Raw genomic sequence first — 60,948 nt, 5'->3', positions numbered from 1 at the left:
ATATATATAGGTATTGCAACATATAAAGAGCTACTTTAGAATTAATTCCCACGAGTTCGCGCGAGACTAAAGGAGATGGGATGGCTGTGTGCGTATCCGGACGCCATAGTCCAGTGCCCTTTTAAGTTAAAGGGAAGAAGAGTCGACGGTGAATGCCGCAGAAACCGAAGGGACACTGATATAAATCAACGTCCGGCCGGCACGACGACTTGCGCGAGAACGGAACGAGAACGTAAGCTGAGGAAGAGAGACGCGCGCGCGGGTGGCGAGACACCGAACTCCGAAGTCGAAGTCGCCTCGTGTCTCCCCCTCGCTACTTATGCTAATGCCGGCAAATCAATTTATTTATATTTATTTATAGCATTCAAATGTTTCCCCCGAAACGGGGCTGAGGCTGAGCGCGCGCGGACGTCGCCGGTTGTCGGCGCGGACCACCCGCGAAAGCGAGCCGATCCCGCTCGCTGCGGGCTACGAGATCCGTGGGGTCCCAAGATCGTCCCCCTTCTCTCAGACTGATACAGATAGCTGGAGGATGCCTGAACGTGAGTCTGGGCAGTTCGCTCGACGCATCACCGGTCGATTCGAAATTTCACGATGCAGATTTCTGAACACGAACGCGACTAGGAAGGAAAGATAAGATATTTTCACGAATGGGCTTTGAATCTTGAGCGACGCGGCAAACATTTGTCGTAGCAGTCGTGTCCTATTTTCTCAGAGGCATATGGTTTTTTACAATTTGGCTGCGTAGGGACATTGAACTGCGTGCTCCATGTGCTGGTACGCGCAAGAGATCGCGTTTGATAAAAACTCGTGGACGTTTAGAGACAGTTGACTGGCAACTCGTTTATTTTCTAATACTGGTTGCGCGCCTATATGCATAGTGCAACATAATATCTGATGTATATATATATATTTATATATTTATTCCACATTACAATGTTTGAGATATTTAATATTATAACTTAATTTAAATTTGGACATGTGTATAATAAGAAAGCTAAGTTTTGACGTAAATTAATTAATATGAGATAAAATATTATTTTACACGTTGTCGAAATATGCAATTCTAAAATTGCCTTTTTTTAAGATAACAGATTTTTATTCTTTTTTACATTCATCTTGAGGACAAATCACTTTATTTTCCGTTTTGCACTCTCTTTACGTTGAGTTTGCCGCTATAAAATAATTTCACTTTTATGGTGAATATATGCATGCCACTATATACCGTGACACTATAACAAGGAACATCACATCTGTCGGGCGCGGTTGACTCGAGTCACGCGTGACGTAACTCCGAAGAACCCGAGTAGACCCGAAGTCCTCAGTAACGTACATATGAAAAGACATGATATATCGAGAGAGTTTCTCGATCTTTGCTTACAGCGTAAAAATTATTTCGATTTTTTAAAACTTCAGTACGTCCCAATATTTTTTAGGTCGCACGCTTATCTTTCGATATCTAATTATTCGCTGAAATAATTTCGAAGTATATATTAGTATATAATAAATATAGATTTACTTATTAGTAAGACACCCTTTATAAACAGCTGGATGAGAGGTCAGAGTACACCACGTTAATTGTAATTAATTGGTGGAAAATTAAACAATTATGAACACGACGTATGAAACCATATATAGAATGATTCCAATATGACTCCGGGAATTTTATTTATCATTGATGAAGAAAGCTCTTCAATATATTTATTTGCAATATTAAAAATATTAGAGTTTGCACCAGCTATTTGTGGCTTTTTATGTCAATAATCTTGTAATAATTGCCCGTCGGCAATTGATTATATTAGAAAATTAGACTATTCATTATAAATGTTGCCTGAGGCTTTTTCAGCGAGTAGCTTGCTCCGGTTCGTTTTTTTCTGTCACCCGGTATAACTACTGGAGAGCTAGCGCAGCGCGCGGTCAGTTGTGTCAATTATAGGCGTGGACATATAGAATATATAAAGAGTTTGGAGGCATTGAATCTCTCGCTATCGTGAGGAGTTTTCGCAAAGCAAAAAGGGCTAAGACGTTCCTCACACTTTTCCCGAAATGGCCATCGGAATCCGCTTTTCCTTTCTCGTGACAGCGTTGCTCTTTATTTGCTGCATCCAAGAAGGTATATTAAGTCAGATATCTGAAAAATATTTAAGTATTAATTAATATTCTTATATTAACCTTCAAGTAACCTTCTCCGGGATCGAGATTACGAATACTTCGCGCGCATTTGCGTATCGTCGGTGTTCTTACGAAGATTTGCGCGTAACTGCGATAAGAAATTTATTTCACAAACATATTCCTAACCTCTTCATAAAATAAACTTTATATAAAAACAAGCATGCATTAGAGAGTATTTAAATAGACGGTTTAGAATATTGGGGGGTATATACTTGCAGTTGGAAATAGCAAAGCGCTTCGAACTTTGCCGTATTCTTTTAGGTCTTTCTATCAAATGTTGGGTATGCAGGTCAGACTCGGATCCGAAGTGCGCGGATCCGTTTGACAATTCCACAGTGCCCATTACAGACTGTAAGCAGGAACCCGACTTGGAGCACCTACCAGGCGTAAAACCAACGATGTGTCGTAAAATTCGTCAAAAAGGTTATTTACTTTTTTATAATAGAATTATGCAGTTGCACATACAGCCAGTGTACAAAAATATAAATCTGTCGTTCGCGCGCGCGTCGATTTTATCATTGCACCCTGTATTTCGTATGAATTATTTTCGTTTTACAGTTAACGGGGAATGGAGATATTTTCGTAGCTGCGCTTACATGGGCGAGCCAGGGATCGCGGGTGACGAGCGATTTTGCTTAATGCGAACTGGAACGTACAATATATTTATGGAATACTGTACATGCAATAGCAAAGACGGTTGTAACTCGGCGCCCTATCAATACGGCAATTTGTACCTCTTGTTAATCGGCCTGATAACAACCGTTCGATACGTATTCGGCGTTTAAAGAAGTCTAGCCAAAGATTCTTAACAGATCTGATTCACTGGATAGTTTAGATTTCCGTAACTATCTTTGCAGTTCAAGATTCACTTGTACTTACTCAATACTCCTCTCTCATTTTTACACATCGAACGTCAGGGAAGACGCAAACTCCAGCAATCAAATATACATATAGATATCGTAGTTTTTACTATGCAATTTTATATGCAATTTTTATAATTTTTTACGCAATCAAGTGCCTTTTTATATCTTTAAATATCAACGATGGCAATCTTTAATATTTATAAGAAGGAACAACTTCCAGGAAGTCAATAATTTACCTTGGCTTAAGCTACATTTTATCAATAAATTACATATTTTCTAGAAATATATTTTTACTGCTATACAAAAGAAAAATGTATATTTGTACTATTTTTTCCATTGTAATATTACTATAGTACAAATTATGAATCTTACTAATATCGAATTAGTCGATTATTACAACCCCAGATATTAAGGATAAGACTGCTAAAACCGTCCAGATTAATCATCGCGATCAATTTAGTTTTAGCGCGGCATTTTGCCATTTTCTTATGATTTTTGTATATATTTTCTTAATAATTAGCCTTTTACTGCCATACAATATAAACAAGGCATGATCTGTAACATTGTATCACCGACGTACTTTATTCGTATAAAGCACAATATCATTCAATATATTGTGCTCAAAATTTACTATATAAAGTTGTTAGACGATTGTATATGAAGTTCATATAATAAAATGATTTTTGATAACTGGATATTATCTTGATAAATATAAAATCTGAGAAACTTATCGAGCTTTTTATTCGTCGCAGGAGAATAATAAAATTTATAGGTAATATGAGATATATTTATAAATAAAGTTAGTTTCTGTGTCTTATATATATATATATATATATATATATATAGATACAATACAGAAGTAAATAAAAATATTATTTTTAACGAAATGTATGCGTACTTTTTGGTGTCAGCAGTTACAAACATACAAATATTCCTTAAAATACCGTCAAAATATGCATTATTAAAACAATCATAGAAAGTTATAGAAAATATGTTGATTGGTATTACATAATTTTTATTTTTCTTAACTATTTCTTTTTGTGGTATTCTCTCTCTTATTTGAACTGTAAAAGCACTGAAAATATTAATACTAATTAATTCATACTTAATGTCTTTGAAAGAGTACACACAGAAAAATATTCTACATCAGCCAAAGAAAGCAATTACTTATTTTATTTTATTTGTTTTAAGTAATAGTTTTCTTCAACAAAGAATATTTTCTTAATAATAGTTTTAAGATAGACTTGGCACAAATCTTAGAAAAGCTTATCGTTTTGTGTTCAAAACAAGAATTTATTCTTCTTTCAAGAATATTATGTATTTAAATATATGCTTCTCTCCCGTAAACTGTATATAGTAAGTAAACCAAATTCTTGTATTAATTAAATATTTTTGTTTGAAGTACTAGACTTGCTAAGATCCAGAATATGCTTTGAGTAAATATGATGCTTGTGATGACTTTATGGTAGATTTGCGGATATATAAACTTATCAAATACACTTAGAACAAGTAATATTTACTTGCAGGTGGTATGTGCTTTTCTGTGTGTACGGTGCAATTATATAACAATATATTTTGCAATTTTTGAGGTCTTAACCTTGACATAAAATATTTTATGTTAATAAATGTATAAATAATGATTGATAAAAAAATATTTCGATGTATCACAATTGGAAATAGCTTTTTGTTAATATCAATTCCGAATATTGATCGCCGTTATTCTATTTCTAGCTAGCGCGGTAATAAAAATGAGCATTAAAAGTACATATAAAACTAGTCAAATTTATCATTATTAAAAGATATATCATCTTTAACGACACGCTTTCGTAAGCGATTACATATATGAGCGTTTAATTCATATAAAAATTATTATGTCTGTGTCGAAACAAAATATCAATTAATACTAAAGTAACATGGCGATTTATTCTCGTGATCTTATGAAATATGATATGTTGTACTTGTTACGATTATCCATTTTACCTATACGCTTAGACAATACCTATATGCTTAGACAACAGTTCTTATTTTACGGACGGTTACATTGATCGGATTTCAGACAGAAACATTGAGTTTTCTCCTTTGTGGAATCAAGGACGGGTTAAAATTGGCAAAGGTTTTGTACATACAGAATATGTGCAGTCGAAAATTGTAACTAGATTCATTCATTTAAAAATAATTTCCTCTTGTGAAGTCACGTAATTTCTCATATAAAATCAGTAGCGGGGTCATAGACGTCAACATGTTCAGCTCAAGAAAGATTCACATAGACGTTTGCATTCGTATACGTTTCTATGGTATTCTTTGGAATAGCCTTATCGATCGGTGTCTTAAATATTTATGGCATAGCGTATAGCGCTCTCGTTTTCGCGCTGTTGTGTCTCTATAAGATATCTAAGAGGAAAGTCGTTCAATGGCTGCGGTTTTCGTAATGTTGAATAAGTTACCGACTTCTCACGCGCCTCATTTTTTTTTTTTTTTTTTTTTATTCAAACGCCTGCCACTTCGTTATCTGTTGTCCCGGTTTCGCTAGAGCTTGCTTCCAGTGTTCGCCATAAGTTCCACCGACATCAGGCCCGATCACAAAGTGGCCTACGGGAGTCTTCTTGCCTAAATAATAGTAAGAGCGATACGATATATATCGGTGTTTTATATTTTATAAAGATAAAACTTTTAAAGCTTACCCATTTTATTCTTCGAGACGAACTTCACAACGAAGCTTACGTCGTTGAGCGCTCCTTTGTACGGATTATCGGCGACGACTCTCGCCGCCTCCGGCAAGAATTTCATGGACACCGTCGGTACAAATCGATCGCTCTTCCAGAAATGTGTTACTCGACCGTTGTCAACAACCGACATCTTCAGATACATCTGTCCTTTTAGACCCTCGTGCTCATGCATCGTCTGAAGCGAACATCTCAGACGGTTCAGAGACAATATTAGCTGCCCGCCACTGTCTTCATCTTTCTCGCCCTTCGATAGACATAAGGACAATTCAACTTGTCCCTTCTTATTCTCTTTCTGAAAGAATATTGTATATTTTGATAGAAAAATTAAATAAAGAGTATAGCGATGTATATCACAGAGGAAAATTTCAATATTTATAACAAATAAACGCGCACCTATTATATACATTTTTTAATTAATATATATGTATATAAAGTGACACCACAGCTATTTCCAAAGAATTGTAAAAGTGAAAAAAGTAGATGTAATTTTAATAATCAGGATTTTATCGTGGAAAATGAGATTTATCTTTGAGAAAATCTCTACGTTAAAAGTATGATTGCGCAGTTACACAATAATTGCGAGTGCGTACGATATCATTGTATTAGCTGAAGAGTAAATTTGCATGTACATTGCAAATAGTGTATTCAGCTCTTCCTCATTCAGAAATGGCGTAACTGTGGTTTTTGTGACCGCAGTGCCAGTCGTTACGAAGCTGCGAAAACTTACTCTTTCCTCGGCACCTGAGATACCACTGGCGATCGGTCGTAGTGGTTTCCACAAGTCCCCTGTGGACACATCGCTGGCGTGCTTCGACTTTGGCGGTTTGCAAGCGAAGTTCTTCGGGTCAAGTGGAATTGTCGTTGCGCCAACGGTTCGTCTCTTGTCGTAGGCTCTTCTCTCCACGACCGTGGGTTCCGCGAGTTTGTCGGAATTCTTGCCGAAGAACTGGCTGAGGAGTTTGCAGTTCTTGGTAGAATCCTGATTATCGGCAGAAGTGCTCTGACCTTCCTTCTTTTTGCCGCCCTTCTTTGGCAATTCTTTAGTGGGCGACGTTTTATCCGAATCCTTCTTTTCAGTCGCTATCAGAGGCTTGTCCTCGAGAACCGCGTAGAGAGTCGCGACGATAAATCTAGATCCGTTAATTTCTTCCTCCACGACCTTCGATTTGCCAAACTTTTGCTTGGTTTCTTTGCGCAGGAGGAAAACAAATTCCTCGTTCCACTGTGGCCAGGATTCATTCCTCGACGTGGTCTCGAACTTTTCCTTTCCAGGAATCAGCTTCACCTGAAAAATTACGATTGTCAGTTTCTTCGATATCTAATAGCGAACTCCGATTCATGATTTATCGCGCCAGTTTTAAAGTGGAAATATATAAGAATAAAACGAGAATAAAAGGTCAGAAAGAGAGAGAGATAGACAAGCAGTAAAAGAAATTAATAGATTCTGATTTGTACTTATTTTGTGGCGAGAATCAATTTTCTAAAGAGAATTCTTTGAATTATAAAATGTTCATTTCTAATTCATCGATATATTCCAACGGTATAAGAAGAAAATTCATATTTTCTGTACGATTGAATTTACGTCCAGTCGTAAATAATGCAATCAAGTTAGTAATATTTTTATGCCACCACTACTGCAGCAGACATTTCGTTAACGATCCGTGTATACCGCGTGCTCCCGAAATATGTTGAAGCGTTAAATTGATTTCTGCCACATAATATGCAGGTGTTTAGCGGGACATAAGTTGTCCTACTCGCGCGACAACGTCGAAGGAAGTCGTAAAGAACATTCTCTCGCCAGTCAATAGGATACTACAGTTAATGCCGGACTTCTATAATGCGTTACTCATACTCATATGGAATTACGTAATCGCAGATAACACCCAAGAGTGCTGCGAGCGTCTCCGCCTCACGCGTAATTCAGGCTCGAGTACGACGAAGCGTAGCGGAGCGCGATCTTGCAGTTTGCATAGAAGCGTTGGCATCGTCTGGCATCTCCGACGCACATTTATCGAACGACATTGATTACTTCATCTCAGATCTTATTAGTGCATACAAAATTAAATTAACTACGTGTACGAAAAAATTTTTTTTTTAAATTGAATTATCGTATTAAATCCATTGATTTAAATTGTGGATATGTTCGTGGCGCTAAATGTGCGTGGATAATACGAGCTGTTGACGAGATGACATACGCGCTTCCTGTTTGCTCAAATGCGATCGATCCACATTCTCGAGCCATTTTCTCTTTACTCTACCTTCACGACGTAGCTATTGACTCTGGTGAAACCGAAGTTCTGTGGCAAGTGCCTGGCACCGAGCACGGTGACGTTCAGTGTCTTGTCGTTCGGCGAGTGCACGATCTTGATGCCGATTTCCGGCTCCAGATTCACCGTGCGATCCAACGGCGTCGACACCGTCTTCAGGCTGTTGTCGATGAAATTCCTTATCTTCGCCAGCGCCATGTTCGCGCAATTGTCCTTTCGAATTCCCAATTACGGGTTATCGGCAAACGAGCGATCGTTTAGATAACGGTCGATCACCACGGGCTCGGTAGCGTTGTCCGCGAACGCTGCAAAATTCTATCGTGAGCGTTTTATTATGAGCTAGCTGCACAGGCGCACGCTAAAGGTGCGCTATTAATACACGCATGTATATAATACGCCGTCATGCTCGCGGTTGTCCAGGAGATACGATTTTCGGGACGGCGCGAGATTGTTTGCCGTTGAATAACGTCAAGAATTTCCGCAGATAACGAGATCTTCTATATGTTCATTGTTATCATCTTGAAGCTATATAGTAATGACGGCTATTAAAACATTGATATAATCCTATTTCATAATTACTTCAATGTTTTATCAGCTGCGCTTGTCATTTTTGACTTATAGGAATAATTCCTGAAAATTACCTTATTTGTAAAAAATAGGGAGAAGTGCCTCAATTATTTTTATGATCGATTTTATATCGCGCGATGTAACGTTACTGTTATTTTACAACAGAGAGTAAATCATTTTACAGACTTACAAATGTTTACAAAACAGTTATTACCAGAAAAGTATTAGAACAATGTTCCGGGCCGATTCTTTTGACTTTCGATCGTAAAGCGTGATCGTAAATTTTTCGCTCGTAAAGCAGCGTGCTTTCTCTTCTCATCGGGAAACACAATGCTTCCATCACCAACAACAAGTGATTATCAGCTGTTCTGAATCGACAATGGCCGGCTCGGCCCTTTCGCTCCCAATAAAGCCGCGCGCGTGCAAGAACAGGACATTCGAGAGCATCGAAGAAACGAGCTGTAACGCGATCGAACTTTCCCCGAGAGAAAAAAAAGCTTCGCCTCTCCTCGCGACCACGCCGTCGATCGATCCGGAGCAATCGCCGCTATGCCACGACCGCTCCGGAGTGCCGCGAGGAAAATCGCGTTTGCCGAGACCCGGCGGCGGCACCGACCTCGATTATCGCATCATTAACTAAGGAGAATTGACGAGACAAATGCGATAGGGACGCTCGGCGTCTCCCATCTTCTTAATAGAGACTTCAACGCTCGGTGTGTCATCCGGAGTAGGAAGGAAAAAAAACAAAGGCGATAATTTCTAATCTTCCTCCTCCGTGTTGTCTCGCCCATAGATTGAATAAAATTTCGCTCCAACTATATTAGTCGAATGCCTTATAGAGCATATTCCTCGCGTTTCTCGCGAAGCAACGGTAACGGCAGCGGAAACGAATATCTTTTTATTTTATTTATTCTCTTTAATTGCTTAGTTAATATAACGGCAGCAGAAACAAATATTTTTATTTTGTTTTATTTATTCTCCTTAATTGCTTAGCCAATGCGTTTTCTCGTTATTATCGGAAACACATCTGAAAACGATCCGTTATACTATCTCCTCTCTAATTTGACGCGAGCGTGCGCGGTTTCGAATTACGAGACACGAATTACAATGCACCGACTCGGGTGACGCGTCAGGTAGCTTGTTTCACACGCGCGACCCGCGAAAAGCAAAACTTGCACGTACCATAATCGCGATCCCGGCGATTCGGAGCAAATTGCTGCTGGCTGCTGCTGCGACGGCCGGCTCTCAGCGTCGGTCGAGATCTCGGAGCGAGCAGGAAGAGGATCGTTGTCGACCGGCGAGCGGCAACAACGGTCTAACGTCGAGCCACGTCTGGCGGATCTGTGATTGGCGAGGGTGCCCCGCGGCTACGATCTTTCTGTCGATGGCCAACGGCGTCAGACGCGCGATACCATGGTCACACTGGATGCGATCGAACGTGTACAACACGCACCACCACCTTCGTCGCCGCCGATCGCTGAGAGGAATTTTGCCGAGAGGCTTTCACCGCACACGCCGTCGTGGCCCGCAATCGCGTTCGCAGCGCATTGCGACGCACCGGGATCAACTTGGACGGTCATCAACAGCCGTCAACGAGATGCGTGGGACCCCATGAATGGCTGGCTTCGTGAGCGGATTGCGCGCGTGTGCGATCGTTATTGTAGTCGTGACAGCAGTCGTCTCGGCTCCGTTTGCGCGCGACGCGCCGCCGTGGTATGCAGCTTGCTTTCGCGTGGGTTCCCTTTATAAGAGACCAACGTGGCCGGTTTACAGTGACGGATCGTAACAAGGCATCTTCCGATGGGCACCAGTCGGACAGGAATTTATAAAAGAACATACGACGCGCGTGAGAAATTCGCCAAAAAGGACATGTACCGTCTCGCGTGTGTCATACACGCATTATAACACGTACGAATTTTTTAAAAGATTTTTTTCGCTTATTTTATCGTACAAAGTATATGTAATTAGTAGTATTATTCTGCTTAATATATTTATTTATGCAATTAAATCCTGTCGTGATCACGTCAAATGGTTAATTTTAAAGTTAAAATTAATTCAAAAATTTTTAATTTAAAAATAACTTTAAAATTTTTATACTTTGAAACTCCAATATTTGCAACTACGGTCGTACGGTACTGTCATAAAAGTGGCCGTTACCGTTGAAGTAGGGGGATTTACTTGTACCCGCCATCGTACATCGTACACCGTCTCTAGATTGTAAAGTGGTGGTTGTGGAGTGACGCCTGTTGCGCTCACAAGGTCGCACACTAACATTGTGCGTTGCTGTGTATGTGCAGGTGTGTGAGTGTGCAGGTGAGTGAACATATATGCACGAGCTTCTGCGTGAGTAAACACAACCACATGAATGAGGGTCTGAGGGTATACGGAAACAGGACCGTAAATAGTCATAAATTCTCCTTGTCCAAGATAGCGCCAGGAAAGTATATAACGAAGTATATAACAAAGAATCTTTGCGATAAAAGATTTCAGTATTAGAGTTGATGTAATATTCCAATAACATAACGTGTCTTTTCGTAAAAAATAGAAAATTTTTGGAGGAGCGTAGAAATCTATGTAGATAATATATCGGTACGACATGCCGCAGCGATAAGCAAGCATAATATAGAGATTATCACGAATTAGTGATGAAAAATTGATACACTGGAGCGGTAAGTTATGCGACTCGTATATGCATAGGAATGATAACGATGGATCGGTGAATCGCGGCGAATACCACGTAATATAAATTTATACATCTTGATGCGTAGAAGAAACTAATTGTAATGTCACACGTCGATCTCGTGTAGGCAGCTCGAAAGAATGCGGTAGAGAATATCGTTGCATAGAAAATGAATTGCGGCCACTGCATTAGAATATGATGCATTCAATATGTTGCTGTCAAAAGAGCGCTTGTCATTATTAAACAAATTATTTAAATGTACAATTTATTTTTTGTGATTAGTTGATTACTTTTAGATGTCTATCTGACTTCTAATTTATCGCAGTTCGATCTTCGGACCTCTTATTTTAGCGTGAAAGATAAGTAATACTGTGAAAATATAAATTACCATTTTGCCCATTTTTATTTATGCTCCTTTCTTATTTATACTCTCCATACGCGCGCTTATTATAAACAATAGACCTTTAGAGGGAACAAACACATTTGCGTTCGCGGTTGCATTATTTCAAACGCAACAGTATTTAAATACGCGTTCCGGACGATGCTCTACGCGTATCTAATTGCGTTGATCGCACGTGATGATATGCAAGGATGGCTCTCTCAGGTATTATGGCCTTCAAAGTTAAGTAATGTTTGTCATCTTGATTATATTGAATAAACTTACATCTATTGGAAGCGAATCCAATTTGCTATCATATGGTTTATCGTTTCTTCAAGTGTAAATGATTTTATACATGATTGCATGATTTATGATTTAAAAAGATAAACAATCTTAGCAAGCATTAATTAGAAAATGAGTAGAAATAAAATAGAAATGAAAAGTAATAGTTACCTAGTGTGGATAGGTAAATTTTTAATAATTTTAGTTACTCGTAAGGTGACGAAACTGATATTTTCTGCGGAAGTTAAGCAGCGCAGTTCGAGAGAGTCGAAAGCAGCTACGTGCACCCTACTCTAGATGGCAATAACGACGATGATCAACCCCTTCTTCTACCAAACAACCCCCACGATTGACAAACAGCTGTTCAGCACCGCCATGGCGCACGCGACGTCGCGACGTCAAAAACACTTCGAACAATTTCGATTTATCCATGCCGAAAAAGTCTTTCCGCGTCGCGACACGATTTATCTAGTGATAAACTTTCGATCGTAGACCGGTATTTCGCGATAGTGCTTCGGGCTGTGCCAATTGTATATTCGCGAGTGATATTTAAGTGACGTTTCATAAATATTAAGTGTGAATTTTGATCCTTAACAGGTAAGAATTTATGTTTTATTTACTTTTTAACGCCTTTATGTTTTGTATAATAGTCTAGAAGTAGGCGTTGCATAATTTTTAACAAGATAACGCAACGGAAAGAGTGATACATAATCGGCAGATCAGAAAGAGATATCATATACAAAGATATAATAATGTAATAAAGAAAATTAAGTGAATTTCTCTTTAATTAACTATTTTTAATAAAAAATTTTGAGTAATTTTTATTGTAGGGGTGCGATATATTTTTCTATTACATTTATTGCATAATATTATTTGAATAAATAAGACACGTTAAATTATTTTTAAAAGGAAATAATCTATTTTATAAAACATATTCAAAATTTCTTAATTGTTTTATTAAAAGGATATTATTTCAAGAAGTATGAAAAAGCTATTTACTTATGCATATATCAGTATATTGTTTTATTTTATGTATATATATTATATACGTGTTTTTTTTTAATTAAATGCCTACTCAAATTACCAAGATACCTTATCTGAATCGTTACAAAATACTTAACTTCTTGATCGTAAGATGGCACCACATAGATATATTTCGATTTGACAAATGCAGAAAAATTACTTTATTCTCCAGACTATCATTTACAACTTATATTCAAATTCGGTACTTGTCATTTTTATATTAATCCGTTCCATTATTCATGTTTGATGGAAAAATAATGTGCGCATTATTGGGATTCTTTTTTGTGAGAAATCGATTTAAAAAATTAAGAAATAATTTCAAACAGAAAGAAGAAGATTCTATCACGCATATTTATATGTTTATATAATTACATGTTTGATATACTTACATGCTTATAATATTTATGTAACATGTAGGAACTCTCGAGTGTATTTTCCATAACAGGTGTCAGATGATTTGAGATTCAGAATTATATGGACGAACGCTTCGCACCTATGGGTGTGTGTCGCGCGCGCGTTTTTCTTCCTTAACAGTCATTTAAGCTTTACAGCTGTAAAATAATCTTAAGTGATTTATCTCAAGATGCTAATATAATCTGCATGCATGTGACGAAGAGCAATGGGGGTATAATCCTTTTTTTCAGAGAGGAAGGGCGACGCACACGATCTGGAAAATCATACATTCTGTTTTCAGTTACACGTGTTCTTATTCAAGTCACGTTCCGACGACAAGGGTAATAGCCCCGAACTTTGTCTTGGTCGGATCAGCTTAACTTCCGGTAGTAAAATTTCACGAAATTCCAGTGCGGTCGCGCGGCGAAATATGTTTTCTGTGGTTCCTGGCATTTTTCAGCTTGATCGATCACTGCCACGTTGTTATACCGTAGGAAGCCGGAGGTATAGCGGACGTTTTTATGAGTTTCCTGAAACATGGACGTTACATCACGCCGATTAATTTACATTACCATAACATACACTCGCAACTTTACGAAATTAAAAGAATAATTTGGGCAGAAAGATATCAAAATGACTTTTAATTTAAGAAAGTTAGTTGAAGAAAGTTGAAGGAATAATTATTTCTGTTAATATAATCGCGAAATATTCGCCAAACTTTATTTGCATAATATTTGTTTAATGTAACTGTGGGTTCCAATTATCTGTATCCATAACAGAGCCATTTGATATTCAATATACGGTGGCGCGATGATACAATGAGAAAAAAAAAACCCGATATGGTGAAATCACATTATGCGCTAGTAATCCGCGCCGCATTACGATGAATGCACGTGTCTGCGGCTTTTGCGCGCGTCACGAGATTCATGAATGCAAATATTCCGCGAATAAAGAGTCACGCGCGCTCTTTACATCATTCACCTTTCTCATTTTTGTCCCGCGTCTCCTTCCACACCCTCTCCCACCCTCTCCCACGCCTTTGTTCTTCCTTACGCTATTTCTCTCTCGCCTTCCTCCATAACAGGTCGAACTTTAACCCCCCTTAGACGTATCCTGATGTACGCGCTACCCATTTTCGCGTTTATGATTTAATGAACGCAACTCCGCACTTTCCCACCATCGACAGCAGTCTCTCTCTCTCCGCGCGCCTCTTCCCTCGATAAATCTTCGGCGTACGCCTTATTATAAACTCTTTTGCGCGGCGCAATTTAAAAGTGTAGCTCGCAAGTTCGTCCTATGAAGCTTCGTATTAAGCTTCCACTTTAAAAGCGGCACCTCGGCAGCTGGTAGAAGTATCGCCAAAGTTTAGCTAATCATTTCTCATCGCGGACGCTGATAAATTATTCAATTATAACGTCCACCGCCATACACACCAACCGAACAATTTGAAAGTACTGTATAGGAAAGAGAGAGAGAGAGAGAGAGAGAGAGAGAGAGAGAGAGAGAGAGAGAGAGAGAGAGAGAGAGAGAGAAAGCTGAAAAAGAATGTGGTGCATTTCCTTGACGCTATTCGAACGTTTCTCGCGATATCGAATTAGTATCGCGCCGACAGTGCGGAGATTAAAGTCAGATTTCGAAGTAATTGGTAATTCTCTGTACGTATTTCTCGCACGTAGTCGTAGCTTGATATATTTAACCTTCCTTTGACCCTGCGCGCCCTTTTAAGTGCATCATTACGTATTCTCTTTTGTAACGCCGGGTTTTATGCAGACCACATTCGCAGCACCTTCCTATTCTTGATCATATCGCATATGAACCGTGTAAGGTATTAATTATATCATTTTATCCCTTATTGTAAATGTTTTCTATTAGCTACTACCTAAATGTATGTATGATAAATATGTAAATCAAGAAGTATGTGTGTTGTCTATATTATGCAGAATCTCACGTTTGCCTAGTTAGTCTCTCCCCCCTTGATAAAAATTTAACGAACAAATTATTTTGTGATTAAACGAAATAAGTGAAAAATTTTTTTCTTATAAATTTGGAGAACGCATAAATAGAATGCATACTATCATATAATTTATTCGTTAAATGTGGATCAGGTGAAGGACGATTTAGACAAACGTTAGAATCTCGCTAATAGAAGCGCACAGTGGATCTCTTTCGGTCTATGCGAGGAAAGTTTTACAATCGGGCAAATCTAAGGGTAGCGCGCCAGCTTTAATTGATATCTATTTACGTCTCCCGGCGTAGATTGCAACGCAATTTCTGTTAATATCGGCGTGTTCACCTCGCTGTTGTATGACACTTTGTTCCAGTTCTGCAACACGACGACAGAGAAAGAGGTCGGGACTTTCTGAATGTCGGTAATGAATATATGAATGTATAAACGGTCGCCGTTTGTCACTCGAGAATCGTACATGTATCGTTTCATGAATATCTCGCGTATCAAGATCACGTTTTCAATGCCAGCAAGACATTTAACGTCTCATGTTGCTACTCTTATTGAAGAAAGTTGAACTCTCAAACAATCATTCTTTTCATTTTCTCCTACGGCTTTAATATACATATGTATATGTATATATATATGTATATATACAGAGTGTTCCAGGTCAGGTCAATAAAACTTCAAAGTCTTATAGGAAATTGAATTTGGAACAAAAAAGTTCTTATAAAGAAACGCTTCGTTGAAAAGTTATAGCTAATAAACTTCGAAAAATCACGTTGTTTTGATGATGTTTAAAAATAACCCTTCAAAACCCATCATTTATTTTAAAAAAGTTATGAAATCTAATAGGTAATTAAATAACAAACTAAATTACAACAATTTTATTTAATTCTGATAAGGCATTCAAAAATAAGCTCAAAACAACGAAAAACGTAGAAACTTGAAAAAAACCACCTTTCGATGATCTTTGTGTAAACATCACATTCATAGCGTTCGTTTTAGTGTAACAATTAGCTAGTTATTTTTAAAAATCATCAAAAAAACGTGATTTTTCGAAGTTTATTAGCCATAATTTTTTAATAAAACATTTTCGGACCTATGTTTATAGAAGGAACTTTTTTGTTCCAAATTCAATTTCCTATAAGATCCTGAGTTTTTAATGACCTGACCTGGAACACCCTGTATGTAATTTGTTTTTGATCTTTAATAGAAATAATTATTAAGAGCTAAGAGTTTGGATAGTGCATACCAATTCCTTTTGTCCCGAGCACCGAATGGAATATCACAAAATCGCATTTGTGCTGTTCATATCGTGAACGAACATTGCATATTATAAATGAATACTCGCGATAGACATCTGTCCATCAAATTTACAATCGTGGCATCATCAATTGTCCGAATCCCTACGCAGACAGAAATTTCATTTATCGAGAAAGTTTAAATCAAACCGCCATTACTCACGATGCGGCAACTGTGACGGAGCATTTCGATTCACCAGAAGGCAATTGAAATTCGTTTCGTCACTGGCTTTTACGAGTCCTCCTTTTTTGCGATTTTGCAATTTATAGTAGGTATTTCAAGATTCTGAATCGGCACAATTTGGCGGTACGCGGAAAAATACAATTCGTTTCGTACGTGGGTGGGGCTTTTTAGCTCTCTTTTTAATTTTCTACCTATCCTTCGGTAGAACTCGACGAATGTAAATTTCTGTCGATTACGATTGGCGCGCAAAAATCTATTTCATGAAATACGTTCGTAGTTTGTCAATCATGCAGAACAGAGCGCTTTGGAAAATCGGAACGTAAACAATTACTCAACTCGCGATCGTACGTATGATTTATCTATAACGTAAAATTGTTTAATTCATGATCGCGGGAAGAAAATATGTATAGTTCTTGCCATTTTGTTGGAGGTACTAAATTGTCATGAATTTCGACACTTCGCGCAACTCGAATCCCCGAAACTTGCAGATAAAACGGATTAGTACCGAGCGTAGCCGAACGAAGGGGATGTAAATCGATTTCGTCGTGCCCTTAAATTCTATTAGCGCCAACTCCGATTGCATTCTTCAAATGGAAATAGGGAACGAGATTTTCGCGACGGTGAAGTGATTTCGACAAAGCAAAGTCGCGCGCCGGGCGTGTGATTAGATTTTACACTCTCGCTTTACCTTCACCGAATGCCGTTGTCTTCGTTGTGCCCCTTAAACGAAGCCCTACGCCCGAAACGTTACGAAGCGATATTGGAAAATAAATTTTGCGTAATCGTGTTTCGACTATGGAGGGGCCCCACCGTGGCTATTAAACGCAGGAAATTCTTGTCCTGCTCTGGCAGAGAACTAACAGGACCATTTCCCTTTCCAGTTTAAACTGCCATTTGTGAAACCGTCTGCCGCGGCGAACGAGTGTCCCGGTTCCTGTTCTATCGTTGATGATTTATTCAATCGCGCGCGCTTGTCGATATTTATCGTTCGGCAAACGTTCCGAGGGGACCAGACACTCTCCCGATGAGATAAATCATATTATCGTAGACAAGTAGCGTCCACTACGTGTGGCAATCTGCATCCATGCCAAAATCTGCGGCCGTACGAGCATGGAAATCGTATTAGATTGATACTGTATTGCTTAATGGTGGTTATCTGCTTTTATAAGCGTCAACTGTCTTTTTGCATCGTCGTTGTAGAGCAAACATCATCATTTATTTTACTGGTTTTTTTAAAATGGAATCATAATGCTACTCTTATAACTTTTTAAAGATCCTTTAAGAACACTTTTCTATACTGTACAAGAAAATGAAAGACGAATGAAAAATTATAAGTTTTTACATTGTCATATCTTTCTCGTTAAATCTCTGTATAAGATAATGTATATCCGCTCATATTTTCTGCTTGCCCCTTAAATTTTCGACAAGATTGGCCCTGGTTTGCCACGGCGAGATGTAACATGCAAATGTGATGAGATGTTGCAGCATAGACGTTGTTGTATAGAACGACACTTCATCGTCGCTAGGGTTAATGCAGAGTTGGCGAGTTTCCCCTCGGAAACTTTGAATCCGACAGCCTCCGGCGTCGTCGCACGAACTAAAACGTTCGCCTCGCGAATTTCTCTTCGAGAGGATGCGCTCTCGGGGAAAGTCCCAGATAGGAAACAAATCCTATTCGGACGGAATGGCCTTTCGGGGGAGTTGCTACAACGATTGAATGCACGCCACGCTCGATTATTTAAGCGCGCACCCGAGATTTCTCGGGGCGTAAGTCGGGATGCGGCGCGGCGCGGAAGATCGACGGGAGGCACCCTCGGCCTCGGCGTGGTGTGCGAGACACGGCGCGGCGCGGCGGATATATGGCGCGACAAGGAAAAGGAGCGTGTGTCGGCTGACGCCGCTTCGCGGAGAGCGATATCGATTTCGACCTGTCGAGCGTGAGCGATTTAAACTCGGAAGACGAAGGAGATAACGTAAAGTCTCCGTCCTTCCCGTTCCCTCTCCCTCGCTCTCCGTGCTCGTTCGTGCACCGCGAAGTCGATCGGATTCGAGCGCCGAGGAGTATTTCTATGATTTACTCTCTCGACTGACGGCCGGTGCATCCTCAGCGACAACGTAGCAACGATACTGTTTAGATTGGCATAATAGGATTGTCTGCTTTTTCCCGCTAGCTGTTCGATTTAATGGAACGATGCCGAAAAAGTAAAGTAAACGATTTTGTCGGTTATTGCAATATAACGATTTAGATTGGGGAAAAGTCTAAAGTTTATCATCTATGTAACATTTAAAATTTTTTAAATATAAATCTGTGCAGCTTCTGCTAATCGTAGAAATTTTCTAGAGAAAATGCTAAAAAATTGTCGCGCAATATCTCGTTTAGTATACCTATATACATAATAAGGTCCAAAAGTTTTCAGTCCAAAGTTATAAAGAAGGTGATTAAATAAAACTATTATTTTTACTTTTTAATATAATTATCCTTTATTTCAATACGTATTTTAGAACAATGAATTAATTTTTCCACACTTTATTAAAAAACTATTCTGAAATTTTGTCCTTAAAATGGCTTAATACTGCGAAGATTATTTCTTTATTATTGGTAAATTTGTTCCATGCAAGATTTTAAATTTGAAAACACTTTTTTATTTTTAAAATAGAGTTAACATAAAAATAAAAAATAATTTTCAAAATTAAGGTCCAATTTGCATGAAAAATTTATCAATGATGGAGAAATTACTTATTTCGCCGTGTTAAACTATTTTAAGAACAAAATTTAGAATAATTTTTTGATAATAATAGAAAAATAAATTCATCGTTCTAAAATATGTATTGAAATAAACGGAGATTATACTAACAAATAAAAACAGTTGTTTCATTTTATCACCTTTTTATATCTTTGATCCGGAAACTTTTGGCCTTTACTACTAATTTTACTACTTCTCTCTTAAAAAGCTATAACTGTTTCGTGTAATTTAGCTGCACATTTACTTCTTACCGCGTCTCGCTAAGATAATATGGTATAAAAATATATATGTTTTTTGCCGTCATCCGGTTACACCGAGATCCCGGAGAATCTTAGAAAAGGATACGCGCGCTAAATCTACATTTCCGAAAATATTATTCCACGGTTATTCGCGTGCTAGATAGAACGTCGAGACTGCGCCCAGCCGATGCCGCTACACTTTGCGGGGCCGAATATCGATTTCGTATTGCATCGGCAGATATCGAAAATATTGTCGTTTGTATGTAGCCGAAGGAGCAAGCGCGGGCGCGATTTAGGATTCCAGATAAATAGTTACGACCGCTCACCCCCACTCGAGCGGTCCCTGTGCGGCCCCCGTTTCGAAACGTTTTACGCGAAAATTCCGGGGCTTACGCGTGTTGTCGGCAGGTGTTGTCCCTTGGAGAGCGGTATCGATTCCGCGCCATCGAGCATGAGCGACTTAAGCTGCGAAAACAGTAGGAACTTATAAAGCCACCGTGTTGCGGAATCAGCCCGCGACGGAAACTGTTAAAATCATTTTCTCTCCTCTTTCCCACCCCCCCCTCCCGACTTTCTCGCTTATCCAAACACTTTAAGGTGCTCTATTGACTCCGATATCTCGCCGATACTACTATAAATAAATTCAAAGAATGGATGATTCGCGCGTAGGATCGATCGATGTAACCGATTAGTTTAGATCGGTTGTTCTAAATCCTTTTCGAGGGAACTTTGGGTTAGTTTCAGGGTGGTAATGCTCGGCCAGCTCGTATCTGCGACGGTTATAGGGACGTCATTATGGCGCAGTGTCTCTAATCAGCGGTGGCGATCTTTCGATATCTACCGTCAGAAACCATGTCACGTAAATGGGCTATCTGAGTTGTAGGTCATTGCGAGTAATCGTGACATAATTATGTACTCGTTACAAATAAGACGTCGGGAATGATAGAATCACACTTTTAAAACACAAAGTGAGTTAATAATGTTATCAGAGAGAGAGAGAGAGAGAGAGAGAGAGAGAGAGAGAGAGAGAGAGAGAGAGAGAGAGAGAGAGAGAGAGAGAGAGAGAGAGAGAGAGAGACGGCGTTATCCTCGGAACAATTAAAATTGAAATCAAAATCGCTCATCGCGAAATTATCTTTCCAAGTGAATATCTTAAAATAACTACCCGCTATTTTCTTCTACGCTAATTCCAGGTTATCCATTATATCTTCTTGGCTAACCGAGGGTCGTCCGCGAGACCCGAATTGCGTCAGAGGAATGAAAATATTTCCATACCGGCGGTATAATGCACCGCAGTTTCTTACAAAACACAACGATGCATCAGTTTTATAACAGTGTTAAGGATTTAGCTCGGCCAAGGGGACGTTATACGCGTCCGTTAATGGACGCGATTACCGATAACGACTTCCTAGCATTTTCGCGGGTCGGCACACCGCGGCCGGAAGCCGACTCCGCGGACGATACTTCCTGACATTTATCGAGATTTCTTTCCGACAACGTCGCCTTTAAAACAGTATATTAGGCTGAGAGTTATAAATCAGACTGCCGGGGCGGCAGCGGCGGTTGTGTCGGTTGGTGGTCGTGATAGTGCTTAGTAAGTAAGACAGTATGCTGCGCTCCGCGTTGTACGTGTTACATTAGATGTGCTTATATACAGGACGTACCAGAAATGTGCATTTTCTCTCAGACATAAATTCTCTAATGAATTTACAGAACCAAGTTTTTCTCAGTAAAAATTTTGATTAAATTTCACTTGAAACGAAGACACAAATTTCACATAAACAAAACGAACAAGAGCAATAATGTAAGATACATTATTTCCCTTGTGGATAATTATTTATATAATTTTTAGAAGTGGATTATGCACACACACACACACATAATGTTGCCTTTCTTTTATTTAACTATATAACATTGAAAGGTGGTAATCCTACTGCAAAATGTTTCCTAATGAAAAATTGGAGAGAACAGGCTTTGTCGTATCCAATCATTAAATTGCGCGTGACTTCTGATGCATCCTGTATACGCGAACAGCGTACATAGAATGCCAGCAGGTTGGAGTCACGAGATTTCCCGGGTAGCCTGCTGCTACAATATTGCTTCTCCCTGGCGCCAGGCCAACTTGCCTTCGACTGGGTGATGGGAGGAGAGGAGCGGGAAGAAGTGCGTGGAAAGGAGATAGACGGAGTCAGGATAAGAAGGGGACGAAGTAGGTGAATGCCTATCATGTGAATAAGCTCTACAGCGCAGCGTACGTGGGCGTCCTTTTAATTTGCGTGCCTTCCCATTCCTCTATAGCCCTTTTTTACCTTTTATCCTCTCTCTCTTTCTCTCTCCCTCTCCCTCTCATACTCTTGCTTTTTCCCCCATCATTGCTTTCTTTTTTCCCGTCGATATTGCGTTAAACGGTGTCTTATCCTGCCTCGGCGAACGTGGCCGCCATTCAATCTTCGTCTGTCAATCGCCGGATTTAACCACGGCCTCGGAAGCATCAACGAGGATGATGGCGATAAAGGGAAAGATTATGGAGCGGATACGTTATCCTCTCTCGCGAAGAGATTAGATCCGAACTGAGGTTCGCTTTTAAGAATCTGCGGGATCTTATCAAATTGCTCGTAACGGTAGTATTTCACGAAAGCGTTTCGTAAATAAATGGTATGTTATTTATGCAACTTGTTCAATTATACAATGTGAACTAATGGAAATGATTCACTTCTAAATACGAAATTCTATGACATTTTTAGATAAAAATAGAAATTTATTATAATACGAGAAACATACATGATCTTATATCGTTATAGAATTATATCTAGGTGACAACAATTCGTACTATACGAATTTTATATCTTTTGTATCAGATAAAATTTAATCCTCATAAATGTTACACAGACATTTTGAAAATAGGACAAAATTATTTCAACGAGTGCTTTCTAAGAATTTGTGAAGTCAGTCCGCAGTGTCTGAAGTTCGAAGCTCTTCGCGATTTTCACGATGCTACATCAAGCGAAATGAACTCTTGAAATTATTCTACGATAAGTTATTTGAATAATCATAAGTTAGTTTGGAAATTTATAAGAAATCGGTATGAAATTCGTTATGAACTTCCGCAAGCAAGTGGATGCGCGATTCATGACTTGTGCGACTTTGTCAAGGATTTTCTAATTACTTTTCGTTGAAGTACGAAAGCTCGATTTAAAAAAATCCGAACAACTGATTTTCTACGTAAATTTTTTAATTTAAAGTTTTAATTTAATTCTTTTTAATAATTTTTTTATCTGCTGCAATTTAATTAAATTAGTAATTTTAATTACCAATTTTTAACGATATCCATTGTTTAGAAAATATCGGAGGAAATCACGTGGAAAGTTGCTAGCGTTTAATTAGTTTTAAAATTCGATACGCGTTTGTTTTTCCAACGCATTCCATATTTTTAAAATATATATCAAACAATATTAAATAATACTAATTAGCGCGCAACGTGTTTTTCTCAACGAGAGCAGTGACGGATGCCTCAGTAACGTGTAACGTACGGATCCGGTCTAACGATAAATTGCAGCAGGCGTTACCTCTAACGAAAACATCGTTTCCGCGAACATCGGTCCGCATACCGCTACATACCAACTGCCGGCTCTGCCTTATCCTTCTTCATTACACCGCCGAACTTTTCGGCGTGCGCACGGCTGAATTATATTTCCGCTGTGGTTCCGGCCCACTCGCAAAACGCCGCAGGCAGGAAACAACCTGGAGATGACCGCAGACTCGTTATTCTCCCGCGGCGGCGACTCTCTAACCAATCCAGAGTAAATTCCATTGCCGCGGTTGTTTTCTATTTATCGCGATCGAAAGGAGACAGAGCGAGAGAAGGAAAGAAATCGGGGATTCGGGTAGAGAGAAAGAGCGGTACACGCGAACAGCGTGCGCACGCGAAAAGATTGAAAGCCCGGAGGGAAGCGTGTCGAATGAGAGAAAATCGGTAAAAGAGCGAAATGGACTGGCGATCGGGAAGAGACGACGATCTCGCCGTGGTGGTTGGTTGATCGGTCATCACCGTCAACCCTGAGGGCGGTTTGCCGGGGTTAACCGATGCAGTACGACGCAGCGGGGTGTCCTATTGCAACCAGCTTGAAAATCGCTCGAGTGTACCGACGACCCCGACTAGCCTGGCCGGCCTGCGGTCGCTCATCGGACGTTATAACTGCAGTATTATAGGTGTGCACACTTGCAAATACATATACATGTACAGATACGTGGAGACATTCGTACACGCGATCGTTCCATGGATATGCGTGTGCGTGTAGGGACACGAGACAACGATGCTTCCGGGTTCCCGTGGGAGGGCCGGAATGGGTGGATGAGTATCAGTGTTAACGTCTCAGTGGACACGCCGTGACGCTGTTCGCTCTAACCGATAACGTTGCCAACTCGTTAGAAATGAATGGGCCGTGCGGGGGAGCAGCAGGTGACATGGGGGTCGGGGACAATGGAGTCGGTAACGGCCTCTGTTCCGGGTGCAATGCGCCCGCCGTCTCTTTCTCGCCGCTCTTCAGGACTTTGTCGGCTCACTTCGTCTTCAATTACTCCGATACCTCGTAATTAATCTCGAGAGTTCGGGCGGTGTTTGCTGGAGCTCGTTATATCGGGAACAGAGCGTCCGCGGGGTGGCGGAAGAGGACGACGAAGACGAAGGCGCTCCGAAATGATGCCTTGAGAAATTGAGACGTACATATAAAGGACACCCGGGCATGTTAGACGGGAAAAGGACCGTCGGTAGGGGGATGACTTTACTTTGAGCCCAACCCTCGTCACTCGAAGTAATCAAAGAGCGTTAATCGTCTGTGACGCGATTAATTTAATTTTATTGCTCCGCCTGCTTCTTATTTACGAGCGATTATCCGCCGCGTAAATGATGTTCCGGGCGTACCTCCTGTCTGGTGTTTCTGCCTTGCCAGGACGAAGCTTTTAACATAAGCGAAATTCAAGTAACTTCCAGGTGAACGTGAAATGGAAATAAGGAAGTACGTGTATCGATATTCGCCGTGTCGATAGTCCGGCGCGTTTTTGGAGAATTCAGCTAAACGGAGCGCGAGGGTGTCTGGTTACTTGCAAGCGGCTTAAGAAGTAGCCTTTAATATTCATGTATAACTTGAGATATCGTCCGGTGGCTGCGACGAACGCGGTCACCGGGCAATTGTAAATTCAAATCATCGTCAAAGTTTAAGGCGAGGCAGCGAGTCGCGCGCGCCGTAAGCTCTTTAAAGGGATACCCGCGAAGAAAATTATAAACTTTCCTCATCGTCGATATCTCAACTGCGCGCTTTTTTTAGATCAATTGATTCGAGTCGCGAGAACTGAAATTTTGCGACCGTTATCTTATCATCCGGTCGGCATATCCCCCCCTTCAAATATATGCACGGTCTTTCTCCTCGCCGAGCGCGAGACGAACAGGAACAACTTATCATTGCCCCCCGATAAGGCTACTTTTCCTCGGATGCTCCGTCTACCGTGAGAGTAATCATGTCACACGATCGTAAGAACTTTTGCCTCGGCCGTAGATCACCGTAAACCGCTGCATGTGACACGCGCCCTGAAACTTTACAAAACTTTCGTGTCCCTTAAACTGGCGCGCGCGGTATTAAACCCCGGGACGGGATAACGATGGTGCCCGAATCGATCGTCGTCGGCCGACAAACGGAGAAGGGCTCGCGAAGAGAATAACGCTTGGAAACGATTGCGGATCCAATCGTCGTGACTTCGCGCTCGTAGATCGCTATCTCTCTCTCTCTCTCTCTCGGCACACTGACATTAGATCCTACACCGAGCGCGCGACTCCTGGAAGAGCTCTCGCCAACTCGTGGAGCACGGTCGCCGTTTCCCGAGGCGGAATAAACTCAGAATAAACCGCGGGATAAGCTATCCAAGTTCTACCGAGTGATCAGTATAAGGACGTTTATTGTATACTTTGGCGAGAGAAGAGTTATTTAAGATAGTCATAACTGTCTTAATTGGCTATCGTGAATTATGTAACTTGGTATTTTACTTCATAATTAGCGGCTTCATTTCATAAAGAATCCCCACGTTAACGTATGCACTCAATCAGGAATTACATTAATTGAAGAATGTTCTAATTTTAACAGCTATAGTGTTCTAATCTATAACTCCACGTATATTTAATCGATAATTAGGTTGATACGAATGTATTACGTGATTATTTTTTAATATTATACTTGCGTACGTAAAACGTATCATCATTGTTATTATAAATTCGACCTTTTTAAAAATTTCGATTGAAATTAGGGAACAAACTGAGAAAGTCATTTTTTCCTGGCGTGAAACGATCATCGGCAAGGGGGCGGAGGAGACAGCCAGACACCGTGAATGCTTCATAAACTTTTTGGGCGGGGACGACAAAGTGATCCTAAGCTTTGGACGAGAGAGAGAGAGAGCTCCTCGACGACGTGACGGAAGGATGTTGTAAGCATTGTCGCCGCAGGTTTATGATGGATAGACGGACGAGGAATTCCGGGTGCCTTCGAGCTTGCCGCTCAGCGCCCGCTTGATTCCCGGGGTGGAATGCGCGCCCCTTAAAAACGGGGGCTGCAGATAAACTCGAGTAATTTGTCACTTCGCCGCCGTCTCCTGTACAACGACTGCGACGGCACGCCCTTCATCGTTCGCGTAAAAAGTGAGTCGCTTTCTCCCTTCCCCCTCCCCCCCCCCCGCCCCCGGCATACCGCTCACTCGTTTTCGCATGCCGAGCTGCGCAAGATATGACTTTCTGCTCGCGGCAGAAACGACGAAAAAAGTAACTACATCCACCGAGTGGAAGTCATTTCGTTCCATTTTCGACTGTTTTGCGACCGATTTACTTTCTCTCCATTAGTAGCTAGTCTATACTTAATCACGTTTAGTCTTCGTTATAAAGATTTATTAACGCGTCACTTATATTATGAAAGACGCTGGGTATATACTTTGTAAAATATTGCAGAGAATTTTAACTGCTGGTCGGCACATAATTTTTATCAATTTGTACTCTAAAAAAAATTCGATATTTAAAAAAAAAATCTACCTTCAATTTGTGTCGATTATTGCGAAGCTGCCATTACTCGTACTTCGTATTTTTGCGATCAAAAAGAACCTAATGAAATCCCCGGGCTAATATCGTTCCGCGACGTACGACAGCTTTAAGAAAATCGAGAGCAGAGAAGGTAACGCTCGTTTTATCTCCGCTCCTTCTTCTTCCCTCGCGTCCTATTCTCTTCTTCTGCCACGCGCATTATCGCTCCAAAAATAGTCGAGTCAAGATTGCACGGTGCCGAACGATCATATCGATTCTAGATCGTTACTTGCTGAAAGAAGCCAGAGATTCTATCGTCAATAACGAACGCGGAAGGAAAGAGGAGAACCGTCGCAATTTTAAGGCTTTTTCTTTCATTCTGCTCACGAAAGCGCAACTACGTCGTGGATATGTGTGTGTGTGTGTGTGTGCTATGCGCGCGCGCGTATATATGTACGTGCGTATGTGTAAAACGCAATGCAGTAAAAAGTACATGACACAATCTAGAGGCGCTTAGTTTCATCTTTCTTTCAACTCGTTCGCCTTTATTTTATCTCTCTCTTTCTACCTCTCTTTCTCTCTTTTTATCTCACACCCTCTTTTATCGTACACACCCGCGCACGCGCACACACATACACACAGATATATTGTGGAATGTTTACCCTATTTCACTAAAGAGGTTTACGCAGATAAGGAATAAAGAGAGTATACGCGCGCATTCGCGTTAATCTGCGACGAGAAGGAGCAAACTAGACGTAATTACAGATGATACACCGCGCTTGTTTGCAGACCGCTATTACGAGGCTAAGCGATGTAAGCTAAAAGCTTCATTTAGCGACGATGAAATTCCAGCGAAAGATGCTTTACGTAACAGTCTCTCTATTTTATTAACGTCTCAACGGGATTCCGACATTCCATGGCGCTGTTGTTTGTCGCGAAATTATTGACCGGGTGATCGATCCAGCGCTTAAATTCGACGAACGTCTAGTACCGTTCGGTCAGACGGTCCAGATCGATATTGGCTTATGGCGACGCGTATCGCCGAAAACACGGCGATGCAAGCGTCGTAAAGCACGGGCGGCACGAGCTCGCAAGTGCAACGCGCCACGATCAAACGTTGCAATTAAGTAGGCGCGCCGGCCACTATCTCGTCGCGAAATCTACCTAACGTGTAGTACGCCCGCGCTACCACCGATACTGTGTACCTATTCGCGGTCACGAAAATCTACGTTGACTGTACATTACCTGCCGAACTTCGAGGTTGATCGATACTGCTTACATTACTGCCGACGAAGAATAATTGTATCGAGACGTGTAACGAAATGTAATTTAACTGCTCGACACAGGTTGAAATTACGTTACATTACGTTGATTACACGCGATGTATGTAAGTGGAACGTGTACGTCAAATCTGTCATGAAAACGACTAATTAATTATTAAACTAATTAAGTATTAATTAACTATATTAGAGCTACAGTTTGTATGTACAGTTGTACAGTTAAAAACGTAATATATTAATATCACATATCACCACAATATGTGTCAATAAAAGACTGTAAAAATTGAAATTTTTCGCATCACAGTGCATTAATTATCGATAACTGAAGTAATGGTTTTGTCTCTTGCGTCCACGTAAATAATTAAATATCTTGCCTAGCTTTGTACATTTCTTTCCTCGCCGTGTTGTTAATTCGCCGCGTCCCCCGCCGATTTGTCTTACGGAAGATAAAAATAAGGAGTATGTTGCTCGAGTTTGAGGTATGGGCTAGCTCACGAGCGAGGAGTTATCGCAGACACGGTGGACGAGGGTGCGAGCCGCGCAAGATGGGACACTCGTTTGTCATCGCTGAATAATCGCGGAGAACGGCACGGGGGTAGTGTAGTACGCGAAAGGGTGAGTCGCGCAGCAGCAGGGATGGGCGTTTAAAAGTACAATGGAGACCATTTACCCTCGATCCTTGCGCAACGGTCGTCCGCTCTTTTCCTAGCTCTGTCCGCACTCCAAGGATTGGGGTCGAGAGTGGTCTCGCAGAGGACCGGAATTCGTTTCATTGATACAGCCGGGTCTCGGTATGCGTGCGAGCACGAGGCTATTTCGCGTAAGGTATACGAGACGAAGCCACCACCCGCTTCTTTCACCGGGTATGGTCTTGACAACGTCGGACGAGGTGGGCCGACGGTAACGGCGGCGGCGACGGGGACAGCGATGATAACCAACAGCATCTTCTACCTGTATTTCCGAACATCAGCGCGTTTTTGTCACGCATTAATGCCGCCGTTCTTCATCGCCGTAATTTATCACTGTCACGCGCGCGCGCGCGTGCGCGCGCACTCCTTCAGTATCGTGTTGGCAACAGCCATTTTATTGCACGAGACAATGAATACAACCTCCTAAATAAGTAAAGTAACTGAATTTATTATTCTTTATTGGCAAGGTACCTGACTATGCCGCGATTCTTCTTTTTACGTTTTACCTTCTAATTTTTTAACTGAAGTACGCCAATTAATATTCCTTCAACCTATTGATATTACGTGTCAAAGCATATCGTCTTCCTATCCTAGACAACTTAAGACAATTCGTATTCAATTTAATAATTCTTAATGTATACGTCATTTTAACAAGAATATTCAAGTTTGTTATTCAGATCAAGAATATTCAGATAGGTTATTATGATATATTTATATTCCGCAAACATCTCTAATAATTATTATAATAAACAGTTATAATTTTAAATATAAAGAGGCTCAAAGATTAAAAATCAATAAAATGAAATTAAAGGATTTAGAGCTACAACTATATAGGTGTTCATGTCGATATTCACGTATATATATTTAGAATTACAAACGTTTCGATCTGTATTCAAACCATCTTCTCAGTGTAATTTTAAATGGTTTTATATAGTTTCAATTAAACGGCAATTAAAAATTATAAAACCACAGAGGAAACCTTTGCATTTTATGCGTTAGATTGCTGATGCTAATAATGCGTTTTTGCATGCTTTTATAATTTTTAATTGCATTAATGGTCTGAGTACAAATCGTAACATGTGTAATTCATATTAAATACATATACGTGAATATATCGACACGAATATCTACACTGAGAAAAAAAGTTGTTAACTTGGCTAAATATTTTTAACTAATTATTATTTTTTTATTTGAAATATTTAAGTATTTGAGTCAAATTACGTCATGTTAGATTTAATATGTCGTTTTTAATTTAAATATATAATTATATTAATTAAAATATTTTAATTAAATATTAATTTAATTAAATAAATATTTTAATTAAAAAATAATAATTAGTTGAAAATATTTAGTCAAGTTAACAACTTTTTTTCTCACAATCAGTGTAGTTGTAACTCTAAGCCCTTTAATTTCATTTTATTAAGTTGTAATTATTTTTCTGAATTTTAAATTGCAAATTCCTCTATCTCGGAACGACGTGCGTTTTTCGGAAACGTGTGTGACGGTTTATCCTTCCATCGACACTACCTCAAGAAGATCCTCAAAGATACATATCGCGTTTCTTCCTTAAATTGAGATTGATCGTACATACGAAGTCAGTCCGTCAGCACGTAGTATTACGAGATGTTCCGATTTCGACGACCGGATGTCGTACACTTCGCAATAGGTATCGTTCGCCGAGTTTCGCAATCTGATTTATGACAGCCCGGTGATCGCTTACCGTCGTATCCCCGGGCAAAGGAGGAGCAATTCGTATCTGCCTTGGATTTGATGGGTCTCGGCACGAGACGATCCTCGACGTTCCTTGATGTTCGTACAACGTGCAGTGGTCTAGACTTCTCCTTAATCTCAAAACTTACATTAAAGAATTAACATCATCGCTGACAGTTTTGAAAACGTATTTCCTTTTCTTCAAAAAACATTTTATTGATAAGCACACGTAAAGACGATATCTATTGTAAAAAGTATAGAAAAATATAGAAAAAGTATAGAAGCAATAAATTTTGAAGCTCAAATATTACAATTAACAGTTAACACGGGAGGATAAAATTTTAGTTATTTATGCAATTAAATAATCAAGGCATAAAGTGATTATGATAAAATTCACTTCGGTGCATGAGGAACGATCGTTGATCTCTTCTCATCTCCAGCATCAGTAATTATTACGTAAACCTTGCAGTGAGATGGAGCAAGAACACGCCACGCCATCCGTTCTAATTACTCAAGATGGGCGGAATATCAACATTTGCGCACCGATGCGAACGTGCCCGTTCGGTCGATGCGTCGCATATATATATATATGCGCAGATCGGTCAGGGAGACAGCGGCATCTCGAGTTATGCCTAATGTCTAAGTGATCCAATCTGTAATGCTAAGCGCCACCTCAATATGAGTGCGGCATGTGACAAAGGACTTTGACCCGAGGGCGCCGTGTGTATTCAGGTTGACATAAGATTGATTAGGGAGAATAAATTCCCTCTCGGTTTGTATCCAATCTTACGTTTAAAAACTGGTAACGGAGAAAGAAACAGTGCTTTAAGACTTTTGTAAATTAAGAATAACTCGTTAATTTGTCGTAAAAAAGACACGTAAGGTAAATGTACCAATGCCGGGACATTTCCCCAGTAGCAGAGTGACGTCAAATGACGTTTTAATGACGTCTAACTGACGTCTAGAGACGTCTCATCTTACTACCTGGGTTAAGACCGATGTCTGGATATCTTTGTCACTTTAGTTTTTAAATAAGTATATAACGCGAATTAAAATTAAAGATAAAAATATAATACAAGAAAAATATTTTTATCTTTGATTCTTTGATTTTAATTCGCATTATAACTTATTTAAGGACTAAAATGATGAAATGTCCAGACATAATAAGTATGTGTCCATGCAGGCATTGATACATTTACCTTATATTAGTATTCCAAACTCGATATAATTTTAATGAAGAGTTTCTATATACTTATTTATATTATGAAACAATGGTGCTATTTTAAATAAGAAATGTCTAACGTTTAAAGATGCGCGATACATAAATGATTGTACATATCGCACGATATTTTTTGCTGTCTTTTGGAAACTATTGCAATCGAGAAACATTCCGCTCGTAAGGTTCAATCTACGATTAAACTCTTTCAGAAATTGAATTAGTCTGTCTTTCTTTCGCGAACGCTCCGCTGACTTGCAGTTATTAAACATTTTTTTTCCTTTCAGTTCAATCGATAAGTTCCCGATCTCTTTGATCCATCTTCTCCATCTAGCGCTGCAGATTTTAATACGTTATCGTCTTCAGGTCTCTGTAAATTCCATTTTAATCCTCCGTTTTGCTAACGGGATCCAGTTTTCTTTCTATCCAGCCGCGCTCCTTGGTTATAACAGAGAGAGACCTTTTTTGCGACGCAAATATGATTACGTAAAAGAAGAAGAAATGTACAATACAGGAGGGGAAAATGAAGCGAAGTGATGTCCTATTTATTACGCTTAACCGTTCGTATATTCGGGTCGACCCGAAATTGAACGAGTCTCATAAATTTGCGTCGTGGTATGTGCCGCGCGATCATTTTTTTTAAACAGTGAATTTTAATATACCGAGGGAGATAGACAGATCGGTAGATAAAATACTCCATTTGGTTGATAATTCGCCTAATAACCGGCTGACGAATTGCCGCCTTAAAAATCGATACTCCACGCGGGTTTCGTAATAGGTCACTCCGCGTATATGCATCCAATCCGCAACGACATCCGTTTTCATCAAAACATGATGATTATAAGCATTACATGGCATTTGACATACCTGTACGAAAAAGCGACGGTGTGCGACGGTTTATTGATCGGGGGGGGATTGCCGTGTCCCATTATTAATACATTTCATTTCTGATACACGGAAACGCCACACGTAATTATCGCGACGCGCTAATCAATTTGGAGCGTTCACATTTCAATAAATTTTGCGTGAGCATTATCAAGAATATTTTAGTCATTACCGCCGCAATTTCGCAAATGCCAAAAACGACACCGCCCTCCACCTCTAAATAACGGGAATAATTATAACAAATTTCGTGACGATTTATTTCTAAAAAAGCCTCAATGTCGGGATTTACAGTTAATTCATTCGCATTTGCGACGACAGCGATCAAATTGAGGATATTTATACATCTGTATAATTAAAGAATTGTGGAATTTTGATAATGATATTGCAATTGATACAGCAAATGTATTTACCTGTTTCATTTTGCAATGACTAATGATACTCGTTATTATAATATTCCGAATACAATTTTGCGTCTCAATTTTGAAACTTTTTTTCGAATGTCAGGCACATAATCGCGCGAATCTCCATGGATACTTGATGAAGCAACGGCGTCGATAACCCCCTTCTCTCTCCCTCTTCCCGACGATAGACGTGTTATTTATGGCGGCTAACGTGTCTCGAATCAATTGGAACGACGAGCCAAATCGCGTCTCCGTCCGGCCATTTGCGAGCGGGCGGCCAGAACGGCTGTTTCGGATCGAAGGGGGTCGTTTCTTACGGGTTGTTAGCCCCGATCCTACGAGCCATTACCGACATTACGTTATCTCGGCGCGCTCCTGAATGTTATCGTTCGACTTCCACACCCACACCCACCGTGCCAATCCGCCTCCTCCCTCCCGCCCCTTCTGACTTCCGTTTCCTCCCGTTTCGCCTCCGTCGAACACCTCTAGCGTTTACGCGCCTCCCTGGCTAATCTCCTCTCTCGCGCGGTTGCATGACTGCAGGCTCGTCATAAAACACGCACACTCGCGTGCCGTGATGCACACGTAAAATTCCCGCCGGAGTATCCGTCATCTCTTGGAGACTGGAAAAACCAACCGCGCCCGCAGGATGAAATCGAACGAGAATGGAGGGACGCGAGGATGGTTTCGGAAAGCGGAAGCGAGGAGCCGCGTCCTCGGCGGCGCGGCGCGGCGCGATAAAAGGAATCTTTCTGCCTCGGACTCGTGAATCCCCAGGCGCGATGTACACCCCGCGCACGGTCGACGGGGTAGTTACCCGTAGAACGGATGGGGCCACCCCGCTCTCTCCTCTTTCTGGGTAGATGCAATCTGCTGCGCCCTTATGGCGCGTTCGCACATTGCGCCTCGAGCGAAGCGATCGTTTTCGTGTCAATGGACGATGAATCCATCCGCGCGCGCGGTTTATCTAGCAGCTAGCTAACACCACGCGCGTCGTCGCCGACGCTCTCGATGATTTATATTACGACGTTACCGAGGAACCTTCGTCGCGCACGTTGAGCATTTTTTCGTCGGTATTATGCGTGATATTGTAATGCACGACGTTGCCCCTGCCGACGACACCGAGATACCAAATTTGAATTATATCGACCCGGTCGTTGACTTTTACCTTGTCACATGTTTCCTTGCCGTCGTGGAAAGTAGAATAAATCTGTGTTCCTGTGCTTGTTCTAACGCTTCTGTTTTTGCTGTCCTCTGTTTTCCTCCGGACAAAAACGGCTGAAGTAACTTGGAATTGGAGCAATTCGAATTGGGCGCAACCTTCGCGTACTATTACACGTTGATATTTAATCAAATCGTAGACGCGATTTTTAAATTACAAAATATATATTTTTAATTTTGTGTTATAGTTATATGTTCTGACGATTTATCGTGCAATGTCGGGGCGACGTTAAATATCTATATCTTTCGCGAGATATCGCGTTACACGATTCATTCGGAAAACGAGCCTAATGAACCTCTGTTAGAAGATATAGCAGCGTTCGCATGATAGAGCTGTAACACGATTATATCACTTATGCAATTTGTATGCGCGCCCTCAGTACGTTATGGTAATAAATTCGCGATAATTACACCCGGGTATAGCTGCGCGAAGTTATTAACTGGAAAGAGGTTTAATCTAGATCTCACGCAAAAAGCTTAAATGATGCATAAACGTTATACGTTACATACCTCCGCAGTCGTCAGCGTTTGCCAATTATAAATCGATACGTTATATACGATGACATAATTGGAGCGCGAGCAATCTGTCGCCGCGTGTTACCCGAACGTGCGTACATCATGACTTCTCGTGGCCGGTGGCTGCGACGGGAGGGATCTGGCGGCAATATTTGCCGTGCGCTAATATTGGCCTTTGCTATTGGCTATTTGCCAGTAAATAGAAATTTTCCCCGTAGTCCCCGTAGTACTTCACCGGAGTATCAACGACGTATGTACTGTATGTACATCGCGCGACTACCCTTCTTCGCCTTCGTGCTGCGCGATAAACTTTTCGTGCACAATCCTGGAGGACGTAAACTCTTCCGTAAAATCTCTAAGTGCAGTTACAGTTTTCTAAATGTAATAAGATAACTTCTCGATGCGAGCTGCAAGATTTTTCCGCGCGGGACGCGTGTCGCGTCGCGTCGCGGGAAAGAAAATCGCGAGAGAAGGGCGACACAAGTCGAAACTAAAGTAAAGCATCGTGGAAAAATAACGGAGATAAATCGTGGCGTTACGATCGCGGTGGGTATGTCACTTTGGCGCTGTGTAACAGTTACACGGTCACGTCAGTCGCCGCGGCAACTTCCTCCGCAGTTGCGACACTCGACAGTAAACTGCCGTGACTTTTATTCGCTATATACCGTACCGGGACGACACCCTGGATATGTACGTAGTCATGTACGTACCTTCCACGCGCGACGGTTTTGCGCGAACCTAATGCAGACACGGTACTTGTACGGACGTTAAGACGTCACGCTCGCGACGAGCGACGTATCGGAAAAATATTAAAAGCGTGCGGCGCATTTTCGCGTCAAATAGATATTGTTATTTGCGTGACAATTGGCACGAGGCTTTTTATACGTTTCTACGAAAAGAATATCTATAGAAGCTATAGAACACACTTATGTACGCGAGACATAGTCAGGAAAGGAAAGAAAAAGTTAGAGATTGCGAGACAAAGCGAGAGAGAAAGAGAGGCGTGGTCGGTCACGCGACGTAAGAAACGAGCTATCCGTTAGATGTCTTTATCTTTGCGCTATTAACCGCAATGTTTCCTCGGCGTTGCTTAAAGGGTAAGTGGTTTTCCTGTTAATTGTCCGCCGTTTCTACGACAAGAGGAAACGCGGAAATAAGTCCTGGTCACGTAATGGCCGTGATTAATGGATTACGACGCCCTGTAAATTATAAGTCGCGAGGTGTCGCAAGTGGTAAAATAGTAAGTAGTAGTAGACACTCACGATCAGACACGGCGGCCGGCGCGCAAGTAGTAGCGGTACTGATATGGTAAACAGTAGATACGGCGCGCTTTGAACAGCCTCAGGAGATAGCGGTTTGATATCTTAATCTTATGTCATTACGGATTATATAAGTATAATATAAACAGAGTGTTGAAAAATTACTAGAAGAGGACTATTAAATGCTCGTTAAAATAAACTGAGAAGCCGGTATGTAAATATAAATTTAAAAATCGATAATTGTTTCTATTGAAATACAGAATGTAAATTCATGTATAAATAGAATTATTAATGGAACATTAAACAAAATGACATTATTGATTAAAATGTATTTATTACATTAGGATAATACTAAATCGGCCATATTCTCATTGTAAATTGTTTTAACAAACTTAACAGTTACGCGCGTAATTGTTAGCGATATATCATATGGAATATATAATTTAGAACGCGAAAAAATCTAAAGATCAAGATACGATATCTTCAGATTCGAACGCGATATCGAACTACACAATTGGCATATATATATTGTATATGCATACGCGGAGTAATGTATCTCGCGTTGGCGTAGAACTAACTACGTGTACATATATCAACGGTGTATTGGACTTCCATTTGGAATAAATATGTTCGAGGAAAAAAACCTGTCCCCGAGGGGAAAACCATAGACAGGAATCGCGAAACAGGGGAATACCGATAATAATGGAACAACAGCCGTGGGATGATTATATTATCAAATAGGAAGGGAGCCGCGTAATCACGTTACTATTATAACTGAACGGGGTTAGCCATATAATTAGAGAGACGCGCACCGGTCAGTTGCGGACGATTAAATCGGCTGGTATCATCGCGAATCCGGTCGTAGATCTACGTTGACTCAGTTGGATTAAACGAATGGCGGTCGGTAAATAGATCGGCGAGGAATGACGGAGGACGCGGACGAGGCGATTGGACCGACGAGCACCCTTGTCTTCTTGTCGGCCAACCGCTTCCGCACGCCGAGAGGAGCTATCTCTCTCTTCCTGCCTCCTCTCTTTGCTTTCTGCAGGGATGACGGCCGCTTAAATAAGCTCGGCTTCGATAAGGATCGCAAATGAAGGAAAATAAATTACTTCGTTCGTAATGTCGAGCGACCCACCATCCTCTTACCTCGGGCTGCTGTTGCTAATCCATCCCCGTCATATCGCTCCCGCCGCCCGCTTTTATATCTAACGCCCCGCTCGTTTGACAGAAATAGCAAGGCAGAGAAACGCGGTAATACTTTTCTCTTTTCCTTTCTTGGCATTCGAGAGCAGAAATTTTTCTTTGATCGCGAACAAAATGGATATACATATATATCCATATATATATATATATATATATATATATATATATGGCGCTATTTAATTAACAGCGCAGTAACGGATACGCGATAACGTTACACACAACGTTTAACTGAGGGAACAGTCTCACGGTCGCGCATAAACTTTCTAGCGCTCCGCGCTGGCATTGTATTTTTAATTCATTTCAACATTCCAACATTTCGCTGTATTCTCGCGTGGCACACGAACTTACGCTGCATTACCGCGTGCTTTTTTAATTCGCGTGTAAAAAAAATATACGAAAATTCTCTTCTTCCATCACGATTTTACAATCATATTTTTGTTTGTTATGTCGCGTTACGTTGAATTTTTGTATCTGATATTTCCCGTTCTTTATACCGAATGTCCTGCAACCGTCGTGCATTATTTATGCATTCGGTACGCATATTACTTTTTCCCGCAGTTTGGTCCATTAATGAGTTTGTTTTGAACAACGTGAAATTTGTTGATGCACGGAAAATTACAATACAACAATCGACGTACTTCGCGCATAATCTGAAGATCGTTGCCCGACGATGGAAATTTAAATTGTCCGCGTTGGCGGTAATTGTGATACCACACATTTAACGTTCCCCCGCCGTCCCAGCTGCAGCAGCGTGTGCCGTCCGTTTTCTCGTTACAGCGTTACCACCGGGGTGTGTACACACAAACCGAACGGTGGTTAATGGACCGAGGCAATAAAGCGGACGGCGTTACATCGATTACTATCCTGAAACGGAACTTTCCGCGATCCGGCAATAACTCTAAATATCGAGGTATCGGTCCGTACCCTGGATTCTCCGGATTAGTTCGACTCGGTTAGTCCCACGACGAGTAATGGCCATTCTTCGACACCCGTTATACACGAAACGGTGTCGACTACGGGTTCTTGCTAGCCTCCTCCTCCTCCTCCTCGTCTTCTTTTTGCTCATCTCTCTCCGCTGCTATCGCGACATTTGTTAGTTTTCATATTTGCAAGGACAATCGGCGTTATTTATTCAGAACAATTAATCCCGAAACAAATACTAACATTAATTTATGTGTTTCTCTTCAAGCACAGCGATACTATTCGCTTAATTAATGATGAAACAAAGATGTGATCCGATATTCGAACATTTTTTTAGTTTCAAAATTAGGCTAAAGTACAGGACTTACAATTAGATGAAAAACATGCAAGCTTTTTAATACCGAATAAAATTCCGTTTCATTATTTGAGATATTTTTAACTTTTCTCCTATTTTAAAAACTTTTCTTGTTATTTGTAAAAGAACACTGTAGATATTTTTATTTCTATCTTTTTACCTTCATCGGTCTCAATATTGCAAGGCATGTTGCATTGTTCATTGTGTGTTTTGCGAAATAATTCGAAAAGAAAGTTAACGACGTGCTTAACTGTACAAAGCAATGGGGACAGTTATTCTTTTATACAGAACAACGAGAGACAAACGAATATTTCCGAGTGGCTTTATAAATTGGGAACGTCAATCGATACTTGCGAGAATTGGCGACTCAGCGAGGTGTAATAAAATAGACACAAATCAGCCGAGCGTGCCGCGCCAATATCTTGTGAAGTCGTGCAGTTGTTGAATACTCACGAAAACCGTCTCGTAGGGTGTGCAATATTAAGAAGCAGCCTTGATCGGGTCGGTCCGTCTGCTCGTGCTGGAATTGAACCAACCGAATTCATGAGTCTACTTTCGTAGAAGTTTTCATGCAGCGGAAGTACTTCGCCAAGTTTCGTTATTAAGCTTTCAAATTCGTAGTTGGCCGGTCTTTCATTTTTTTTTCCTTTCCGAGCATTTATGCCGTTTCTTGAAGATTAGATGTGGTTGTTGAACATAATTGATATCATATATATTACATAACTAATAAGGTCTAACAGTTCCCGATAAGAATATAAAAAAGGTGATAAAATGAAACAATTGTTTTTATTTTTTTATGTAATCACCTTTAATTTCAATATATCTTTTAGTTTAGAACGATAAATTATTTTTTCTATATTATTGAAAGAAATATATTCTAAATTTTTATCTTTTTAAAATGGTTTAAAATGGGAAAATCACTTTTTCATCGCGTACCCTACAGTCTCTAGTAATTTTTTTTTACTTTTAAAATTGAAATCTGACTTGTGGAAAAAATGCACCATGCGATGAAGACCAGTGACTTCCACAGTATTAAACCATTTTAAAGACAAAAATTCCAAACATTTTTTTAGTGGTATAGAAAAGTTAATTTTTACACACACACACACACACATCAGTCTAAAAAATGTATTGAAATAAAAGACGATTATATTAAAAAATAAAAACAATTGTTTTATTTTATCATCTTTTTTACATCTTTGAACCAGAACTTTCTGGACATATATATGTAAAATTGTTGAATATAATTAACATCTTAATTGAACGGAACATTCTTAATGAATTAAATAACAGCTTACATGAATAAAATATTTCGGATTTTTGCAAACTGATAGTGACAAGGGAAAAGTTACAAGTATGGGGTTTCTAAAATTAGAAAATAAAAAAAGAGTTATCGAAGTTTTTATGAGTCATATATTTTCCTACATCGCTATTGTCGGCCGTTATAAAGACTTAGATCAATACCGAAACTTTTCGTAAGGGGTAGCTACCAGAATTGTCCGATTGAGGATAAGAAGTTTTATCTTCTGTGTTTAAAGAGAGAGAGAGAGAGTAGAAATTACCCTTCTTCCACAGCGTTACAAAAGTACTGGAAGGATGGAGCAAAGGCGGCCGCGGGGGATGGTGGGGAAAGGGCACAAATGAAGATTATCTCAAAGATACTCGACTATCGAAAGGAACTGTCACCTGACGGAACCTTCGAAGCTATTCGTTTCCTTTCGTGATGATAATCGAATCGGTGCTTCATGTCAAGCGGATGCGGAATGCAAAATATACGAAGGACCTCACTCTCGCACTCCCGCGAAGCAGATCCGAGGACGTGAACTCGAGCGGACCAGAGAGCAGCTAAAGGTCGTGGAATTAAAGGACAAATGGGAGACGAGATGAAGTGAACGATGGTGTATCGTGGCAAACTGTGCTTTTTCTTTTAACGAGCCGGTTGAGCAGCAAAGTTCTTTTTGCAGCTATTAACTTCACCGCGCGCGGCCCGTAGGGGAAACGGATTCATGTAAAATTCATTCGGAGTCGCCACCGGCAGTTCGAACAAAGTAAGGGCCCGAGGAGAAAGCGAGTTTTATGAAATTTACCCTTTCACCGTGTAGCAACGAGCGCATCGGGATATATGGTTTTTTAATGAGTCACATTCTCCATCTCGCTTTTCCGCAAGTTACGGGGGCGTGATTTATACTGAACTTTATGTAAACTGCGCAACAGAGATTGTATTGATATTATGTTTCATTTGTGCATACGTGGAAATTATTGAGCGAGTAGAAGCAAACGAGACATTCGTGTGGAAAGGTTACCGTTCTCTTTGCAGGTTGAATTTCGCGAGTATTTAACGGCGGAAACAAGCATCTAGCGATGCAATGCAATCATGCAATGTGATGAATAAAATGAATTACATTTTGTAAATAAAGCAGATGATTTTTCGATTTTACTTTTTAAAGTTTTCTCTGTTTACGTTAATGGAATTGTTCTTTTAAGATCTGCTTTCTCGCAACGGTTAGCGGATGGATTTCCCCGAGATCCATTTTATTCCTCTATACCTTTTCTTTTATTTCCTCTTTCTCCGAAGCTTGCAATAACTTCTTAATTCTTACCACTCTTCTGACATCAGCCAGTTTCCGTTTCCGTCAAGCATCGCGCTGTTTACAGAACTCTTCGGCTAGCCGTATCACCACGTTCTGCACATTCTTCGAACTTATGGCGCAAACGTCTAAAGGGATGCGTCAAGGGATAAGTCGGCGTTACTTCTGGGCAAAGAGTTGAGCGAGCGAGGAGCAGTTATTGCTTGGAATTTACTACCCACCCTTACACATAGCTGAAATTCCTCTTTCGAAAAGGAACTGCGAGAGAGTTATAACGCGAAAGACACGCCGGCAAAAAAGATCAAAGATTTTTCAGATAGAATTCCTTCTGATTTTATTGTTTGAAAAAAATTGAGGGATGATATTGAGAAATAAGAAATATATTATTATTTTAAACAGTGGGGTTAATAACGCGGGAAGAAGGAAACTTGGGCCGTAACAATATTATAATAAGAAACAACCGGCAACGAGCGGCAGCAATTATCTCTGAATTTTGCCATGCAAAAAACATTAGCGTTGCTTTAGCGGATATTGTTTCCACCGTTGCATTCTCGATACAACCAATTAAAGGCATCTTCACGCAAATATGCGGAATGTGGCTTCCATTATCCGCTGCGCGCGGTACCAACGCCGGCGCGGCGTTAGTTAGATCCACGGGCGAGGGGGAGGGGCGATGTGCAACCACCATTTGCTCGAAATAAGGGTTGGATACCTAAACCGGAAGTTCAGTTCACCGCCCACGCTTCTCTTGTGAGTGCATCGCGCGCGAGAATATTTGCCTTGGCGGTGTTCGGCGCTTTCCGCGCTAATAAACCGTTCCTCTTGCTACCGTCGCTAATTACTCGACGAACGAGAGCGCCCTCCTCCGCGCCGCCGCTGTGCTCCATCCGTCGAAGTAACGTGCGTCGCTCCTCCAATCTCACACCCCTCTAAGCACGAAACTACTTACTACTCCTTAGTCGCATGAAAGGTATTCTCGGAATTTCCGCGAGATTGATGCCCCCGCTCGCAACAGCGAGCGCTTTATTATCGGGGGCCGACGTAGAGATAATTAACTTCACCTTTATATTCGTTAATGTAAACCCGTAATAAAGTGCAATCTTCTATAGAGTTTCTAGTCCTAATATAAAATTCTGATATATTAATTTCATATGTAATATGTTATATTCTTACATACGTAAAATTTTTAACATACACAGTAAAAAATTTTGTGTCAATGGAAGTCCACTCTCAATTTTGTGTTAAAATAACTCATACGTCGTGTTATTTTTGACATTTAGAAATGTTATAAATGTCGATATAACATTTCTAAATGTCAAAACTAACACGATGAATGAGTTATTTTAACACAAAATTGAGAGGGGACTTCCATTGACACAAAATTTTTTACTGTGTAGACTTGTATTCAATTTTATTAATGCTTAAATTATTTTAATGATGGATATTAATCGGCACTGTCCCGTGAGAGTTTCTCAAATTCCCAGGGATCCGCAATCCCTTTCGCATTACTTCGAACCGACCGAAACTTGGTAGAAACTTTCGCTCAAGTGCGACCAGGCGTCGCACGGATGGATAGAGTTAGCAAGGGAAATAGAATTAGAAGGCACGAGCGAAAGGCCCTAAATTTATGTAATTAAAGGTAAGTATTTTCAATTTCATGTGTTGCGCTCGTTAACATTAAATCCAGTCGTCGTCGGTATGCTCAGGTGCATCTCTCGGTTAATTATCTCCCTCCGCATCCTCCGCGAAATGTCAGGCGTACAAACTTGCGCGAAAACAGACGACGGGCTCTTCATCGGACGTTTCAGGGTGCCGCTGACGTGGTTTTTGCTTTTGACAGTCCGCTTTCGCACAGAGGACGGGATCGCGTCGTTCAAACTCCGAGAATTGCTTAAACTTATAGAGTGGCACGGGGCAAAGACGAGCGGAAGCAAATCAGGGAAAAGGAGGGGAAAAAAACTGAAGAAAGAAAGGTCGCTCAGCTGCCAATCGTGATGGGAACGAGTAAGTTATTAACGTTTCAAATCACCCGAGGGCCTCGAGGACTCTGTTGCGGAGAAAGGCTGTTTAAACTTGAAATGTTTAGCTCTCTTCCGCGCCCGTCTCCGGCGACATTGACGACGCGGCGACGACGGCGCGCGGCGCGGGCGGTTTCGCAGGATACCCGTGGATGACCCCGCACCCGCGTCCATGTAGACGCTCGTCTCGTATTCCCAGAGGGTTTAATTAAGAGGGCGTGTTGTCGGTGCCTCGTCGCCGTTGATCAATAGCTCAAGGGGTACTACGTGCTGCGATCCTCTTCGTTTCGCATCCATCTATCCCCGATTTCCCGTCCTCTTCGCGAACCTCTTACGGTTCGGATGGTGGGACGAGTTGGCGTATCTCGATCTATCTAACCGACCATCTTTCTCCCGCCACGGCCGTGCTGGCTTCGATTTCTGTCACTAATACTCGACGGGCTCTTTGATGTCGAGGACTGGAAGACACTGTCATCGCGTCGTCATGGATACCTATGGTACTTGAAAGGCGAAGGAAACCTCTTAGCCTCCTTTCCGCGAGAAATTAAGCGATCCTCTTTTACGTGATCGGAAAATCAAGCACATATTCTCATCAATAATGCGTGCTGCATCGTACGTATCTTGATTTCATATACTTGACGTGCATGTTCCATTTAATTGAAGGATAAGTCCGTCTGATTGAAAGTGCGACGAGATGGTAGGACGATGCGGCTACCATCTTGAATCTCAAAGTCCATCTGGTTGAAAGTGCGACGAGATGGTAGCCGCATCGCTGTATGAAATGAGAAACTATCACAATGCAAGTACCTGCTTATGAATCAATTTGCAAATTATAATCCTTTAATAAAAATTCAATGAAAATTAAAAATTCTATTGAATAAAACTCATACAAATTTGACGGAAAGATTACATTAGATTAAATTTACTTTGCACATTTCAGCAGAGAAACTATCGCTAAATACTTATAAGCTGATAAACAAGATGAATGCATTTTATCGATACGAGAAATCGGAATATTTTCTGATTCTGCGGGGATTTTTGCATAACGTCTATATTTGCGGTAAAGCTAATAAACCACGTTGATAGCTCTTCTTTTCACCCATTTTAATGGCGTTTTATATTGGGATTGGCAGCTCGAAGCCAATATCGGTACCGATATCCTTCGTCAGTATCGAATATTTGAGAGTGTTGTTTTAACGGAACGGCTTCGAACGAATATCCTCTTACATTTCCTACATGAAGCGATGAATGAGATGAAAAGTACTGTGTATGCGTTCCATTATCGCAAAGCGGCGTTGTCGAGATAATTTTTATTTATATAACGTAACATAACGAACAGATATCATTATATAGGAATCAATAAATAATTTCTTTGATTTATGTTTGATTTACGCAACGCTTCATACGCTATTAACGTAAATAACGTAACACGCGAAGCTTTGATGATATTGCCTGCATGTGTGAATTTAGAGAAGGTATATGAGGGATATAAGGGATTCCGCACGGAATTATGGAATTTATTATGATAATACACACTGATGGTAACTTCGCTTTTCCTCATATAGGATTAAACTGCGCGACAAGCGATTTCTGCGTTACACCGCTTAACACACAAATTCAATTTTAACAAATTTATCCTAAACCGAGTGATGCGGCGCGTCCCCGACCAAAGTAATCTATTTAACAAAGTTTTGAACCGGTCCTGTACTTGAGACTCAATTAATAATGCAATTAATGCACCGCCTCGGTATAAAGCGCATTTACGAAACAATGATACTTAAAGCGGCGCAGATTACTCTGAAAAAGTTGCTTGCAACGTTCAACTTTTTCCGGATCATAGTCTAACAAGTTTAATTCATAATCTTTTTATCACTCCAATATAGATTTAAAAAATGTATTTCAAACAATAAAATTATGAATGTTTTTTTAGTTTGTGGACTTAGTACGGGTGGTCACAAATTTTTCGACAAAAATTCTTTTAAAAAGATTTTTTTTAAAGAACAAATAAACATGGATCAAATTGTTTCGATAAAAGGGCGCGCGAATGAATTCTGGCAATAGCGTTAGTTGCGCGAGCTGCAGCATAGTTTTATAAATTGTTGAAGCAGCAAATCTCGCAATGTGCTGAACCGCTGCAGCGCTGCGGCTGTTACACGTGCATCAAAAACGCTCTCGCAGTAGCGAATCTCTTGAAGCGCCGCTAAATCTTGGCACTTCTGGAATTTCCAGTACCAAGACTCAGTACCTTGAATTTGAGATTAATACGGTAGTAGCGTATTTGTTTGTTACTCGAGTTGAACGGTAGCTTACATGAGAAGGAAAGCGCTGCTATAGATAATTTGTGACTGATAATGTGTGAGTGGAACATGGAATTTGCGAGATTAACTTTTAAAGCTATAAACTCGAACATATAACTATCATCACTTTCACATATTCTTCATATGACTGATATGAGAAACGACATATATCTATGAAAATCGTTGACTAATCGCTCGTATATTTTTAGATATCGATTGCAAAAACAAAGTATTCGATCTATGCTAAATTTGGTTATTCTCAGATATTATATCAAATGAATAGAATATTATCAGATAAAATTAAACATTAAGATCAAGTTAAAATTAAGAAGCTATGCAATATTAATTAAATTGTCAATATTTATAGCTTGTCGATAGTTAATAGATAGTTGTGTTATTTTCTAAATATCAAATAACAAAATGATAAAAAGAAACAGCTAAAATTTTTTCTTCTTCGTTGATTAAACTTCTAGAATGTGCATTAGAGTTACCGCGAGTATCAGAGAAAATACCTATCGTAATATAAATTGCAAACGGTTAAGCAGTCACGCTGTTCGGTGAACGATCATTAATTTTTGTAAGAGCAGTCGTTTGACAAGCAACAAAAAAGAATAGATAATAGATGTGACAGACTCAAGCAGAGTGCGGGGAATGACGCGAAGGGGTGACAAGGTGGTGGAAAGTGGATGGAGAGCAAAAGAGAACCGGAGGGAATAACGTCGGTGAGAGACCAATGGTCTGGTGGACAGAGACAGAGAGAGAGAGAGAGGAGAGAGAGAGAGAGAACTATCGAAATAATATATACAGAGCCATAAATCGAAAGTGTGCTGCCGACGCAGCAACAGTGTTACCGACTATACAGGACAGAGGGTGAAAATGCCACCAGTTCTCCCGTTCGCATCCAGACGCGTTATTCCGATATCGTAACGTGCCCCAACCGTGAGCCGTGTGCCGTGCGCGCGGGCGTGTTCGCAAGGGGTTGAATGTGAACAGAAGATAGGGATATTAATCCCACAAGTAACTCACCGCGCAGTAAACCCCGGCAAGTGCGGCGTGTGTACCGGGTGTCCCGCTAAAACGAGACACCAACCCGGACGCCACTGATTTACGTCCGAAGTCGCCGCGAAGTTCGCGAGGCCGTGGCACGAGTTTACCGGGCTTTTTGGCACGTTCGTGCCCCTTCTCCCCCCTCTGACTAATTGCCGAGATCCCCGACGTGGTGCCGCTAATTCGGCGCTTATCAAGACTGGCACGTTTAAGGGGTATTCCACCTGCACTTTTGGCTGCAATGGCTATTGGACGCCCGCGCGCCGCGCCGGCAACTCCGTCATTAAGTACTCGCTCGAGACGTAATATTGCGGGGTAACGAGAAATCTCGAGATTGATGTTTTGCGCGGATTTATAATTAAAGATATTGCTCGCGTTTCTTTTTTTTTTATATATTCACGGCAAAAAAGCAGACAGTATCCAATATTTCTGTTTTATGAGAAATCTCTTCTGACGGATATTAAATTTTTCCGATTTATCGAAAGGAATAAGTAATAACAGAGGAGGGAGAAAAGGAGAGCAAAGGCTGTAAAATTATTAATTAGTCGCGACAAATTTCTCGATTTTCGCGGATGAACTATTAAAATAAAGCACAATATTGTTTTAGCAGCGAATTTAAAAAAAAAATGTTTCTCGAATTTTTTCCTCTGTCGTCGGTTTGTGCCTTGTTCGCGAGATGATAACTTATTCCGGATAGCAGAACTCGCGGGTCGTATAATAGCTCACAGACGGTTAACCGTGAAATTAATTTCTTGGCAATGTCTCTTTTTACCGTGCTCTCCGCCGAGCCCCGGGTCGCGCTGTTTTCCATTTTTCCCTCGCTCTGCCGCCTCACCACTCTCTCTCGAAAGCGCGTGACAAATGAATTGGACGTAATCCGAATGCCCATTGTTTCGCTTTAACGAGAGTTTCGCCGACCGGGTATGTTACGCCGGGTACGGAACGGAACACATGGAAGCCCCGACGCCTTTAAACGTGATACCTCGGCCTGTAAGAGACAGGCGCGTACAGAACGAACCGACAGAGTTCACGACAAAGCGATGCAGTCTTCTTCGATTTCGAAGAATTTGCCTAATTTATTCCTACATTTCTTTCAATTTTACAAGCACGACTCTCTCGCATTTGTAAAGCGACCGCTGCGGGAATGAAATTCAGTTCTCGTGAAATATTCTCCGAATAATTCATGGCGCTGTCAAATAATAAATTATATATATATATATTTTTCAAATTAAAGAAATTATGCAAGATTCACCCATTCCGCTCGCTGTCGAGTAAAACTGTTTGTACGCGCGATCGAATACCAATTAATAATTTCAACAGTTATAGCGATGTATCATCAGGTCGTATCATCGCGTGAGTTGCGAAACCGAATTTTTTATATAAACAAAATGTGAGAAACGAAATTGAGGAAATTAAGTGCAATGCGCGGACAATAGCGCGTCGATAGATGATAATAAATGAACATTTGTTCCTCGCGATCTACTTGCATGTCGGCGGCATGCAATTTCGATGAGCACGCCAATTCGCGCCGTGAAAGTTGTTTACGATCGCGCGCCCAAAAATACCGGGACGCCGATGGGTTTTCGCGCAAAAATAAAATATTTTTCGCGGACGCGGCCGGCCAAACCCGCCGATGTGTCGGATTTATTGGTTTTCATCCCCCCCCCCCCCCCCGACTCTTGCAGATTCTGCTGTAGGGGGCACAATTGTGCTGAAATTGTCTCACTGCGTTTCATTCGAATTCGTTAAAGTATTTCGCTTCATTGAAATAATAAGCTCGATAAACCGGAAGGAACCTCCCAATGTTCATTTCGCCAACGTATCGCGAGAATAAATTAGAAAGTTTCCATGTGATTCTAGCTTTCTAATTGTATCAAGAATTATTCACGTACGCGAGCAAGTTTTCGCTGTTGAGATTTATCTTGACACTATCGATAGAAGAATAAAAACATACAAAAATTCGAAATTTGAAATAATTTGAGTCATATTAATCGACATCATTATCCGATTTGCATATCGTCACTGCTCAAAGTTCAACGAAAATGTACGTGTCCCAACCGCCCTTCTAGTCTTCGAAATCGTACTTTTAACCACTGCTCCGGAAGATTTTATGATGATGGACGACTTCCCGTGCCGGGGAGCTCGGTGGACACCCCTTCATTAATCGCATGTTGCGAAAGCCATTGGAGGGGCGAATCCACATTGGGTAGTGATTTTCTTGGCATGATTACACATCTAGCTATAGTTGTACCAGGCACCAGATCTTCCAGACAGCAGTGCGGGTCGCACGTTTCCATCGGCACTGTTTGATCGATATCATTTTTTACGCGACTTAAACCCTTCTTTTTTTTTTTGGACTTAACGAGCCCCAGGACGACGTAACTTTCTCTCATGCAAATTGCCCGTCCGCCAGAAGCATTAGTCGGAATAAAAAAGGTATGTCCGCAGGGGATACCATCTAATATCTCCGTTAACGTTATTATAGTTCTCTGATTGACGGCAATTCTGCGATCTACTAACGTCATTATTGTCACCCTAACGTTTCACTTCGACCGCCTACGGTGCTTGCTCAGTCGATGGAAAGCCGCGCGTTTCTCGACGTTGATTAGATTCAATCTGTCGTTGTTGATCGATATTCAAAGAAGGCAGAAACGGAAAAGACATAAGAATAAAATTAATACGATATAAAGTCGGGGGAAAATGTCATAGTTAATAAATATTATAGAAATATGAACAAACCAATAGTCACAACCAATTTCTAGTAAAGTACTCATAAGAGGTTCGAACATATGATTCAGGTTCGAGTCTATTTCGAAGTACACTTTTGTTTTTCGAGGTACTCATATAGGGTTCGAAACCATTTCGTCCAGGTTCGAGTATACTTGAAGTCTTGCTTTTATTTTTCGAAGTAATCATAGAGAAGTCGGAACTACGCCAACAGACTCGAACCTACTCGTAAGATATTTAATCCTATCACTAAAGATGATACTTAAGCTTTCACATAGCAGTGCTGAAAATAGCCACTCTAAAGTTATTGTTAAAATGTTGTAATTTGATTACATATTTATCTCTGCAAAACTGGCATCTTATCCCTATATCTGGATAAGATGCCACTTGTAATGGGAGAAGATGCAAGAAGATGCTGTGAGAAGCATGCAGCACTCAATAAATGAAATGTAATATGTACATATACAAAAACATTGATTTATTTTTAACAATAAACTATTTAACTATGTACAATTGGAAAACCACAATTTTAAAACAAATAATATTTTTGTTTTAAATATACATTTATCGAATATTGAATAGAATTCATGATATTTTAAAAAACTAAAATCTAATATAAGAATACAAAAATTGTACATCAGTATTCTGTGAATAAAATAGTCCGTTACGCTAATGGTGTTTTTTTTCTGAAGTGGTCTCTTACCCCAATGAGAGACGAAAAGAAGATGCCACCCTCCGATCTTCACACACTGACGTCATACAAGGAATTGCTATTCGGGGTTCATGAAATAGCCATTTCGCGTAGTTTTAAAATATGTTAAATAAATCACAATAAAACTGGAGCAGTTTGCCCACGTCACTTGTTATTTGAATAATCTCACTTTTACGACTAGCAAGCCTTCCATTGGATAATAAACGAAATATTAAACAAAATGATATCTGCGACCTACTGGCGTCTTCCCCGACTTACCTTACCTTATATATATGTCTGGTCGAAGAATCGAATACGCGATTTTAATTGCTCGATGTTTTAATTATGAGCCGCATAGATTTTAACAGCACGATTTCCGAACTTGACGTATCTAATGAAACTTTCCACCGGTTGTTAATTCAACGATAAAGTCGGATCTTCCCATAATTTCCTCGTCCCGACCGTTACGGATATAACATTACGACGGCAGACACGACGCGACGCCTTTACGCGCATTCCCTTCGTCCTTTCCTAGGGCCTCCAAAACTCAGCGATGTTATTCATTCGCGCGCTCTTTCAGGCTGTGACGCACGTGTAGAGATAAGGGTGCTAGACTTTGATAGCGTGCTGTCTCACGCACAAAGAGCCGCACAACTCTATGAATACGGCTGACATTGTCAGTGCTACGTCGCCATTTCCATGTACACCTCTGAGTATAAGTGCTCGCTTCAGGCTTGAATTAATTATGCTTAAATTAATCGAGCTGCAGTTCTAATCATAAATGACCAAACATGAAGCAGATTAATCTTCACGATTATCCTTCCATTTCCGTTAGTATTTTTGAGGAATTCTTCGCGAATTCGGTATTACAACCGAGACTTTCAACGGAAAATAGCTTGTGCGGCTGTGCAGTGACGATATTACATTTTGTCTATGCGTCAAGAATCAAAGCGAATGATCATATTGGAATAATTTGAACAACTTCTACAGCATTCTACAGCATTAATATCCTGTATGAGTGTAATAACGAGAAACGTTGAAAAAGTTCTAAAGCTTTTGAAACTAAACTCTAACTAAAACTCATCAAATTGAAATAAAATTTTCTTCTTCCAATATCAATCTTCCGAATTTAAAACAAATGATTTCGCGTATTGACGGTAATTCTATTTAAAATAAACCTATAATAAACATACTAAAATTACTTTCAATTATGCATTCTTGTATCAACTATAGATAATAAACACATGCGAAAAATATCAACGTAATTTCCATGCTTGAGAATGCGTAATTACCTTGCTTCTATCTCGCATTTCCGACGTTACTTTTTTCCAGTCGGACGCTTTCTTCGCTGTGGTAGAAAATAATCCGATCTGCGGATTGTTCGAAGCCGGTTAGTAAAGGCTGCACTGTCACGCTTTGCGCAAAAATCACGTTTCTCTCCGTTATGGTGAAAATATTATTGATAAAAAAAAGGGATGTGGAAATTGACGATTGACACGTACACCCCCAGCGGGAAAAACTAAACGTCCATACGATTGCCGATTTTTATGTATACAAATTTGACTTGTTGATTTAGTTCATAAAATGAAAATGTACGATATTCACACAGTTATGTAGGTACATTCAAACCCGTCGGCATTTTATTTTATTGACGTATTGATTATTACTAAACGATTTAACAATTCAGATTTTTAACAGTTCCATTTATATGTATAATCGTAATTTTTTCGACGGGCTTCTCAACTCTTTTAATTCATCTCATTTTGTTGACCATAGTTATAATCGATAATTATTTGTGCGGATGCTTAGTAATCGCTGCGAGTAAAAAATATTATTATCAGTACACACATGTCGCGACATTATGCGTGTATTAAAGGTTATTGTGATATTATTTGTAGGGCTTTTAAAAACGGCCATAAAACACTAGGAAGACTACTTTGATTTCCGAGACAATGACTAGGCCGTGATAGCTCTATTGACCAGAAGCTATCTGTAAGTTCGATACTATTTACGACACCAATGGCAGTAAACGAGACCCGCAGCGCGCTATAAAAATCCCAGGCCACGCGATTACGGCCATTTTCTTTATTTTTCCTCTTTTGCGACAAGCGACGCGGTCGTAATGCATCGCACAAAATATCCCATGACGTTGAACACGGCCCATTTGTGCAGCATCTTCCACCGGTGTTATCAGGCAAATCACCTTCCTCCCCGCTGTCTTTGGATAATCTACGAGCTGCATTCTATCCATGGCGAAAAGCGATTTAATTTTCTCGAAACATGAGAAAAACTTTATGAGTACTGTTGCAATTTTCCCAACGTGTTGTATTGCCAAGAAGAGTTATAAGAATCAGATGTTTTATAAAAACTTTATATAGTAACTAGACAATGTAATTTAAAAAATAATTAATTTTATATTACATACATTTTCTAAAGAAGAATTTCAAGTGAAATGTATAGGAAAAATTGTAGACGGTTCGTAAAATATTGAAATTATCCATGAAAAATTTAATACCGAAAGCAGTAATAAGAGACATATTTAAATCAAAGCATGTTATCAAAGCATTTATAAAGCCATTTAATTACGATGGAATAACACACGTTCGGATGAAAAAAGTATCTCGAGACTCTTTAAAAAAGAAACTAGTTAATCTCGAGCGTCTGCTATCGAAAGATAATTCGCGTCGTAACCGACGAAAGACTGTAAACTGTAATCAAAGTGTAAGTACGTAATGATAAAAGTGTCGCGCATCCGAGACGCGGCATGTTGAAGCAAGCTCGATAGGCGCCCGCAGCCGGAAGGGATAAAATGTTGCGAACGAGTAATCTCGCGGCCGCGACGTGCTGCTTAAAGGGAACGGGCTATTAGCGAGCGGCTCATCCTAGTTTAGGACGCACTGGCGACGTCCGTTTCTTGGGAACGAAGCGCCTGAACTTTGACGAGCGTCCGCAAGATATTAAACCGAAGCCAAACTAACTTCCTCGTTCGCCCTTCCATCTTCGCCCGAGCGCGGGCGCAGTTCGTCGGCTAGTTAATTACTTAGGTTCCAGACATGGGAGATGGAGATTCTAAGAGGTCTCTCTCTCTCTCTCTCTCTCTCTCTCTCTCTCTCTCTCTCTCTCTCTCTCTCTCTCTCTCTCTCTCTCGCCGCGTTACATATAATGCCGAATGGCGCTTCTACCTCCATGTAACTATCTCGCTGCCGCAGAAAGCAGTTCCACGCCCGAAAGCTCGAGAAAATGAAATCTATTCGAGTGGACTGCGCGGCGGACTAACTATCATCGTATCCAACCAGCGCCCCCCTTCGCCCCATTATCGTGGGGCTTCTACTTCGTAGGACTCGTAGGAGCATGCAAGAGAGCCCATCCACTCTTCTTCTTCGTCCCCCGCCAGCTCCCGCCGCCGCTTCTCGGCAATTTCGCGCAAAAGCTTGGAAACTCCGCGGCACTTTGTGCTCTATTGTTTGACTTGCGCTCTTAACTATCCGCTCCTAGAATCAACCTAATATTTTACTTCGGAAAACGAACGGCCCCGTCTCGTATGATGGAGAGCTATTGGAAAGTACTTGTACCCGATTGACCCTCTCTCTTTCTCCAGCCCGTTTCTTATGAACTTACTTACCTGCACTGTCTTTTCCCTTATCCCCCTTTCTCGTTTTTCTCTTAACTGCGTGCTTCTCCTCGCTCTCTCTCTATTGCTCGTACTGCTGCATTCGCAGAAACCACATCTCTTGCTCGAATTGTGGATCTTCGATCTAAAAAGTTCCGACCTGACTGAGTTCGGCGGATGGTTTCACCATTAGTTTCTTGCGATGATATCCAAAGTAATCAGAGTATAATTGCTCCTTACTCTGCAGGTGGTGGATCTTACCTCATTGTAACTTGCGCTAACAATTCGCTCGTATTACGAGCAAGGAAATACATTCTGGCGCGGGATAACAATTTCTCGGAAGATTAACGACCGAGTCTCTTGTGAAAAAACTTTATTTCTACGGCGGGCGTAATAAAAAAATCACACGATTGTAATGCCGACGGGGTACTTTCGTCGAATGCAGCAGCCGCCGCCGCGTTGAAAAATCGACGTGGTAAAATCGCGTAACTTCCCGCTCGCGCCTCGCGCCGAATGCGGCTTACTCGCTGTTACTCGCCGCTTAAATCCATTAGCGCGTCGAAATCGCATCGCGGATAAAACCCTAGCGCTAGGTAAAACGGCATGAAGGCGAAGAGAGAGAAAGAAAGAGAGAGAGGGAGGGGGGGGGGGAGAGAGAGAGAGAGAGGGAGGGGGGGAAAGAGAGAGAGAGAGAGAGAGAGAGGAGAGAGAGAGAGAGAGAGAGAGAGAGAGAGAGAGAGAGAGAGAGAGAGAGAGAGAGAGAGAGAGAGAGAGAGAGAGGAGATGAGAGAGGAGAGAGAGAGAGAGGAGAGGAGAGAGGAGAGAGAGAGAGAGGAGAGAGAGAGGAGAGAGAGAGAGAGAGAGAGAGAGAGGATGAGAGAGAGAGAGGAGAGGAGAGAGAGAGAGAGAGAGAGAGAGAGAGAGAGGACGCTTTGGAAATGGTCCCGCCGATTATACCGCCTCTAGAAACGCTTCGGCAGCCTCATCCCAACAGCGCTGCTCTTCCATTCGAACGGAATCTTGTCATTCCGAAGCGACGATTGCTGCGTCAAACTTCGAGCCGCCCTCTTCAACGTCCTATCTGGAACACTTTCCTCGATCCGGACCAACTTCCTACAGTGCGAATTCCACATGATGGGGACGAGGCGGGGCGGCGCGGCGCGGCGCGGCGCGGCGCGACGACGATGTCTAAAGAACTTGGAGGGCGCGTTGAATCGATTAAATGGTATTCCGAGCTACGAAACTTTTCTCTCCCGTGAATTCATAGCTCACTCGGCATTCCGCCCAGATTATGTCAAGACTGCTGGAGATCACCCGAGATTTGTCCCGCCGCAATCGTCCTATCTTTCGCCATTTCCCTTAGTATATATATATATATAATACGCGCCCGCGAGAAATTTCATTAGTCTCATCGTTCGAATATTAAAAGTACGAGCTAGTCGGCCAAATGACCGCAGTACCGATAGAAATGCCAATTATCGATCCGTCTAAAGCTCAAAAATATCCACGTAATAATTAATTTATTTGCTATGGACGAAACCTGGCGCTAAATCTCAAATCCTGCATACGTAATGAACTCTATTAACTACACTTTTAATAATTAATACGGCAATTAACAATTATCGTTCTGCATTAATTATTTATTCTCGAATTTATAATAATCGTTAAATCTACGTGCTTGAATTACCGTCCTGAAACGCGCATAATACATTGCCGTTGTCGACCGAAAGAAAGTTAAACGTCGCGATAAGAAATGTCCTTCCATAATGTATCCTGTAGGAGACACTGGACCGATCCTTCCGACGGGATTTCTTTGACAAAAGAAACACCTCGCTGAAAGGATAGTTAACTTCGTCGCAAGTCTTCCTGATTTTGTCTCGATCGGAAAGGGCTAAGAGTCGCGCCACCCTAAGGGAATCTTCTGACGCAATTCCACGGAGATCGAATACATACGAGAAGGTCGGACAAAAAGTCAGCTGTCCCTCGTCGATGCTGATAGATTCCTGATGTGTTCCCGGGATAGAAGTTTTTGTAACGTTCACTCGAAACCTCTCGCATCGAGGTCGCCGGGACGGAAGAGATAAGAAGTCAATGTATATAGCGAGACGCATCGTGTTCCAAAAATTATGTCCGAGATGGAAAAGTCGGGTGCAAAGGGTGCTCGTTCAATGGCTGTTTCTTGTTGTCGATCTTTCATATCGCAGCATGCCATATGGCAGTGATAAAAGCGACATATATATAGTTACTTATGATCGATTATTATTATTTTATCTAATGGTCGTCTTACATTCGCCGTTTCTTCAGTATATCTATTGTGTCTGCGAGAAATTTTGTTTATTTTATCGAATATTAAAAGTACGAGCGGTCGGCTGACCGAAGTATCAGTAAAAACGTCAAACATTGATCCACCTCTCTAAAATGTGTTCATATAATAATTAATTTATATGCTATGGACAAAACTTAGCGCTAAATTTGAAGTCCGGTGCACCTTTATGCAATGAAATCTGTTAACTACTTCCAATACTTTCAATATTTATAGACACATATTTTCCTACCTTACACGTATTAAATCAGCCTACGTCTAGTATAATTGTGGTAGATAATTCACTAGTTACTTTGGAAGGACATAGATTAGCTCGGGGTTATCTCCGCGAAACATTTCTCATCTCCGCCGACGTGGTCTTGATGATCTAACTCTTGATTTCTCGCATAATACGTAGTATCACGTGTTGTAGCCCGTTCGATTAATGATCCTCACGTTACCGCGGTGAACCATTATTCCTTCGCCTCGTCCTTGTAACAGGATAACGCTCCTGTGTTCAAGCAGCGGGGGCTTTCGCAGAGCTGGTAATGCAAAGATTCAAAGTCCAAGTGGATCATCGTCGATCGAGCAAATGGACTTACGAGTTCGTTTACTTGCCGATCATTCCGATGATGGTATGGTTTATTGATCCCAGGGTAACGAGTATGTATGAAAGTTTGCGGTTGTTCGAAACAGTGGTTACAAGGCCGGCCGCCAAGGTAATCCTATAAAAGAGACTTAAAGCTCGAGTGGATCATGTTTCCGTTGCACTAAGCACGTACTTTTCCGAGCCAAATTGGCTTAACTCTTCAGTGGCGACTTCTGCATGTTATACGGTTTTACAAGAAAACCATCGTACAGTACCTAACTAAGCTTCGAAGGTATCAATCCCGGTTTCTAGCAATGCATTCAGAGTAGATTGACAATTACCGTACACAAGATTACTACTATATAAAAACGGATGTTATAAGTGCGAGTAAACTCGTGAAAATCTATTACTTTTCAAGAAATTATGGGCGAGCTATATTCTTGGTACAGCTCATTACATAATAAAATAATTATCTGCATTAAAAACAAAATTGTAACATATCACTAAAAAAAAAATCGATTAATAAATCTTTTTAATACTACTTTTCTCTCTTCTCTCTTTTCTCTCTTCCTCTACATTTCTCAAAAATTTTCAGAAGAATTTTATCTTAGAACATAATAAAATATTATTCACTCATTCGTTCATTTTCTACTGCACTCCGACCGTACTCTTAAGAGCGTACTTGCCATAAAAGGTCGCGATAAGCACTGCTAGACTATTAAGCTAAATTAAGAATCGCAGGGCGCCCTGCTCTCGGCGCGTAACGAAGACATCGCGTTTGCCCGGACCTGGTTCACCATCGCCGAGCATCGTTGATTCTTAATACGCGCCGCAGTGCCCATTGTCGCCATTTTCCTGGCGATTAACCCACGGGCCGGTCTCGCCTTCATACAAATTCCCTCGTCTCCGCGGCCCGGGCTATTTTTCTCGCCTAATGTACGCTCGCATTAGCGTCACGGGGTCGCTCTTTACGAGAGGGAAAATTATAATTTCCCTGGGAAAAGTCGGCGTTGAATTTACTACTTCGTGATAGTGGGGCTCACCCTACGGAAAATTCCGTCGTGCCGTCTCCCTTTTTCCTGCACGACCTGCTTCTCCTCCTTTTTCCTCCTCCCCCTCGCATTCGCTTGCCCCCAATCCACCTTGTACACCCGTGTCCCTATTCTCGTTTATATCTACGAGCATTTCCCGCCTCCGTCACACTTTCTTGATTGCGCGGGTCGCGGATACTTTCGATAAAGCATGGGTGTGCCGAGGGGCGTGACCGCGAAATTATTTTTGTACATATCGCACCCGGTGCGACCCGCTTTCCTCGGAAATGCCGATAAATTGAATGCCCGAGCTATTTCACTGCCGTGAAATATGGTTCGCCATTCGAAGGACTCGCGCGCGGAGGGCTGATAATAAAATATACGAAACTAATAAAAGCCTATCACGTATCACGATTATGCTACAAATTCTAACAAAGCGGCGATTTCTCCGTTAAGAGAGCGCAATTGTCTCGAGATGAAGACACGGATGAAAAATCGTCCTCCTCCCTTATTTGATGCTCGTTACGGTACGGCTGTAATTGCTAATTGCTCAACTTGAAATATGAGCTGATGCCAACGCTGATTCAATCAAACGGCGAACGTCGTTTCGACATAACTTAGCATGGCAGGCAAGCCGCAGGCGAGCGATTTCAGGCGCCGAGGCGACTGCCGGCGCGGGCGGCGATTTGTCTGTTTTACGGTAGACCCCCCCGCGTAATTCCTCCGCGCTCGAGCGGTATTATTGCCTAATGCGGATCATCGAGCTTTACCGTGCTCGCATTATGCTTCGGTCCGCGCCGCATCCCTCCGCCTACGTAAATCATAGGCCTGCCCTGCCGTTAAACCACCCCGCACATTCCAGTAGTAACGGCGCGTCGTTGCCAGCCGCGCGTCACGAATGGTAGCGCGCGGCGCGACGCGGGCGCTTGTCGCGAGCGACGACGTACGAATATCGTAATCGGTCAATTAAATTAGGCGGCGGCGCGTAATTATACGTCAACGTCTGCCTGGACGCACGTAATTGGAAGTTAACCCGCACGTATAACGCCATCCCGACGGATGTAATTAGGATTGTCCTTGTTGTGAAAACGCGAGCGCGCGCGCGGGCGCATTGGGAAAAGCACCGCCTCGTCGATACGTTATTCCCACCGACGCTGCTAATTATTTTACTTTGTTTCGTTACCCACACGTATCGCGCGCAGCTTTAACGTTATTGTAACAGTCGCGCGAGAGCGCTCGCGGTATGCGTAATTGCCAAAGCTCTCTGCGTCGCGCGATTCGTAGAGATCTTCCGGAAAGTACGTGCTTGGTTTTTGAAATGAGAGGCGGTGACTCATTGACGCGGGCGCGAGTCGTTTGCACGTTCGCGGAAATATTGATAAAAGAAACGAGAGTCTGCACTTTTTAAATGGTTCCAGGGAGATTAGTAATCCCGTGTGTTAACGATTATTATCGTAGGCGAGCATTAGCAAACTGTTGCGGAGCATTGTAATAACATCTGCAGCACGAATTTCTCACTTTAACGACTCGCGCTGTGATAACACATTCAACCACTAACGAAAGATCGTCAGCCTGAAATTCAGAACTTTCCTCCCGAGAGCGTAGTAGTAGTAGTAGTCTCGCTCTACGAGAAATTATTACCAGCTGCTGCCGATGGACCACTTATGCGACTTATAAGTTTGCGTACGGGCGCAGAGAAGCGTGCACTTAACGCAGAGAACATCGCGAGCGATACGAGACACACGACAGATGACGACGACGGTGTAAGACTCTGCAAACCGGAACCAGAATCAAAACTGACGCAAAATCTCTCGCCTGTGGTTCGTGGCATCGCGTCACACACATACGGAGAATTCCGACAATATGCATGCGTGTGCGGCGCGCACATAGACTCTCGTTGTAATATTAATTCAACACCTAGACTGGAGCTTATACCGTAGATAAACAGCGCTACGACGCTCGATTCGCGATACGAATACATGTTACACGAGAACCAGTCACTGTTAAGAAAACAGGTCACGCGAAATTAATTGGCGGATTGAAAAAAATGAGACAGTAGTGTAATTGCACTCTTTACTCGTCGTTTATTCCGCAGATCATGTTATTCGCCGCGGCCGTAGCATGATAAATCCGGTAATGGTATCATCGGTGTAACTCAATACTGTCCGAAATGTCAAAGCGGATTATTTGATTTCCGCTCTGACGATTTTTGTATCTCTCTCGTTACGCCTATCGCTTTTGACCTTTTTTTTCCACGGTCTTTTTACGTTAAACTCTCTGAGAATCGCAAACAGCATACCTTTTTATTTCCCAATTACGGAATTGAATTATAATTATACGTCTCGCTTGACGTGCGCGTACATCCGTTCTCGCTGATGCGTAATACGAAAGTTACGCAATAATCTGCGAATCCATCGTAGGAAACATTAATTACATCGCAATGATCTCATTTTCTCTCGCTTTGATTACAGATTGTTATACCGTATTCACAATATTATTAGTATTGCTCCTGCCTACCATCTGCGCAGGTTTATTCGTGGTCGAACGTAGCCAACAGAGCCACTGCAATCTCGCAGTAGTTATTGCGAAGCGTGGTCAGCCAGCAGTCACGCTAGCCCATATACATCAGTTAGCGCTCGCTAGTGTATAATGCACAGCACGCACGTATTTGACATCAATTAAATCGAGGAGGTCTATTAATTAGTATTATATATCAGACGTCTGGAATCGAATAATTTAGATAGAAGCCCGGAGAGTTACATATAGTGACGTCTCAAACTAGGTTATCCGTTAGCCTCGTTGAATATTCTCGATGTCATCATCTAAACTGCAATGACGTTAATTTACGACACTTATTTGACATTTAATTATGTACGTGATACTAACTGAGTTAGTATGTGTACGTAGGTAATTAATAAATTTAAAATTTAAATGAGCCCTTTCTTTAATTTCAAGCCAAGTTGGCTTCAATCTATCTCCACCTAATTTGACGGTGCACAAAGCGTCTAATTCATTTCGCGGGTCGTTCTGAGAGACGTAGTCCCATTGTCGCGCAGTTAATTGCGCAGTAATTACGGAGCGATGCCCGGAGAAAATCAAGACGAGTTGTTTTATTTCCGCTCTGACGATTTCTGTGCTTCTCTTGTTACATCTCTCTCGATTTTCCTGTTTTTTTTTTACAGCCTTTCGTGGTTCACGACTTTCCGCAAGAATCGTCAGCAAGAATGTATTTTTTACTTCGAAATTACGATATAACATACCCACAATTGCCATTAGTGTAAAATTATTAATCTTGAATTGCTTTAAAAGATTTGTTCGTTAAACGTAAATTCGAGACAAGGAATATTTTTATAATTTTTTTCTGTACATAGCCATGTGAAGAGAGATAAAATTGCGGCAACACGCAATATCCAAATTAAATCTAGCTAATAAACTAATTTGATAATAGCTGATGGAAAACGATCGCATCAAATATTTTAATTGAAATATATTTCGTTATCTTTTTATATTAATACGCTTACTTTATTAACGCGTACATTCAATAATTTCTGTCGTTCGGTGTCTCCT

The 60,948-nt window shown here is 41.0% G+C and overlaps 2 protein-coding genes and 1 long non-coding RNA gene across 4 annotated transcripts; 1 reads left to right on the top strand and 2 right to left on the bottom strand.

The window, feature by feature from the left end:
- The first annotated feature begins 1,922 nt into the window (after positions 1-1,922).
- Positions 1,923-3,730, top strand: Crok (crooked). The gene is made up of 3 exons (XM_071720598.1): positions 1,923-2,113; positions 2,434-2,595; positions 2,731-3,730. The coding sequence occupies exons 1-3, from the start codon at positions 2,047-2,049 to the stop codon at positions 2,955-2,957; spliced, it is 456 nt and encodes a 151-aa protein (XP_071576699.1). The 5' UTR covers positions 1,923-2,046; the 3' UTR covers positions 2,958-3,730.
- Positions 3,731-3,800: 70 nt separating this feature from the next.
- LOC139781714 (uncharacterized) lies at positions 3,801-10,323 on the bottom strand. Of its 2 annotated transcripts, none has more exons than XM_071720597.1 (5): positions 9,778-10,323; positions 8,020-8,343; positions 6,489-7,046; positions 5,717-6,053; positions 3,801-5,642 (listed from the first exon to the last, which is right to left on the bottom strand). In XM_071720597.1, exons 2-5 carry the CDS (start codon positions 8,224-8,226, stop codon positions 5,518-5,520), a joined length of 1,227 nt encoding a protein of 408 aa, XP_071576698.1. In that variant the 5' UTR covers positions 8,227-8,343; positions 9,778-10,323; the 3' UTR covers positions 3,801-5,517. The 2 variants fall into 2 exon arrangements, with proteins under 2 accessions (XP_071576698.1, XP_071576697.1); XM_071720596.1 differs by having other exon boundaries at positions 8,020-8,333.
- Positions 10,324-12,944: 2,621 nt separating this feature from the next.
- On the bottom strand, positions 12,945-38,262 carry LOC139781713 (uncharacterized). The gene is made up of 2 exons (XR_011720643.1): positions 38,130-38,262; positions 12,945-13,882 (listed from the first exon to the last, which is right to left on the bottom strand). It is a non-coding gene; the product is annotated as an uncharacterized lncRNA (long non-coding RNA).
- Positions 38,263-60,948: the final 22,686 nt, after the last annotated feature.

The sequence above is a fragment of the Temnothorax nylanderi genome, unplaced genomic scaffold (assembly GCF_030848795.1).
Source record: "Temnothorax nylanderi isolate EJ_2023f unplaced genomic scaffold, tnyl_v1.0 TNYL_tig0356_pilon, whole genome shotgun sequence".
In the NCBI taxonomy this organism is placed as follows: Eukaryota; Metazoa; Arthropoda; class Insecta; order Hymenoptera; family Formicidae; genus Temnothorax; species Temnothorax nylanderi.
This window is presented reverse-complemented; position numbering and strand designations above follow the sequence as displayed.

Coding starts and splice junctions, on each gene's coding strand:
- Crok (XM_071720598.1), top strand. CDS start 2,047: ATGGCCATCGGAATCCGCTTTTCCTTTCTCGTGACAGCGTTGCTCTTT. Junction 2,114..2,433: donor TATTTGCTGCATCCAAGAAG/GTATATTAAGTC, acceptor GTATTCTTTTAG/GTCTTTCTATCAAATGTTGG. Junction 2,596..2,730: donor TCGTAAAATTCGTCAAAAAG/GTTATTTACTTT, acceptor TTCGTTTTACAG/TTAACGGGGAATGGAGATAT.
- LOC139781714 (XM_071720597.1), bottom strand. CDS start 8,226: ATGGCGCTGGCGAAGATAAGGAATTTCATCGACAACAGCCTGAAGACG. Junction 6,054..6,488: donor TCTCAGGTGCCGAGGAAAGA/GTAAGTTTTCGC, acceptor ATATTCTTTCAG/AAAGAGAATAAGAAGGGACA. Junction 5,643..5,716: donor CGTCTCGAAGAATAAAATGG/GTAAGCTTTAAA, acceptor ACTATTATTTAG/GCAAGAAGACTCCCGTAGGC.